Source organism: Leptodactylus fuscus, chromosome 6, assembly GCF_031893055.1.
Source record: "Leptodactylus fuscus isolate aLepFus1 chromosome 6, aLepFus1.hap2, whole genome shotgun sequence".
Lineage (NCBI taxonomy): Eukaryota > Metazoa > Chordata > Amphibia > Anura > Leptodactylidae > Leptodactylus > Leptodactylus fuscus.
In genome coordinates, this window is record NC_134270.1 from 16,409,218 (window position 1) to 16,463,923 (window position 54,706).

Sequence of the window (54,706 nt, forward strand, 5' to 3'; positions counted from 1 at the left end):
CCCTGCAGATAGATAGGTTAGTGTCACCAGAACCAGAATATCACCCCAGCCCTGCAGATAGATAGGTTACTGTCACCAGATCCAGCATATCACCCCAGCCCTGCAGATAGATAGGTTAGTGTCACCAGACCCCAGCATATCACCCCAGCCCTGCAGATAGATAGGTTAGCATCACCAGAACCAGTATATCCCCCAGCCCTGCAGATAGATAGGTTACTGTCACCAGACCCAGCATATCACCCCAGACCTGCAGATTGATAGGTTACTGTCATCAGAACCAGCATATCACCCCAGCCCTGCAGATAGATAGGTTACTGTCACCAGAACCAGCATATCATCCAGCCCTGCAGATAGATAGGTTAGCATCACCAGAACCAGTATATCCCCCCAGCCCTGCAGATAGATAGGTTAGTGTCACCAGACCCCAGCATATCACCCAGCCCTGCAGATAGATAGGTTAGTGTCACCAGACCCAGCATATCACCCCAGCCCTGAAGATAGATAGGTTACTGTCACCAGAACCAGCATATCTCCCCAGCCCTGCAGATAGATAGGTTAGTGCCACCAGACCCAGCATATCACCCCAGCCCTGAAGATAGATAGGTTACTGTCACCAGAACCAGCATATCTCCCCAGCCCTGCAGATAGATAGGTTAGTGCCACCAGACCCCAGCATATCACCCAGCCCTGCAGATAGATAGGTTACTGTCACCAGAACCAGCATATCATCCAGCCCTGCAGATAGATAGGTTACTGTCACCAGAACCAGAGTATCACCCCAGCCCTGAAGATAGATAGGTTACTGTCACCAGAACCAGCATATCACCCCAGCCCTGCAGATAGATAGGTTAGTGTCACCAGAACCAGCATATCACCCCAGCCCTGCAGATAGATAGGTTACTATCACCAGAACCAGCATATCACCCCAGCCCTGCAGATTGATAGGTTACTGTCACCAGAACCAGCATATCATCCAGCCCTACAGATAGATAGGTTACTGTCACCAGAACCAGCATATCACCCCAGCCCTGCAGATAGATAGGTTACTGTCACCAGAACCAGAGTATCACCCCAGCCCTGCAGATAGATAGGTTACTGTCACCAGAACCAGCATATCACCCCAGCCCTGCAGATAGATAGGTTAGTGTCACCAGAACCAGCATATCACCCCAGCCCTGCAGATAGATAGGTTAGTGTCACCAGAACCAGAATATCACCCCCAGCCCTGCAGATACATAGGTTACTGTCACCAGATCCGGCATATCACCCCAGCCCTGCAGATAGATAGGTTAGTGTCACCAGACCCCAGCATATCACCCCAGCCCTGCAGATAGATAGGTTAGCATCACCAGAACCAGTATATCCCCCAGCCCTGCAGATAGATAGGTTACTGTCACCAGACCCAGCATATCACCCCAGACCTGCAGATTGATAGGTTACTGTCATCAGAACCAGCATATCACCCCAGCCCTGCAGATAGATAGGTTACTGTCACCAGAACCAGCATATCACCCCAGCCCTGCAGATAGATAGGTTATAGTCACCAGAACCGGTATATCAGCCCAATACTGCAGATAGATAGGTTACTGTCACCAGAACTAGCATATCACCCCAGCCCTGCAGATAGATAGGTTACTGTCACCAGACCCAGCATATCACCCCAGCCCTGCAGATTGATAGGTTACTGTCACCAGAACCAGCATATCATCCAGCCCTGCAGATAGATAGGTTACTGTCACCAGAACCAGCATATCATCCAGCCCTGCAGATAGATAGGTTACTGTCACCAGAACCAGAGTATCACCCCAGCCCTGAAGATAGATAGGTTACTGTCACCAGAACCAGCATATCACCCCAGCCCTGCAGATAGATAGGTTAGTGTCACCAGAACCAGCATATCACCCCAGCCCTGCAGATAGATAGGTTACTATCACCAGAACCAGCATATCACCCCAGCCCTGCAGATAGATAGGTTAGTATCACCAGAACCAGCATATCACCCCAGCCCTGCAGATTGATAGGTTACTGTCACCAGAACCAGCATATCATCCAGCCCTACAGATAGATAGGTTACTGTCACCAGAACCAGCATATCACCCCAGCCCTGCAGATAGATAGGTTACTGTCACCAGAACCAGAGTATCACCCCAGCCCTGCAGATAGATAGGTCACTGTCACCAGAACCGGCATACACCCCAGCCCTGCAGATAGATAGGTTAGTGTCACCAGAACCAGCATATCACCCCAGCCCTGCAGATAGATAGGTTACTGTCACCAGATCCAGCATATCACCCCAGCCCTGCAGATAGATAGGTTAGTGTCACCAGACCCCAGCATATCACCCCAGCCCTGCAGATAGATAGGTTAGCATCACCAGAACCAGTATATCCCCCAGCCCTGCAGATAGATAGGTTACTGTCACCAGACCCAGCATATCACCCCAGACCTGCAGATTGATAGGTTACTGTCATCAGAACCAGCATATCACCCCAGCCCTGCAGATAGATAGGTTACTGTCACCAGAACCAGCATATCACCCCAGCCCTGCAGATAGATAGGTTATAGTCACCAGAACCAGTATATCACCCCAATACTGCAGATAGATAGGTTACTGTCACCAGAACTAGCATATCACCCCAGCCCTGCAGATAGATAGGTTAGTGAAACAATCATCCAATAGCCATATGCGATGGGTTCGGGATCAGCAGATGGAAGATCGAGAAGTACATTTTTTCTTTTGCTTTAACCTGTTACGTCTTTTCTTTTATGATCTACTTTACACTTTACATTTCCATGTATGATGTTCTGCTCTGTAGAGATGAGCGAACACTGTTCGGATCAGCCGTTCCGAACAGCACGCTCTCATAGAAATGAATGGAAGCACCTGGCACGTACACTTTGCCGGCAGCCGGTCGCCGTGCCAGGTGCTTCCATTCATTTCTATGAGAGCGTGCTGTTCGGAACGGCTGATCCGAACAGTGTTCGCTCATCTCTACTGCTCTGTTATCACACTTCACTTTGTCTCTCCTTTACTTTTCCCCATGTCAATAGATTTTTCTGCTTCTTCTCCTGACATAGTTTGAAAACTCACATCTGAAAGAGACAACCCTCATAAGGAAGGATTTGGAATCTTCCGCAGCCCACATATTAGTGTTTTTCATGGTGGTTTTCAGGATGTCTTCAGTAATGGCTGTTGATATCTCATGATCCTCGAATTATCGGAAGATGAAAGATACATCAACATTTTCTTAATAGATAACTTAGTATAGACTTACAGATATCCAAGACTATTGGAAAGTCTTATTGTGTCAAAGGTTTATCTATAACTCATCTTATTTGTTCCTTACTGACTTCACAAGACTTTGATGACTTCTTATAGGATGGATAGATTGTGACATGCTGATATCAGGGCCGGGTTGTGTAATGGTGATAAGGCCATTAGTACAGGGTGTAAAGTCATCAGGTTTACTTTCCAAATGATCCAGGCCAACACCAAGCCACACGCAATGCTTTCTTAAGATCCTCATCATAGGGCCATAGACTTGAGTGACGTTTTATCTCTAACAACCTCTTATCTGGATTGTGCTATGGTGCCCATACAAAGTAGACGACCACCAATTTAGTTGATGACTATCTAATATTAAGCAGTATCTCCCTGTAGTTTGGACCATCCATGAATCCTTCAGTTTGAACAAGATGCCCACTCCCTGCTGAAGATATCTCACCAAACCCATGCTGTCACAAATATGGACGAGTACCCATTTATGATGGATCATGAACGTCTTCTTCTTTACCTGGGTTCCTTGTTGCTTTCTGGAAAACTTAACAAAGGTCGCCAATATCAATTTAGTGGGGATTTGACCACTGGTACTAGTTACCTGATTAAAGTGGCCTAATTTCAGTGACCATTGCCATGTCTGTTTGTCATGTGATCCTTCATTCGGTTCCTTAGGACTGGGTTTATCACATCCATACCATATGGAGCCACCATGTTAGCTACAGCACTGTGCCCGGTATAGTGTAAAATGGCTGAAATCCCTTGAAACAATTGATCAATGGGGTACCTGGGGTGGGAACCCCCACCGATCTGATACTGATTACCTATTGTAAGGATTGACCTTTGGTAGAAAAGTCCAAGAAAGCCCCTTTAGGCTGAGGCCTCACATTGCGGAAATGCAGCTTTTTTTTGTTGTTGTAGATGTTGTTGTTGGTTTTTTTTGAGCCAAAGCCAGGAGTGGACTGAGCAGAAGGGAGAAGTATAAGAACTTCCTATATATGTCCCATTCCTTTAGTAGACATTCTTGGCTTTGGATAAAAAAAAAAACGCTGAAAAATCAACAAAAAAGCTGCGTTTCTCCAGCAGGAATTTTTTTTTTTCCGATTTTGGTTAAAGTGCTAAAACAAAACTATAAATTTGTTATCGCCATAATACAGATAACAGGTCACTTTGGCCATAATAACAAAGCCCATAAGAAAGTTGTGTAAAGGCAGTTTTTCTCTAATTCCACCTCATTCTGATTTTTATTCCAGCTTCCCTTTACATTATATGGAATATCAAATACGACCAATATGAAGTACAATTTGTCCCGCAAAAATGAAGCCCTCATTAAAGACCATAATTCATGATAAAACTCAAAGAAATAGTTGCCCAAAATATACACATTTTTATTTCAGGTACAAGTCACATGGCAGTATTACTTATGAAATATCTCAAATGAAAAACACTCTAACCTGAAAATAAAAAATGTGCGTTCCCAAAGGCGGTAGAATTAGGATAGGTCATTTATAGCACCCCCCACCATCAGCTAATTGCAGTGTCTGCTGCGCCCTACTATAGCAGTGAACGGCACTGAGTTGCAATAGCCAAGCATGACCACTACACGGTGTATGGCGCTGTATAAAGTAATGATGCAAAGCACACCTGCGGTTACTCATATGCCCTCTGCAATAAATCTACAGTAGTCGATAATCCAATCTGTATATGTTGTGTGCGTTAGGCCAGGGCTCGATGGCGAATGTATTGGGATTATGAGGGTGACAGTAGAGAGTTGCTTTACAACAGGCACTTGGACATAAGAAGAGACCTCAGTAAGACGGGGACATGTTATATGACATATTGTATACCCTTACGCTACTTCACATTAGGGCTCGTATACACACATATTAGAGCTATGGGAATGGGCCATGTATTTGAAGTCAAGGTTAAAGGGGTTCTCAGAATTAAAAAAAAAAATTGTCCGCGGCATACAGACTGGACGTCGGCCATATTTACAAGACCAAACCCTGAGCCAGGATAAAGATCTATGATGCGGGAAGTCTCTGCTCCCCATAGGCTCTGTTGTCTGTGCGGGGACAGTAGAGACAAGAGAAAGCAGTAAGAGCGTCAGAGATCACTATGATACTGGGAACTGGGGCCCCGCTCAGGGATCAGTCCAGGAACTATGGTCGACATCCGGTCGATTTCACATCTATCCATTTTAAATTTTTGGGAAAATCCCTTTAGGACCCCGTTTTTGGTCTATATTTTCTATATGTACTGTAGATATCCTCCTCGGGGTAGTCCATGAACTAAACACTGAGATCTACGAACTACAATGGATAGTAAAGAGAGTAAAAGTGATGATGGGGCTGGAGAAGATATAAGGCTCAAAATAGTAGTAAGTGATCCAGACCAGACACGACATCCGCCACCACCAATGGTCAGAGACGTCTTCCCTTTGCTTCACGCATCACATCACGGTTAAGACCATCTGATCTCAAATGGTTTTCCAATTGGTAAAGAAAGTTTCTTAATCTTCAGAAGCTGAAATAAGACAAGAAAGGATGAAAGTAGCAAAGCTTTGATCTTCACAGGCATCAGGAGTATAGGTTCACCAAGTGTAGATGTTCATCGGTGGGTTGTCCCTATTTTTTACCAATTCTTTTCTATGGCCCCACGCGGTTACAATGGGTCCGTTGGGCCATCTCAGGAGTGGTCCTGTTCTTGTCCATTATGTGGTCCAGACTCATTCATTAAAGTTTAGGGGTCCGTGGAGAACACAGGAGGCACATGGGAGCTAGCCACATGTTAACCCCTCCATTTTCCATGGACCAGAGTGCCCAGATATAGGGGAAAGACAGCTGGAGGGGGTCAGAAGAGAGAGAATGAGGGCAAAACATATTGGGGGAGATTTATCAGGACTGGCGTTTCCTAAGCTTCTTGTAAAGATTGAATTGAAATGACGATGGATCATGATAGAGATGGGCGAATTGGTTCGTAGCGAGCTGAGTTCGGCTAGAATATTCCAAATTGTTAAGTTTTTTATGAAACCAAACAAATGGAGATTCGTCTTGGACAAACTAATATAATAGATGGAGGACCAGAGGAGAAGTAAAAAAAAAAACATTCATACTCACCTTCTGTTACCTCTTGGCATCTGGCGCTCTCTTGGTGACATCTTCAGCATGGGGGTTACAGCTGAGGCCTTTGATTGGGCCACCATCGGGCATATGGTGACACCAAGCGTCATGACGCTCAGTTTACCCAGATTACTGCTGAGCCCGGGGTGAAGACAACAGAAAAGAGCGCCAGACACCGCACTCTCAGAGTACTGAGATGTGAACTTAGCCTTACCTACTTCATCACACTTTGCCCAGGTTTGTAGCTATATTTTATGTATTATTTTACAGCTACAGCTATTTTTTCTAACACCCGTTTTGATATTCTATGCTTTGCACTGAATAGTTTTTCACTTGTTTTCATGTTTCTTTATGTGATTCCAAGAAAGCTGATACGACGCCTGTCCTCGCACTGTTTTTGTGATTTTTTGGGATGTTCTTGCTCATATAAGTACCTTAGTCCCCGGTAAGTACTTGATATCCTCATGGGCCGCACCATTAACCAGAACTTTTGAAGGACTGAATGCCAAACCCATCACTGCTACGAAATCCAGCCTGAGCTTTTCTGCTTCGGGCTCTATTTGTACGACCTCATTCACAAGAACGTTCTGCGGATTACAAAAAATTTACAAAAATCAGCGGGCCCAAAAAAATAATATGCTATCATTTGAGTCTGTAAGACAATAGTTCACTTACATTGTCGGCCTTGAATAGAATCGCGCTATAATCGCCATTCTTATAGGTGTCTAAGCTGTCGCCATCGTCCCAGTATAGATCTCCTTTAGCAGATCCACTCGCTGAAAGTGCGACTAAGAGTATCAGATTGTTCTTACGAGATTCCTTCGTGGTCATTCCTGGTCGCTGTAGATCAGATATAAGACATGGAACAAGAGCGGACACCAAGAGACTGAAGGAACAAATTATACATGAAAAATATCTGGGGGTTTTCGTACATGCGATTTTGAAGGCTAAAACATTTTTAGGTTATTCAAATGATTTTTCTGTTCATATATAGAGATGAGCGAGTAGGTATTCGATCGAATACTACGGTATTCGAAATACTCGTACTCGATCGAGTACCACTCGCTATTCGAATGGAAAAGTTCGATGCAGAACCAGCATTGATTGGCCGAATGCTATACAGTCGGCCAATCAACGCTGGTTCTTCTCCTACCTTTAGAAGTCTTCTCCCCGCGGCATCTTCCGGCTCTGAATTCACTCTGCCAGGCATCAGGCCTGGGCAGAGCCGACTGCGCATGTCCGCACTACAAGAAAATGGCCACTTACAGTCAAAGCGGCCATTTTCTTGTAGCACGGGCATGCGCAGTCGGCTCTGCCCAGGCCCGATGCCTGGCAGAGTGAATTCAGAGCCGGAAGATGCCGCGGGGAGAAGACTTCTAAAGGTAGGAGAAGAACCAGCGTTGATTGGCCGCCTATATAGCATTCGGCCAATCAATGCTGGTTCTGCATTGAACTTTTCCATTCGAATAGCGAGTGGTACTCGATCGAGTACGAGTATTTCGAATACCGTAGTATTCGATCGAATACCTACTCGATCGAATACTACTCGCTCATCTCTACTGCTTTCCCCTGTAAGACCGGGTTCACGCAGGGTTTTTTGGACCAGATTTTGAGGCGGAAGCCACCTCAGAATCCGATCCAAAGAATGCAATGCACCGGCACCGAGTCATGGCATTCTGCTCCGGATTAGGCCCAAATGAATGGTGCTAGTTGGGAGGGAGGTGTCGCGCTGCGGATGCTGCGGTGGATTCGGCCGCGGAATCCACAGCAAGAAAGGGCAGGTTGCTTCTGTTTGCCGTGAACGGCACAAAACCTATTGAGGGCTCCCGGTTTTGTTTCCTATTGATCCATAAATAAGTCACACAAATGCAGTTTTTCTCTAATTCCACCCCATTCTGAATTTGTTTCAGCGTCCCAGAACATTGTATGGAATATGGAATGGTACCATAACAAAGTACAATTAACTCTGAAAAATAAAGTCCTTGTAAAAATGGCTTTTGGAAGGAGAGGTGTCAAAAACGAAAATCGAAAAAATGGCTGTTGTGGAAAGGGGTTAAAAATGTACAAAAGAGTGCAGAGAAATGGTGATGGATAAGAACGCCGAGGACTGTGTGTTGTGTGTGAGCCGATAGCTTCTTACCTGTGCAGGTATAATGTAGCCGCCCCTAATGTGAGTGTGTATTGTGTCCAAAGGGGCCGGGAGCGTGAACCATTCTCCTTTACTTTTGATTCCAGCACCCTGTAAATGTAGGAGAAATAACAAAAGCAAAAAATTATCAGTAGAAGAAAAATGGAAACTAAATATCGAAAAGTTGTCAAATTGTTTGTTATTTTAAAAAATTCAGTCGTGTTTTCTGCCAATCCCATGGGGCAGAAGGGTGTTTTGGGGTCGTCATTGCTGGACACGAAGTGCAGAAACCAGCTGATACCAGTGACACCCCAAGTAGCCACAAGCCCTGCCATACTTAAAGGAAACACTCCAGGCATAGTTGATTTACTATGTTATAGTTGGTGCAGATCCTCAGGGGCGGAGCACAACACAGGGATTCTCTCTCTGGTGTTCTTTGAATCTGTGTCCTGCTCCACTCCCTCAGTCCTTGCACCAGGTATAACACAATCGGTTATGTCTGGAGTGTTCCTTTACGGGCTAGTTCACACGGGGCATGAGACCACATATTTTGGTCTTGATTTTTATGCGGAAAGCCGCGTCAGAATAGGACCAAAATGCACCTGCCGACAGTCGCGGCTTTCCACTCCGGAGTAGGCCCAAATGAATGGGCCTAGTCTGGAGAGTGCTGTTGCGAGGCGGACGCCAGGGCTGACTCAGCCGCGGGATCCGCCTGAAGAAAGGGCAGCTCGCTTCTTTTTTCCGTGAGCCAGAACATACCGCTCATGGAAAAAAGGAAGCTAGCGGTCTACATAGACCTCTATTGTGAGGGGGCGGATTCTGAGGTGGATTCGGCGTCAGAATTCACCCCTCTTGTTCCATGATAACGAGCCCTAACCCTTTATAATGCACAGAACATCAAGATCCTGGTGCAGGCAAGGCGATGACACCATGATCTCATTGCAGGAGTCCTGAGGGAGTGGGAGGCATTGAGCACAGCATCTGGTGGGCTAAGCTTTTGACGGTGGAGTCCCTGACAGCGCCTCTGTTGTTGCATATATTATTGTGGATTTTGGAGCTAAAATTCATTGCATGCTTTTAATGTAGAAACACAGGCTTATATTAGTGTAAAGTGGATCCCCAGTTATAGATTTGTCATAAATGAATAGTCCAGGTGAATATAAGAAACTTTGTCATATATCTAATTAAGGAAATCTGTTTCCTTCTCCACTTATTAAGCTATTCTCCTGCTCCTTGCTTTCATTCAGACTTCTTGTTAACCTTATATCCGTCTCCGTATTCAGCCTCACAAAAAGAGCTCTATGGAGAAGGGAGGGTGGAATAGGAGGCTGTTGTCCACTAGTTAATTAATTTATTGCCTTGTTCTGTGCACTGGTAGCCTCTTATCTACAACCTTGTGGTGTTAAAAGAGCTCAGAATAGCAAAATGCGGGGGTGGTGGGGTGGAGGTGGGTGTGTGAATGGTGGTGGGAAGGAACAGGTAGTGGGGCCGCCTGTTGGAGTTTGTGTGTATAGCACTGGTGGGGGGCGTTGTGCATGGATGGGAGTGGCACCCTTGGTTGTGGCATGGCGGGGAAACTGCCTCGGCGCTGCCGTGCATGCAGGGGGAAGCAGGATGGGTGCGTGGGGGAGGCTGGGGCCGCGTACAAGGTGATTCGCGCAGGGAGTGAGAGTGGCGCGGACGAAGTCGCGGGTAATGCTAGTAAGATATATTACAAAGTTTCTTAAATAAACCTGAACTATTCATTGATGAACGTTGTCTATAACTTGAGGTGCACTTTAAATGCAATGTTATTTTTCCTTTTTTTTATCTGATTGCGTGAACATGTCCCAAAATGTAAATGATACCATAAAACCTACCGAAAACAGATCATACCACACCCCCGCTGGAAAATATCCTCTAACTTCAGTCTTCCCTTCTTCCAGGACTGGAGTAATGTATATGGCTTCTCCCCACAGAAACTGGCGATCAATGGTCCAGGTATTTCTATCCGATGGAAACCTGATGAAGGAAATACAGACAATGAGAAGCAGCAGTTCCACAAACAACCTGTGGACAGGTGTGGCGCTGTTTAGGAATAAAGCAGCTAAGTTTTTTTTTTCTAACCATAGACAACCCCTTTAAATGTACTTACTCCACAAAAAGAGCTCTTGCCACGGTATCTCCTGAAGTGTGAGCCTTGTGGAACAAAGTGTACAGATATGGCAGCAGCATGTAGCGCCTTAGTACAACCTTCCTGATGGCGGCTTGGGATTCTTTGCTGAATACAAAAGGCTCCTGCGACTGAAATCCACAAATAAGATAAATGTTCATTTGAATGTGCAAATAATTGTTGTCATTTTCACAAAATTTATCAAATGGATGATAAATTTGACGCATCCTGAAATCTAGAATTTTTTCTTGAAATTTTCTACACTGCTCCTTTGCTAAATTTACATTTTTGTAACTTTTTTTAGTCGCATTGATAAATCTGGGGTTAAATCACGACAGACAGGAGAACGTTCTCATCAACACTTCAAGAATCGATTGATGAAGAAGTCGCAAATTTTCCAAATTTTTGCTAAATTTCCAGGATGGTGCTTGGCTGTGGGAATGGAGCCTAAGACAAACAATGAAGGTCATGGCAACTTTTTGAGTGCCCTATCCTTCCATTGGGGTTGAGCCAATCTTGAGATTTCAGGATCGATTTTAAATTTCCGATCATTTTCCAGCCGATCCCGATCGTGAAATTTGCTCGATCGCCGATCGGGAATCCGGTCTTTCCCAATCCCAATCGCTCAACCCTACCTTCCATGCATCTTTGGCCTGAACTTTCACCTGTGTTATCGTTAGTAAACCGAAGGGGCGACAGTTACTTTACATAATGTGTGACTTTATAATAGCGTGCGTTGGATTACTTTCTTACCGACGATTCAATGGTGTTGTGGTTCCGCATAAATGGGTAAAATGCTCCAACCTGATGCCAGCGCACACAGAGCTCTTCTGTTACGTTACCCACAAATCCACAGAGATCCGCTCCAACTAAGGGAACCCCGTACATATTGAACAGTAGTATAGCTGCAACGCAGAGAAGGAAACCATTGTAGGATAGTTGATGTAGTAAAGAGGTTGTCCAGGTATACTCTATCACCTGATATGGGGCAACTGCCTCATGCCTCATATGTATCATGTATCTAGTCAGTAGAACCCGCACATGATACCTGATGGGCAATGGATGACTGTCTTGGCAATGTCTTGCCCAGTATACGGTTGCATCCCTGTGATCAGGTGGGACAGTATGCCTGCTATTATGGGGTTACATCACCAATGACACTTATTCACTTTCTATGGGATAGGGTATAATTGTCAGATCCGTCCTCTGGGGATTCCCAACAATCCAAAGAATGGAACCCAAACGTTCCCTAGAATATTCCATATAAATAGAGCGCTGGAGGGGATTTATGGCTGGGGCCCTATAAACATCTATAGGGCTGCACGTTCTTTGGCAACTCCATAGAAGTGACTGGTGTGTTGGCCGCGCATGTACCAGCGCTCCATTCCAGCGCTTCAGGTCCCCTTCCTTGATCACCGGTGGTCCCATCTATGGATAGCAGGTAAGTGTCATTTGTGTCACAACCCCTTAAAGGACCTTACAGATATTAGAAACCATCTCACCGGGTATAGAGTAATACAGCTGCTCCCAGGTGCTCTCTATATCTCCTGTCCAGTGTCCGCCATATCGACCGTGACTGGCAAACGTGGATCGAGAAATCACAAATGGACGTTTTCCTCTGATCTTTATCAAAGCACTGACAGAATAAATAAAAAATGACATCAGTATTTACAGTGCGGAAGATTTTTGGGGCTGAGAGATCCATTGGGGTCCCATCAATCTTAAGGATGGGAGTCCTGATTCTTTAAGGATCGGTAGTGACGTATTCACGCTTCCACTCCAGTAGATGGCTAAAGACTTGTCCATCTTATATTTGGCTAAAGAATCCAATTTGATATAAAACCAGTCCAGTACGATGTATAACATACTTGTAAAACCCTTAACAGACTGCAATGCACAGCACAACCACTAGGTGGCCATACATAGACCAATACAGTAATGTGCAAAAGGTTTAGGCAGGCATGGAAGAACATTACCTAGTAAGGCTGGAATCACACAACAGGGATGTAAAATGGCCGTGAAAAACATCAATTTTTCACAGTCCTTTTACATTCGAGGGGCGTCCGGTTTCACGGATCTCACATACATTTCAGGGAAATATATACTGCTGTGTGTCGTACGTTAAAAATATATATGTGTAATGGATATTTGTGTGTAGTGGATATGTATGTACTGCAGATATGTATATGTAGTGAATATGTATATGTAGTGGACATGGATGTACAGCAGATATATATGTGTAGTGGACATGTATATGTAGTGGATATGTATGTACAGCAGATATGTATGTGTCGTGAATATGTATATGTAGTGGATATGTATGTACAGTAGTACAGTAGATATGTATATGTAGTGAATATGTATATGTAGTGGATATGTATGTACAGCAGATATGTATATGTAGTGAATATGTATATGTAGTGGATATGTATGTACAGCAGATATATATGTGTAGTGGATATGTATATGTAGTGGACATGTATGTACAGCAGATATATATGTGTAGTGGATATGTATATGTAGTGGACATGTATGTACAGCAGATATATATGTGTAGTGGATATGTATGTACAGCAGATATGTATATGTAGTGTATATATATGTACAGCAGATATGTATATGTAGTGGACATGTATGTACAGCAGATATATATGTGTAGTGGATATGTATGTACAGCAGATATATATGTGTAGTGGACATGTATGTACAGCAGGTATATATGTGTAATGGATATTTGTATGTAGTGGATATGTATATGTAGTGGACATGTATGTACAGCAGATATATATGTGTAGTGGACATGGTATGTACAGCAGATATACTGTATATGTGTAGTGGACATGTATGTACAGCAGATATATATGTATAGTGGACATGTATGTGTACTGGACATATATGTACAGCAGAAAGATATGTGTAGTGGATATTCTCTTCATATCCCTTCCACTTACTCATGAGATGCGATGGTTTCGGTGAACCCGTACATGTTGTGAAGGTTATAGTGTGATGAGAGATATTGATGGCTGGACGCACAGATTGTCGTATGCCGTAATACTCCTCCTACTACATCTAAGTACAGGACAGGGAAAATATTAGTAACAAAATCTGGTAGATTGGATAGAAATGATAAAGCATTATCACCCGCACCCCACATCCCCCTTTTTTAATTTTGGTATTACACCTATGAGAGGTCAGAATATACAGGTCACATGAGGTGAGATATGTCAGGTGTCCTGGGCTGGAGTAAGCGAGTCATATGGACATAAGAAATAAGTCGGGTACATTCACCGATTTTGGTGAGATTAGCTGACTATCTTATGTGTATGGGGGTGAACACGCTGTTTTTACTGTATGTCCTGTATGTATTTTTTTTGTTTACAAATTTCCCCGAGGTTGTCTATCAGGGTTAGACCTAATTTCTTATGTTACTTAAAAATGTTCTTTCACCACCTCCACCAATCCAAACTCTTTGCTGCTACTTCGCTGATTCCAGCACAGTTGAAATTTTTTCTCTAGTCCCCACCATTCCTGAAAAAACATTTCAATTAGTTTCAGCACTTATGATGCTAATTAGGTCTCGCAACTGTCAGGTAGGCGGTCCTGGGCTGGAGCAGAACGACAGGGACCGCCCACCTGATGGTAGAGAGCCTAATTAATGTGGTGATCACTAACACAACATCACCAATTGCTCAGGAACACTGGGGTCTAGAGAAAAATTCCAACTGTGCCAGAATCAGCGGCAACTATTGGAGTTGTTGGAGGTGGCGAAAGGTCATCTTTAAAGGGTTTGTCCAAGACTAGATATTCATGGCTTCTCCTTAGAATATCTCCTCATGAGATCAATGCAAAGCCAAAACCTGGCACCTCCTCCGCTTCCCATATCTACACAGTGTACCGAGCTAGAAGCACTGCCATGGATATTATACAGTGTACAGAGCCTTTACACTCTGCCATAACGGCTCATTGTGGGTATGCCAGGTTGTTAGATGAACCATCCTAAGGATAAACCATCAGTATCTAGTCTTGACAACCCCAATAACCGGAGTTAAATGGCCATCGGTGATGCAGAAAACCCTATATGTGTATAGGGACCCCCGATGAAACAAGTCAGAATTTCTATGATCGGATGCCATAGACAATAAGACAGTTTTCTTAAATCTTCCCTATAGAATGAAACTTACTTGGGACATAGGGTGGATTTTCTAGTGTATTGTCCGTACAGTTGTCCACAGATCCGTGTGCGTGGGTGTTTGCCGGTTCGTTCATATCCTGTGACAAATAAAAACTTTGATGCATTTACCTAGTTATCATATCCATCCTAGCCTGAAAAGGGGATGGCCTACCAAAACCCTACCCAAAAGTGGCCAGTCCCACCGGTATAGGTTTATGGAACATGTCTTATTGCTCTTGTTCCCGGCACAAGTCCTCGCCGCATGTGACCACTGAGGCTAATCCGTGGTCTCAGCAGCCTAAGTAAAGGAACCTGTGATGTCTTGTGAGGCCCTCGATTGGTACGTGACATCACAGGAGACAAGGACTTCTGCAGAAGAAGGCCTTCTTTTGGAAAATTGTATATTCTGGACCATCCCTTTAAAGAGAACCCTTCACCACATCTTTGCCTCCTTCAATAGATGCCATTCCACTGATTTTTTCTCTAGCTCCCCCACCATTCCTGAGCAATCAATTCTGATAGTTTCATCACAATTATACTCTTCATTGTCAGGTGGGTGGTCCTGAGCTGGAGCAGAAACACAAAGACCGCCCACCTGACAGTGAAGAGCATTGTGCTGAAACTAAATGAAATTATTTCTTGGGAATAGTGGGGGCTAGGGAAAAAAAGGCAACTACACCAAAATCATTGTTGTGGAGCCTATTCAATGATGCAATGGAATTGGTGGAGGTGGTGAAAGGTCTTCTTTAAAGGGCAGCCACTGTGAGTTGGTGCTAGAAACATCTTATTGATGTTGGCTGCACAATTGCTTTTCACTCCAGGTGCCCCTGTCTCCTTACGTTCCACTTCAATTGCTCCTTCAAGTGCTTTAAGCTAAGCAGTGAGGCCAGGTGTATGTCACTGCGCATGCGCCAGGAGGTGAAGGTGTGGGGTGGGCAACATATCAATTTTCGCCCCAGGCAGCAGAAAAGCCAGAATCTGCCCTGGTTGTACGGCGATAAACTTCTCGAGCTGCATATTACTGTTCAACCTCTGAATTTTATAAAAAAAACACAATTATTTAAAAAATACAAGTTATAGTTTTAGGGGGGTTTTTTTAAAGCGATGAGTGATACTTACAATCCACATCCCATCAAACGGCACCTTATCATGAAACTCTTTCAGCATATCGTACCACCATTTATGCGCTTCTGGGTTTACAAAGTCAACAAAAACGGTTAAGCCGGGCCAAACCTACGTGGAGTAATGAGTAATGAAAATATCCGGATGAATTTATTGCATATTCAGTATAACTTGCCCGTGGGATAGGTTTATCCCCGCCGATGTATAAAGGCGTCTGTAAAATATCTACCTTTCCTATAAGTGGCTGGCCGGTCTCATTGGTGACATATACTCCTCTCTTCAGTCCATCTACATAAGGCAGGTAAGGTCCTTTAGTGCTAGTAAGGCCAATAGCTGGTTCCTAATACAGATAAAGGTGTAATAAAAGTCAAAACCATATCATATTAATAAGGGCAAACCAGTTCTATGCTAAGAAGCACCTGGTAGAAAACAAACCAGTGTTCTGTGTAATCTTACTGAATAATTTACGGATATTGTGGAGTTATATGTTCCCTTACAGAGCACTAATTTCCTCTCTGATCCTCTGACATACACAGTGTTCCCTTTTGAACAGGATCCATAGGCCTGCCTTGATAGTTTGACTTCCTGTTCATACAGCAAACGCTGTGTACATCAGAAGAGCAGAGAGAAGGTCAGTGCTCCAGAAGGAAGCACATAACTACAGAGTCAATTCTATAGTGTAATGTTTTATCACAAAAGACAATTAAAAGTCATTCATTTTTTTTCGGTGATTTTTTTTATTGGCTTCTTGGTGAGATACCACGTTGTGGCAATTATCCCACTGCAGTAAACTGGGTTTACTCTGCTAGACATTTAATTTCAGTCTCTGTCCCAGTTTTCTAAGTACGTGTATGATACTATATATTAACCTTTCATAGCATTATGTGTATAGCACGCCTTACCACAATTGGGATATATTTCATGCCCATGTCATGCAATTCTTTCACCATCTCTGGTAAATCTCCAAAGCGTTCTGGGTCATGAGTGAAGTCTAGGTATTCTTGCATATAGTCAATGTCGTTCCATTGCACATCCTGGGAAATATATAACAAATAACTACATATTTGTCACAGGAGAGACCTGACTACAGACTGAAAGGTCCTACTATTTTGGCCATTGCTTGAGGCCTGTGCTCGGGATCTTTTGCAAAGGGACCATGATGGGGTGACCGAGCGTTCCTACAAACCACCATTGTACTAAATATGTCTAAATAAGCCAAAAATCAGCTGCCAACCGATGTTGTGCTAAAGATGTCACACCTGTTTTGCCCCATACTCGCTACTTTTCACAAATGTGGTTGGAGCGAGGCGGGCCAGGGGTGCCTCAACCCGACATATTTATTGTAACTAGAGATGGTTGAATCAATTTGTACTGAATATTGCAAATTGTTCAACCAAACAAATTTGAGATTCGTCATAGGTTAACTAAAATGGCCGCCGCATGATACTCTTGAGGCCCAGGGACAAAAATAGGAAAAAAACGCATTCATACTCACCTTTTATTTCTCTTGCGTCATCTAGTGCTTTCCTGGTGACATCTGTCGCTATTCTGTGATGTCATCAGCCCGGGCTCAGGCCTATGTTTGGGCCTCAGAGGTGACTTGGGCACACCGAGTGTCATGATGTTCAGCAGTTTAGCATGCCCATGTGACCACTGATGGCCCAATAACAGGCCTCAACTGTGACCCCCCTGGACTGATGACATCACAGAAAAATGGTAGGCGTCATTAGGAGGACCAAAAAGGTAACAGAAGGAGATTAGGAATTTTGTAAAAAAATTTTACACCTTCCCTGGGCCTCCACCTATCATACCCTGGGGTCTGAAGAGACCGAGAGTACTGAACTTGTTTAATCTGAAACAAAAAGGGGACCCGAGATGGCCGAAACCAAACACAAAATTAATGTGAAGAGGTTCATTCATGTCTAATTATAACTCGCGGCGGTTTCCTGACATGACTTATATGGGAAATCTACGCTGGAACGTGCCATGATGGGCCAAAAATGCATTAAAATTTGTAAAGTATTATTCTGTCTCAAAGTACAACAAGAAATAGTATATCATACCGTATTTATCATCTAACATGAGTCACTGTGATAAATCTGGAGTAGTACCGCAGACTGCCTGGCTAAGCTTACACTGACTGACTATTACTTAATCGGGACCAACATGTTTAATTAGCGGATGACATGCAAGAACAGAAAATTGTGTTTCGTTACCAGAGGAATTTTAATATCTCTCATTTTTTTCACAGCCTCGCGGGTCATCTTAGAGCTGGTATACCCCCAGCGACAGAGGTGAAATCCAAGGCCCCAATATGGCGGCATAAAGGGATTCCCTGAAAGAAGACATAATACAACATACATAATTAACATATTACCCAGTATTTGCATAATGTATATTTTATAGTATTTTCCCTATATCAACCTGCCCGGATGACAAATAACTTTTTAGGGGATCTTTTTTTTTTCCAAAAAACAGGCAACTTTATATTAAATATAGCTTAAAGCAGTTACATGTTTAGTATGGTGGAAATGTAGTCGGAGGGGGAGGGGGGGCTTAAAATAAATATGAGTTTATACTTGCATCCTCCCATCCGTTCCTGCACTGGGCCAGCCATCACCCCCAGCCCTGACTTTTGCCCACTTGGTGACTACAGTTTACATTCTCAGTGTCCCCAAGCGGACCCGAGGAATGGAGACCCAAATGCTAGTGTGCACCTTGTGTTACTTGCATCCTCCTCTCCTTTCCTGCACTGGCTCCGCCCTCACATTCATTGCTCTGAGCAACTGAGGAAGTGACATCACATCGGCAGAACCAATCAGCACTCTCAGCTGTATGTATCATAGGTAGGGTTGAGCGATCAGGATCGGAAAAGATCGGATTCCAATCTTTTCCCGCGGGATCAAGGTTATTTCCCACAATGCTTGGATACTAGCCAATCATTGTTAGCTTTTCCCACTATGATTGGCCAAGCATTGTGGGAAATAACCTCCGACCTTGATCCCACAGGAAAAGATCGGAATCCAATCCTTTCCGATCCCGATCGCTCAACCCTAATCTTAGGAAACGGGAGGGGGGTGTACAGTTGTCAGTGTATTTTTATCCTATAGCCCTCCCCTCCTGACTGCATGTTACTTTTTTAATCTAGATGACCCCTTAAAGCAAAAATTGTATAAATAAATCTTAACCAAGTGCAGTTGCACTGTAGAGATTCTTACCAACGACTTCTTGGTACTGCTTCACAACTGTTTTAGGCTCCGGACCCAAAAAGATATAGAAATCCAAAATCCCTCCTATAGTTCTCCAGGTCAAAGCAGGGTCAGGCTGCAATATGATGTCTAGAAATATAGTGGTAAAAATTAAGACAGGCAAAACCTCTAAGGATTCGTATTGTCCCATATTGTTCTCCTCTCGGGCCAAACTTGTTGGGATAGAACCAAAACTGAAATTATTATACTGTGGGGTCTCTTCAGACCCCGGGGTATAATAGGTGGAGGCCCGGGAAAGGGGACAAAAACAAAAAATAACATTTAGGCTAGATTTTCACAATAGAGTTGCAAATCGGCCATGATAAATGTCCATTGTTCACAGCCTTCTTGCACCCAAGAGGCCAAAAATAGGATATGACCTATATTATGTGAATAGCCCCCATTCATTGTCATTGAATATAATGCTACTCTGTGACGTCGGTATAAAAAGAGATTCTGGATCTCAGGGGAGCGAAGAACTCCATCCTCGACACCCTATCAGACCATCCTTCCGCCATGGCACAGTTGGGAAATTGCTGGACCAATTTCACCAAACCAATTCGGTGTTGAACTGCCAGAACTTGGATGTATCAAAACTGCCAACAAATCAACAACAATGGCCGTCCTGGAGTCCTTTAGCAAGAGATCACATCATAGTATTCGGCATCTGTCACAGAAGAGTGAGGTCAAACCACCATTGGGCAGACATTGACTATGCCAAAATGGCGCCCATACAAGATCCAGCTGCATCGTCTCGACGAAGATGTTCCAAATCGCTGCGTGAATTTGCAGAATGGGTGTCACATATATGTATAGCTATGAGAGTATTTTTGGCCATGTATGATACACCTACCCATGGCATTGCTGTTGAGGAGAAACACTCCATGAGCTGATCCATCGTTCTCCATTGCAACATAGAAAGGATGAGTGCCGTACAGGTTTGCATCTTCCTAGACGTGTAAGAACCAGACACTGTCAAACATACAGTAGTATTGCAGTCGACGGCACAAGAGACCTAAAGGCTTCAAGTTCCAGCCCCCAAGGAGGGTTTAGGAAAGAAAATTAAGTTTTAAAAAAAATTTAACATTTTTTAAAAACCTAAAATTTCAGTCGTCCCCATTTCACTGGATCACATCTAAATAATAGAAACAAACATGGACATATCAGGCTTGGTTCACACCTACACTAGGCTCTCCGCTAAAATAGCGGTTACCCGTGGACCTTATAGCTTATAATGGGGTCACCAGGTGTCCATTGGGATTCTGGACAAGCCGGTTCATCAGAGGCGATGGGAGCAAGTCAACCATGTGTGCAATCGTGCACCGCATGTAAGAGTAAGGCAGTGTGTAGTCGCCTGGGCCGGCTATACATCACACATCACGCTGCCTTACTGCGGAAGGTTTCGTCTACCCGCAGTGAATTTTCTTGCAAGAGCTGTTTTGTCCAGCCGTCGTTTTTCTTCACGGAGAAGTTTTATGAGCAGCGCGCGGCTGTGAAGTTTTGCTTTCTGCTCGGGAAAAAAGCATCAGAAACCGTTCAAATGTTGAAGACCGCTTACAAGGATGACGCTATGTGTCACGCTCAAATTTACTCGTGGTTCACCCGCTTTAAAGAATGGTGATAGATAGATAGATAGATAGATAGATAGATAGATAGGAGATAGATAGATAGGAGATAGATAGATAGATAGATAGATAGATAGATAGATAGATAGGAGATAGATAGATAGGAGATAGATAGATAGATAGATAGATAGATAGATAGATAGATAGATAGATAGATAGGAGATAGATAGATAGGAGATAGATAGATAGATAGATAGATAGATAGATAGATAGATAGGAGATAGATAGATAGATAGGAGATAGATAGATAGATAGATAGATAGATAGATAGATAGATAGGAGATAGATAGATAGGAGATAGATAGATAGATAGGAGATAGATAGATAGATAGATAGATAGGAGATAGATAGATAGATAGATAGATAGATAGGAGATAGATAGATAGATAGATAGATAGATAGGAGATAGATAGATAGATAGATAGATAGATAGATAGATAGATAGGAGATAGATAGATAGATAGATAGGAGATAGATAGATAGGAGATAGATAGATAGATAGATAGATAGATAGATAGGAGATAGATAGATAGATAGGAGATAGATAGATAGATAGATAGATAGATAGATAGATAGATAGGAGATAGATAGATAGATAGATAGATAGATAGATAGATAGATAGGAGATAGATAGATAGATAGATAGATGATAGATAGATAGATAGATAGATAGATAGATAGGAGATAGATAGATAGATAGATAGATAGATAGATAGATAGGAGATAGATAGATAGATAGATAGATAGGAGATAGATAGATAGATAGATAGGAGATAGATAGATAGATAGATAGATAGATAGATAGATAGATGATAGATAGATAGATAGATAGATAGATAGATAGATAGATAGGAGATAGATAGATAGATAGATAGATGATAGATAGATAGATAGATAGATAGATAGATAGATACTTCTAGATTCCCCCCGCCTTACCCGAGGTATTAGGTCCCTGTTCCAGTAAGTGAGCGTCTTCCAGTTCAGGTCTAGGTTGAGTGCGGTCAGATGTTCTCCCAGTCCATACAGATAGTTTGATGGCAGAGCGGTGGAAATCTGAATAAACTGGTCGGCAAACAGTAATGGAGCCACAGCAGTGTTTAATCTAAAATACAGTAAAACAAACTTGTTATTGCACAGATCAATTCTTTCTACCATAAAAGAAAAATAATGAAATGTGAATAAACCATTGTTAGGTCATGTTCACATGGAACAAATTGCCAACAAAATTTGGAACAAAAAGAATAAAAAGTTATGGATCATGGAAGGTGGTGCAAAAAAATAATAAAAGTCACATCATGAAGGATAAACCTGGTGTTAAAGGGTTAATGATAGTGACTTCCAGGAAGGTGACTGGTGAAATCTGGGAGGAGCAGTGGAGGAACAGGAAGGGTGTGTAGGCCCTACCGGAGGCGAGAAGTCCCTGAGCCCACCCTATAATCTGGCCCTGATTGAGTTATTATGCAAATGACGTAGAATTATTTTAATTATACATCAGAGAAGTTTGTTAATTTGCCAAGCAGAAAGGTATTTTACCATGTCATCAGATACTGAAATATCAGGTGGAAATGCAAGTACAAACACTTAAACAATTTCCTCATGAATGAAAAAGACCACATATAGAACAAACACCTAAACATACCATGGAGATAGTGGTCAAAAATTATGAATTCAATACAATATCTATAAAATATATAAATTTTATTGAATAAATATTAAAAATTCATTTCAGCAGGGCAGATGGAAAAAGCAAATTGAACCAAACAAACAAGGAAACAACAATATAGTAATGCTGTGTATGTACTAGATAGTAGATCTAACAGATAATCTGAAGTATATACAGACACAGATATAAATAACTACACACCAGGTAAAGTGGCATTTAAGTATATCAAGAAGTAATAGGTAAGTATGTGTCAGGGGTAATAGTCAACAGTCAAAATAAATTCTCAAGAATATATGCAAAACTGAACCAGATAATGTACCACAAAGTATGTGCTGGACAGAAGCAATAATTATATAAATAAATGACTGTAACAACCCACTAGCCTAATAACTACAACAAACCAATACAGATATACAGCATATCCCACAACAATATGTCAACGCAGTAAGAAAAATCACTGCTAAGATTTAAAGACAAATAATATACCTGTAGCCATGGTGTGTAGAGAGCAAGATGCAGATCTATAAAACTGTGCCCCAGACGCCTCTACGCGTTTCGCCTATTCAGGCTTCCTCAGGAGGCATAAAATACTGTCTACACGGCAACCTATATATACATACTGAAATCATTGGTGATTCAGCGTCACTAGAGCGCGCAAACACCATGATGGCGCCGCGCGAGTCCATTCGCGCATGCGCGCACTAGACGGCACGTCACAAGTGACGTGCCGATCATGTGACCGCAGAGGCACGAGACAGAGTCACGCGAGACCAGCGCATGGAGGAGGCGCGCATCTCGCTGGAAAGGGGCGGGTATCTGGATGTGAAAAGAAGGTCATTTGAAAAAAATCACATGACCAGCAGATAAGCAACAAACAAAAAATAAAGTGAAAAACACTTGTTGCTTATCTGCTGGTCATGTGATTTTTTTCAAATGACCTTCTTTTCACATCCAGATACCCGCCCCTTTCCAGCGAGATGCGCGCCTCCTCCATGCGCTGGTCTCGCGTGACTCTGTCTCGTGCCTCTGCGGTCACATGATCGGCACGTCACTTGTGACGTGCCGTCTAGTGCGCGCATGCGCGAATGGACTCGCGCGGCGCCATCATGGTGTTGGCGCGCTCTAGTGACGCTGAATCACCAATGATTTCAGTATGTATATATAGGTTGCCGTGTAGACAGTATTTTATGCCTCCTGAGGAAGCCTGAATAGGCGAAACGCGTAGAGGCGTCTGGGGCACAGTTTTATAGATCTGCATCTTGCTCTCTACACACCATGGCTACAGGTATATTATTTGTCTTTAAATCTTAGCAGTGATTTTTCTTACTGCGTTGACATATTGTTGTGGGATATGCTGTATATCTGTATTGGTTTGTTGTAGTTATTAGGCTAGTGGGTTGTTACAGTCATTTATTTATATAATTATTGCTTCTGTCCAGCACATACTTTGTGGTACATTATCTGGTTCAGTTTTGCATATATTCTTGAGAATTTATTTTGACTGTTGACTATTACCCCTGACACATACTTACCTATTACTTCTTGATATACTTAAATGCCACTTTACCTGGTGTGTAGTTATTTATATCTGTGTCTGTATATACTTCAGATTATCTGTTAGATCTACTATCTAGTACATACACAGCATTACTATATTGTTGTTTCCTTGTTTGTTTGGTTCAATTTGCTTTTTCCATCTGCCCTGCTGAAATGAATTTTTAATATTTATTCAATAAAATTTATATATTTTATAGATATTGTATTGAATTCATAATTTTTGACCACTATCTCCATGGTATGTTTAGGAAATGCAAGTACAACCTCCAATCACCATGTAATGTATCCTTGATAGAGCAGGAGGAGCAGATTGTATACATACCTCCCAACCGTCCCGATTTCCGCGGGACATTCACGATTTGAGTGACATGTCCCGCGGTCCCGGTTGGAGGGAGGTATGTCCCGATTTCAACTCAGATCTGCGTCCAGAGGACGCAGATCTGAGTTGAACACATATGCGGCTGAAGGAAGGCGCTGACACAGGTCAGCTCCTCGCTTCGCCGCTGCGTGTCTCTCTCGCTGACACATATGCGGCGAAGCGAGGAGCTGACCTGTGTCAGCTCCTTCCTTCAGCCGCATATGTGTCAGCGAGAGAGGCGTGCAGAGAGCGGCGAGGGAGCGGAGGAGGAGGTAAGTTTAATGTGGAGGTGGAACGTGAATCTGGGGGCAGATTAAGGAGAGGACGGCATGACACTGGGGGCAGAGATGTGGAGACGTGAATCTGGGAACAGAGATGGAGGAGACATGAATCTGGGGGAAGAGATGGGGGGACATGAATTTGGGGGCAGAGATGGAGGGGACATGAATCTGGGGGAAGAGATGGGGGGACATGAATCTGGGGGCAGAGATGGGGGGGACATGAATCTGAGGGCAGAGATGGGGGGACATGAATCTGAGGGCAGAGATGGAGGAGACATGAAACTGGGGGCAGAGATGTGGGGACATGAATCTGGGGGCAGATGAAGGGTGTATATGAAACTGGGGGAGAGATAGAGGGGGGACATATAATTTACGGGTGACTGTAGGAGGATTATACTGTGTGCGGGCACATGAAAAATTAACGAGTGGGCGGAGTCAACACAAAAGTGGACGGGGATAAACTTTCCACGGCGCGCTACGCGCGCCGCACATTTTGTCCCTCTTTCAGTTCTTCAAAAGTTGGTAGGTATGTGTATATAGTGTCCTATCTGCAGGATATACAGGAGGAGCAGATTGTATATAGTGTCCTATCTGCAGGATATACAGAAGGAGCAGATTGTATATAGTGTCCTATCTGCAGGGTATACAGGAGGAGCAGATTGTATATAGTGTCCTATCTGCAGGATATACAGGAAGAGCAGATTGTATATAGTGTCCTATCTGCAGGATATACAGGAGGAGCAGATTGTATATAGTGTCCTATCTGCAGGATATACAGGAGGAGCAGATTGTATATAGTGTCCTATCTGCAGGGTATACAGGAGGAGCAGATTGTATATAGTGTCCTATCTGCAGGGTATACAGGAGGAGCAGATTGTATATAGTGTCTTATCTGCAGGGTATACAGGAGGAGCAGATTGTATATAGTGTCCTATCTGCAGGGTATACAGGAGGAGCAGATTGTATATAGTGTCCTATCTGCAGGTTATACAGGAGGAGCAGATTGTATATAGTGTCCTATCTGCAGGATATACAGGAGGAGCAGATTGTATATAGTGTCCTATCTGCAGGGTATACAGGAGGAGCAGATTGTATATAGTGTCCTATCTGCAGGATATACAGGAGGAGCAGATTGTATATAGTGTCCTATCTGCAGGGTATACAGGAGGAGCAGATTGTATATAGTGTCCTATCTGCAGATATACAGGAGGAGCAGATTGTATATAGTGTCCTATCTGCAGGGTATACAGGAGGAGCAGATTGTATATAGTGTCCTATCTGCAGGATATACAGGAGGAGCAGATTGTATATAGTGTCCTATCTGCAGGTTATACAGGAGGAGCAGATTGTATATAGTGTCCTATCTGCAGGGTATACAGGAGGGGCAGATTGTATATAGTGTCCTATCTGCAGGATATACAGGAGGAGCAGATTGTATATAGTGTCCTATCTGCAGGGTATACAGGAGGAGCAGATTGTATATAGTGTCCTATCTGCAGGGTATACAGGAGGAGCAGATTGTATATAGTGTCCTATCTGCAGGATATACAGGAGGAGCAGATTGTATATAGTGTCCTATCTGCAGGGTATACAGGAGGAGCAGATTGTATATAGTGTCCTATCTGCAGGGTATACAGGAGGAGCAGATTGTATATAGTGTCCTATCTGCAGGGTATACAGGAGGAGCAGATTGTATATAGTGTCCTATCTGCAGGGTATACAGGAGGAGCAGATTGTATATAGTGTCCTATCTGCAGGTTATACAGGAGGAGCAGATTGTATATAGTGTCCTATCTGCAGGATATACAGGAGGAGCAGATTGTATATAGTGTCCTATCTGCAGGGTATACAGGAGGAGCAGATTGTATATAGTGTCCTATCTGCAGGATATACAGGAGGAGCAGATTGTATATAGTGTCCTATCTGCAGGTTATACAGGAGGAGCAGATTGTATATAGTGTCCTATCTGCAGGGTATACAGGAGGAGCAGATTGTATATAGTGTCCTATCTGCAGGTTATACAGGAGGAGCAGATTGTATATAGTGTCCTATCTGCAGGGTATACAGGAGGAGCAGATTGTATATAGTGTCCTATCTGCAGGGTATACAGGAGGAGCAGATTGTATATAGTGTCCTATCTGCAGGTTATACAGGAGGAGCAGATTGTATATAGTGTCCTATCTGCAGGATATACAGGGGGAGCAGATTGTATATAGTGTCCTATCTGCAGGGTATACAGGAAGAGCAGATTGTATATAGTGTCCTATCTGCAGGATATACAGGAGGAACAGATTGTATATAGTGTCCTATCTGCAGGGTATACAGGAGGAGCAGATTGTATATAGTGTCCTATCTGCAGGTTATACAGGGGGAGCAGATTGTATATAGTGTCCTATCTGCAGGATATACAGGAGGAGCAGATTGTATATAGTGTCCTATCTGCAGGATATACAGGAGGAACAGATTGTATATAGTGTCCTATCTGCAGGGTATACAGGAGGAGCAGATTGTATATAGTGTCCTATCTGCAGGATATACAGGAGGAACAGATTGTATATAGTGTCCTATCTGCAGGGTATACAGGAGGAGCAGATTGTATATAGTGTCCTATCTGCAGGATATAGAGCAGGAGGAGCAGATTGTATATAGTGTCCTATCTGCAGGATATACAGGAGGAGCAGATTGTATATAGTGTCCTATCTGCAGGGTATACAGGAGGAGCAGATTGTATATAGTGTCCTATCTGCAGGATATACAGGAGGAGCAGATTGTATATAGTGTCCTATCTGCAGGGTATACAGGAGGAGCAGATTGTATATAGTGTCCTATCTGCAGGGTATACAGGAGGAGCAGATTGTATATAGTGTCCTATCTGCAGGATATACAGGGGGAGCAGATTGTATATAGTGTCCTATCTGCAGGGTATACAGGAGGAGCAGATTGTATATAGTGTCCTATCTGCAGGTTATACAGGGGGAGCAGATTGTATATAGTGTCCTATCTGCAGGATATACAGGAGGAGCAGATTGTATATAGTGTCCTATCTGCAGGTTATAGAGCAGGAGGAGCAGATTGTATATAGTGTCCTATCTGCAGGTTATACAGGAGGAGCAGATTGTATATAGTGTCCTATCTGCAGGATATACAGGAGGAGCAGATTGTATATAGTGTCCTATCTGCAGGATATACAGGAGGAGCAGATTGTATATAGTGTCCTATCTGCAGGATATACAGGAGGAGCAGATTGTATATAGTGTCCTATCTGCAGGTTATACAGGAGGAGCAGATTGTATATAGTGTCCTATCTGCAGGTTATACAGGAGGAGCAGATTGTATATAGTGTCCTATCTGCAGGATATACAGGAGGAGCAGATTGTATATAGTGTCCTATCTGCAGGATATACAGGAGGAGCAGATTGTATATAGTGTCCTATCTGCAGGATATACAGGAGGAGCAGATTGTATATAGTGTCCTATCTGCAGGTTATAGAGCAGGAGGAGCAGATTGTATATAGTGTCCTATCTGCAGGATATACAGGAGGAGCAGATTGTATATAGTGTCCTATCTGCAGGTTATAGAGCAGGAGGAGCAGATTGTATATAGTGTCCTATCTGCAGGATATACAGGAGGAGCAGATTGTATACATACCTCCCAACCGTCCCGATTTCCGCGGGACATTCACGATTTGGGTAACATGTCCCGCGGTCCCGGTTGGAGGGAGGTACAGTCCTATGAAAAAGTTTGGGCACCCCTATTAATCTTAATCATTTTTAGTTCTAAATATTTTGGTGTTTGCAGCAGCCATTTCAGTTTGATATATCTAATAACTGATGGACACAGTAATATTTCAAGATTGAAATGAGGTTTATTGTACTAACAGAAAATGCGCAATATGCATTAAACCAAAATTTGACCGGTGCAAAAGTATGGGCACCCTTATCATTTTATTGATTTGAATTCCCCTAACTACTTTTTACTGACTTACTGAAGCGCAAAATTGTTTTTGTAACCTCAGTGAGCTTTGAACTTCATAGCCAGATGTATCCAATCATGAGAAAAGGTATTTAAGGTGGCCAATTGCAAGTTGTTCTACTATTTGAATCTCCTCTGAAGAGTGGCATCATGGGCTACTCAAAACAACTCTCAAATGATCTGAAAACAAAGATTGTTCAACATAGTTGTTCAGGGGAAGGATACAAAAAGTTGTCTCAGAGATTTAACCTGTCAGTTTCCACTGTGAGGAACATAGTAAGGAAATGGAAGACCACAGGGACAGTTCTTGTTAAGCCCAGAAGTGGCAGGCCAAGAAAAATATCAGAAAGGCAGAGAAGAAGAATGGTGAGAACAGTCAAGGACAATCCACAGACCACCTCCAAAGAGCTGCAGCATCATCTTGCTGCAGATGGTGTCACTGTGCATCGGTCAACTATACAGCGCACTTTGCACAAATAGAAGCTGTATGGGAGAGTGATGAGAAAGAAGCCGTTTTTGCACGTACGCCACAAATAGAGTTGCCTGAGGTATGAAAAAGCACATTTGGACAAGGCAGCTTCATTTTGGAAACAAAAATTGAGTTGTTTGGTTATAAAAAAAGGCGTTATGCATGGCGTCCAAAAAGAAACAGCATTCCAAGAAAAACACATGCTACCCACTGTAAAATTTGGTGGAGGTTCCATCATGCTTTGGGGCTGTGTGGCCAATGCCGGCATCGGGAATCTTGTTAAAGTTGAGGGTCGCATGGATTCCACTCAATATCAGCAGATTCTTGAGAATAATGTTCAAGAATCAGTGACGAAGTTGAAGTTACGCCGGGGATGGATATTTCAGCAAGACAATGATCCAAAACACCGCTCCAAATCAACTCAGGCATTCATGCAGAGGAACAATTACAATGTTCTGGAATGGCCATCCCAGTCCCCAGACCTGAATATCATTGAACATCTGTGGGATGATTTGTAGCGGGCTGTCCATGCTCGGCGACCATCTAACTTAACTGAACTTGAATTGTTTGTCCAAAATACCTTCATCCAGGATCCAGGAACTGATTAAAAGCTACAGGAAGCGACTAGAGGCTGTTATCTTTGCAAAAGGAGGATCTACTAAATATTAATGTCACTTTTCTGTTGAGGTGCCCATACTTTTGCATCGGTCAAATTTTGGTTTAATGCATATTGCGCATTTTCTGTTAGTACAATAAACCTCATTTCAATCCTGAAATATTACTGTGTCCATCAGTTATTAGATATATCAAACTGAAATGGCTGTTATAAACACCAAAATATTTAGAACTAAAAATGATTAAGATTAATAGGGGTGCCCAAACTTTTTCATAGGACTGTATGTCCCGATTTCAACTCAGATCTGCGTCGAACACATATGCGGCTGAAGGAAGGAGCTGACACAGGTCAGCTCCTCGCTTCGCCGCTGCGTGTCTCTCTCGTTGACACATATGCGGCTGAAGCGAGGAGCTGACCTGTGTCAGCTCCTCGCTTCAGCTGCATATGTGTCAGCGAGAGAGGCGCGCAGAGAGCGGCGAGGGAGCGGAGGAGAAGGTAAGTTTAATGTGGAGGTGGAACGTGAATCTGGGGGCAGATGAAGGAGAGGATGGCATGAAACTGGGGGCAGAGATGGAGGGGACATGAATCTGGGGGCAGAGATGTGGGGACATGAATCTGGAGGCAGAGATTGAGGGGGGACATGAATCTGGGGGCAGATGAAGGGTGTATATGAAACTGGGGGAGAGATAGAGGGGGGACATCGGCTAGAGTGAGAGATACTGGGGGAGAGAGAGAGTGGGCGGAGTCAACACAAAAGTGGGCGGGGCTAAATTTGCAGCGGCGCGCTACGCCCGCCGCACATTTTGTCCCTCTTTCAGTTGTTCAAAAGTTGGTAGGTATGTGTATATAGTGTCCTATCTGCAGGTTATACAGGAGGAGCAGATTGTATATAGTGTCCTATCTGCAGGGTATACAGGAGGAGCAGATTGTATATAGTGTCCTATCTGCAGGATATACAGGAGGAGCAGATTGTATATAGTGTCCTATCTGCAGGATATACAGGAGGAGCAGATTGTATATAGTGTCCTATCTGCAGGATATACAGGAGGAGCAGATTGTATATAGTGTCCTATCTGCAGGGTATACAGGAGGAGCAGATTGTATATAGTGTCCTATCTGCAGGATATACAGGAGGAGCAGATTGTATATAGTGTCCTATCTGCAGGGTATACAGGAGGAGCAGATTGTATATAGTGTCCTATCTGCAGGGTATACAGAAATTATATCCAGTCACTGATAGGACCGCCTCCTTGACTATATGATTGCCTCTACGCATAGAAAGAACAGAGACCTCAATAGATAAATGACAAATCCTCCTGAGTCCTACCTGCTCTGCTCCTCTCGCTCTATAACATACTGCCCACCTATTGTCCTGTATTCTCCATGGGACAGGTTCCCTCTAAGTAACTCATGAGAATAGATGACAGCCCATCGCTATGTATTGTTATAGGGTAAGGTCACACAGTTCCATCTTCCCTTTATGTACGCTCTCTCCCTTTAAGGCTCACACCTGGATTTGACTACAAAAGCCAATGGCCCCCATTTACGATTGTGTATCCGCCATAATACTAGTGGGACACTTGCGCCATGTGTCGGCACATCTCCATGTGTTGGTATGTAATTATGTGCACCTCCATTGTCACTCTTCTAGTCTCTTGGTAACTTTAGTAAGTCATGTCCCAGGTGGGGAACGAATTAGGACGGCCATAAGGATCACCAGTTTTAAGAAATTCCTCCCACTGTTATTAGAGATGAATAGACAGTACAAGGTTACATGAGGCCAATGGAGGAGAGAACGTGAATCTGGTTTGGATGCTCCACCCGGCTCCTCCTTATTCCCTATGGAATAATAATTGGTTATACATTATACTTACTCATTATCGCCCTTCATTATGTATTACAATGTATTTTGTAATAATCCAGTGGGTGGAAGCTACAGACATAAGGAGGTCAGGCACACGCCGGCGTCCACACATCACACAACGTACTGCGTATCATTATGTATCATTATGCATCTCTGTGTATCACTATGTATTATCATGTATTATTATGTATCACTATTAGAGATGAGCAAGTACTATTGGAAACGGCCATTTCGAATAGTGCGCACCCATAGGAATGAATGGAAGCCGCCGAAATGTAGACTTTGCCAGTGGCCGGCCGCTTAAACCTCCTGTGTGCTGGCTGCATCCATTCATTCCTATGGGTGTGTGCTGTTTGAAACGGGAGTTTCGAATAGTACTAGCTCATCTCAAATCACTATGTATCACTATGTATCATTATGTACCACAATGTATTATTATGTATCACTATGTATCATTAAGTAGCACAATGCATCACTATGTATCAATATATATCACCATGTTCCTCTGCATATCATTATGTACCACTATATAAACTACGTATCATAATGTATCACTATGTATCATTATGTATGACAATACATACTAAGTCTCACTCAGTGGCGTAACTAGGAATGGTGGGGCCCCGTGGCGAACTTTTGACATGCCCCCCCCCCCCGACCGACACCGAAGACCTCGACCGACCCCCTCCCACGCATTCCTGCACGTTCTATTATGCCCCATAGGGGCCCCTGCACACAGTATTATGTCCCTTAGTGTCCCCTGCACACAGTATTATCCCCCATAGTTACCCCTGCACACAGTATTATGCCCCATAGTGGCCCCTGCACACAGTATTATGCCCCATAGTGGCCCCTGCACACAGTATTATACCCAATAGTGGCCCCTGCACACAGTATTATGTCCCATAGTGGCCCCTGCACACAGTATTATCCCCCATAGTGGCCCCTGCACACAGTATTATCCCCCATAGTGGCTCCTGCACACAGTATTATGCCCCATAGTGGCCCCTGCACACAGTATTATGTCCCATAGTGGCCCCTGCACACAGTATTATGCCCCATAGTGGCCCCTGCACACAGTATTATGTCCCATAGTGGCCCCTGCACACAGTATTATGTCCCATAGTGGCCCCTGCACACAGTATTATCCCCCATAGTGGCTCCTGCACACAGTATTATGTCCCATAGTGGCCCCTGCACACAGTATTATGCCCCATAGTGGCCCCTGCACACAGTATTATGCCCCATAGTGGCCCCTGCACACAGTATTATGCCCCATAGTGGCCCCTGCACACAGTATTATGTCCCATAGTGGCCCCTGCACACAGTATTATCCCCCATAGTGGCCCCTGCACACAGTATTATCCCCCATAGTGGCCCCTGCACACAGTATTATCCCCCATAGTGGCCCCTGCACACAGTATTATCCCCCATAGTGGCTCCTGCACACAGTATTATGCCCCATAGTGGCCCCTGCACACAGTATTATGTCCCATAGTGGCCACTGCACACAGTATTATCCCCCATAGTGGCCCCTGCACACAGTATTATGTCCCATAGTGGCCCCTGCACACAGTATTATGCCCCATAGTGGCCCCTGCACACAGTATTATGTCCCATAGTGGCCCCTGCACACAGTATTATCCCCCATAGTGGCCCCTGCACACAGTATTATCCCCCATAGTGGCTCCTGCACACAGTATTATGTCCCATAGTGGCCCCTGCACACAGTATTATGCCCCATAGTGGCCCCTGCACACAGTATTATGCCCCATAGTGGCCCCTGCACACAGTATTATGTCCCATAGTGGCCCCTGCACACAGTATTATTCCCCCATAGTGGCCCCTGCACACAGTATTATGCCCCATAGTGGCCCCTGCACACAGTATTATGTCCCATAGTGGCCCCTGCACACAGTATTATCCCCCATAGTGGCTCCTGCACACAGTATTATGCCCCATAGTGGCCCCTGCACACAGTATTATGTCCCATAGTGGCCCCTGCACACAGTATTATTCCCCCATAGTGGCCCCTGCACACAGTATTATGCCCCATAGTGGACACCCATAAACAATTATTATACTCTGGGGTCTTTTCAGACCCCAGAGTATAATAATCGGAGACCCGGGGGAATAAAAACATAAAAAATTACTGTTACTTACCTGTCTCCGGCTCCTACGCTGTCTTCTCTGCTGCCGTCCTTCTTCTATGACGTCGGACGTTACATGACCCGGGACGCAGGACGGGTTCATGTGACGTCAGAGACGTCAGAAAGGACGTCAGGAAGGAGGCCTGGCAGAATCGTGGAGAGGTAAGTAACAGTGTTTTTTATGTTTCTTACCTCTCCCGATCCGCCAATCATTATACTCGGGGGTCCAAAAACCCCCCGAGTATAATGATAGCAGCGGTAGCGGCTGTCACTGGGCCCCTAATGTCCCAGGCCCTGTGGCAGCTGCCTCTGCTGCTATGGCGGTAGTTACGCCACTGGTCTCACTATGTATACATCTCTGTCACTATGTATCATTATGTATCACAATACATACTATGTCTCACCATGTATCACTATACACACTATGTATCACTATGTATCATTATACATCTCTGTATATCACTATGTATCACTATCCTCTCCTCCAAGAGCCAAACCAGTTGTAGACAGGCCTAGGTGGAATCATTCAAGCCCTGCATGTCGGAATTCTGGCATCAAAAAGTTTCAAGATAAATTTTGGCTTATTTGCAACAAAATGCTGTAACATCAGTATCTGGATTCCATGAGCCTTGGGTACCAGAGAATCTGAGCTCTCGTCATCTCGATCCTGAGATCTAAGGTCAAGTAGATTATACATTATAAGTAAGTGTAGTCCTGGGAGAGCCTGTAGGACAACCCTCGCCTTCTCCTTCCTTAGGTAATAGAATATGTCAATAATTAACTAATGTAATATTCGGGCTCCGGTGCAATGTCTAGAGATTGTGAAAACATTCAGCAGAACTCTCCAGAGGGTCAGAGGAGAATCCGGCCGTAGGAGTCACAAGTTCATAGTTCCTAGAAATCCTACGTGCAGTGGAGTAACTACCGGAGTAGCAGTAGTAGCGGCTGCCACAGGGCCGGGACATTAGGGGACCCAGTGGGCTCAGGATTTTTTACTTATTTATTTTTTAAATAAGCCGTTTCGTTCTGGAATAATCCAAGCAAGTAACAGGCCCTATTTACTTACCGATCCTCGCTCCTGCTCACGGCCACCGTCATGAGCAGGAGCTGGGATCGGTAAGTGAGGCTACGGGCCCACGAACCCCACAGACACTGCTATCATTACACTTGGGGGTCTTTTCAGACCCAATAGCATAACAAGGCCCAGGGGAGGTGACGGAATATAAAACACTGTTACTTACCTCTCCTGCGCTCTGGCAGGCTTCGGGCCTATTTGGTGACATCCCAGACGTCATGTGGGCCAGGCTTGTGTCATGTGTCGTGATGCAAGCCTGGCTCACGTCACGCCTGTACCAACATTGAAGATGTCCGAAATCTCCTATACGACATTATAAACACCCTCCATACAACATCCAGGTTCAATGTTACAGTGATATAGAGACCATAAAAAAACCTACTCACAAGACTTGGCCGTTGCACTTCCGACTGACCACCATGCTGAAGGGTTCGGTATTGATTTTGACATCATATTGCATATTAGTGGGTTGATTTTTGCCGGGTGGTGGAGTCTCAATGGGAACCTCATAGCGTTTCTGAGAGGGGTCTTTAATCTACAGTCAAATGGAAAGAAAAACCTTAAAATGGATAACCATACAAATCCTATCATATATACTGGTATCCTATCATATATACTGATATGTACTGGTATCCTATCATATATACTATACCTCCCAACCGTCCCGATTTCCGCGGGACATTCACGATTTGGGTGACATGTCCCGCGGTCCCGGTTGGAGGGAGGTATGTCCCGATTTCAACTCAGATCTGCGTCCAGAGGACGCAGATCTGAGTTGAACACATATGCGGCTGAAGCAAGGAGCTGACACAGGTCAGCTCCTCGCTTCGCCGCTGCGCGCCTCTCTCGCTGACACATACGCGGTTGAAGCGAGGAGCTGACCTGTGTCAGCTCCTTGCTTCAGCCGCATATGTGTCAGCGAGAGAGGCGCGCAGAGAGCGGCGAGGGAGCGGAGGAGAATGTAAGTGTAATGTGGAGGTGGAACGTGAAACTGGGGGCAGATGAAGGAGAGGACGGCATGACACTGGGGGCAGAGATGGAGGGACAGGAATCTGGGGACAGAGATGGGGGGACATGAATCTGGGGACAGAGATGGGGGGACATGAATCTGGGGGCAGAGATGGGGAGACATGAATCTGGGGGCAGAGATGGGGGACATGAATCTGGGGGCAGAGATGGGGGGACATGAATCTGAGGGCAGAGATGGGGGGACATGAATCTGGGGGCAGAGATGGAGGGGACATGAATCTGGGGTCAGAGATGGGGGGGACATGAATCTGGGGGCAGAGATGGGGGACATGAATCTGGGGGCAGAGATGGGGGGACATGAATCTGAGGGCAGAGATGGGGGGACATGAATCTGGGGGCAGAGATGGGGGGACATGAATCTGGGGGCAGAGATGGAGGGGACATGAATCTGGGGGCAGAGATGGGGGGACATGAATCTGGGGGCAGAGATGGAGGGGACATGAATCTGGGGGCAGAGATGGAGAGGACATGAATCTGGGGGCAGAGATGGAGAGGACATGAATCTGGGGGCAGAGATGGAAGGGACATGAAACTGGGGGCAGATGAAAGGTGTATATGAAACTGGGGGAGAGATAGAGGGGGGACATATAATTTACGGGTGACTGTAGGAGGATTATACTGTGTGCGGGCAAATTAATGAGTGGGCGGAGTCAACACAAACGTGGGCGGGGCACATTTTATCCCTCTTTCAGTTCTTCAAAAGTTGGGAGGTATGTATATACTGATATATACTGGTATCCTATCATATATACCATATATACCGGCCTGAATCTTTTTGGGTTTGTCATCCAGGAAACATTATACTAAGGGGTTTCATCAGATCCAGAGTATATACAGTGGAGATACAGCAACATAACAAGCAGTTATACTAGCCTCTTATGGGCAATATCACGTTGCCTAGTGGCCCCCAGTGTCCTCTCCTGGACTCTTACTAATTGCCTTTGACTAATGTTATACAGGGTCATTGCTGAGGCCCAATCATGATGATGTCAAAACACCCCACATGACCACTAAGGCCCAATAACAGGCCCTGAGACGCGTGACATCATCAAGAAAAAGACACCAGGGGACCACCGGACACAAGGATGCCCAGGAGAGGTGAGTACAACTGTTGGTTATGCTTTTGCACCTCCCATGGGCTGCCTCTTATTATACTCCGGGACTCTGAAGACACCCCAGAGTATAATAATAGCCTTCCTGTTTGTGCCGAACAAGTTCAGCTCCAAACAAACCAAGTGGCCAAACCTTACAAATATTCATTGAAACAAATCTTGTGACGTTTGCCCATCTCTAATAGTAATCTTAGGCCATTATAACCCATGGGATATATGTATTGGGTTCTTTATTTGATGCCATATGGTGCTCAACGTGTTTAACCTTAACTTAGCCCAAATTTATTTAAAAGGGTCCGCCACTTTTAGACAACCCCTTTAAGTGGTCCAGTTTCTTCTGAAAGCGATTCAATCCTCATATTAGCAAAACCCTTTATAGGCTGCCACATATATGCCACACGCAGCCAGCCGCCCGACAACTATGTGCAGTGAGCGAGCGGAGAGAGCGACGGGAGAGCGTGGCAAGGTGAATCCAACTACACTGGGGCAAATGTGGGGGGGGGGGGGCATGAAGCTGGGAGCAGAGATGGGGGACAAGAAACTGGGGAAGAGATGGGGGGACAAGAAACTGGGGGCAGAGATGGGGGGACAAGAAACTGGGGGCAGAGATGGGGGACAAGAAACTGGGGCAGAGATGGGGGACAAGAAACTGGGGGCAGAGATGGGGGGACAAGAAACTGGGGCAGAGATGGGGGGACAAGACACTGGGGGCAGAAGAAGGGGGGGGACATGAAACTGGGGGCAGAGATGGGGGACAAGAAACTGGGGGCAGAGATGGGGGACAAGAAACTGGGGGCAGAGATGGGGGGACAAGAAACTGGGGGCAGAGATGGGGGGACAAGACACTGGGGGCAGAAGAAGGGGGGGACATGAAACTGGGGGCAGAGATGGGGGACAAGAAACTGGGGGCAGAGATGAGGGGACAAGAAACTGGGGGCAGAGATGGGGGGGACAAGAAACTGGGGGCAGAGATGGGGGGATAAGAAACTGGGGGCAGAGATGGGGGACAAGAAACTGGAGGCAGAGATGGGGGGACAAGAAACTGGGGGAAGAGATGGGGGGACAAGAAACTGGGGGCAGAAGAAGGGGGGGACATGAAACTGGGGGCAGAGATGGGGGGACAAGAAACTGGGGGCAGAGATGGGGGGACAAGAAACTGGGGGCAGAAGAAGGGGGGGACATGAAACTGGGGGCAGAGATGGGGGGACAAGAAACTGGGGGCAGAGATGGGGGGACAAGAAACTGGGGGCAGAGATGGGGGGACAAGAAACTGGGGGCAGAGATGGGGGGACAAGAAACTGGAGGCAGAGATGGGGGGACAAGAAACTGGAGGCAGAGATGGGGGACAAGAAACTGGGGCAGAGATGGGGGGACAAGAAACTGGAGGCAGAGATGGGGGGACAAGAAACTGGGGGCAGAGATGGAGGGACAAGAAACTGGGGGAAGAGATGGGGGGACAAGAAACTGGAGGCAGAGATGGGGGGACAAGAAACTGGGGGCAGAGATGGGGGGACAAGAAACTGGGGCAGAAGAAGGGGGGACATGAAACTGGGGGCAGAGATGGGGGGACAAGAAACTGGGGGCAGAGATGGGGGGACAAGAAACTGGGGGCAGAGATGGGGGGACAAGACACTGGGGGCAGAAGAAGGGGGGGACATGAAACTGGGGGAAGAGATGGGGGGACAAGAAACTGGGGGAAGAGATGGGGGGACAAGAAACTGGGGGCAGAGATGGGGGGACAAGAAACTGGGGGCAGAGATGGGGGGACAAGAAACTGGAGGCAGAGATGGGGGGACAAGAAACTGGAGGCAGAGATGGGGGACAAGAAACTGGGGGCAGAGATGGGGGGACAAGAAACTGGGGGCAGAGATGGGGGGACAAGAAACTGGAGGCAGAGATGGGGGGACAAGAAACTGGGGGCAGAGATGGGGGGACAAGAAACTGGGGGCAGAGATGGGGGACAAGACACTGGGGCAGAAGAAGGGGGAGACAAGAAACTGGGGGCAGAGATGGGGGGACAAGAAACTGGGGGCAGAGATGGGGGGACAAGAAACTGGAGGCAGAGATGGGGGGACAAGAAACTGGGGGCAGAGATGGGGGGGACAAGAAATATAAGCGGTTCAGTGCCACCGCCAACCCGCAGACGAAGTCGCGGGTAACTGCTACTTACTTAATAAATCCAAACATTTTTATCCCAAAAACTTACAGTAAAACGCAGCCTGGTCTCCGTCTCAAAAAACATGTCAAGTTGCAGACCCATTAAGTCATTTGGCATGAAGGTTTTGGTGGTCCGCACAAGTGTAGAAGAATATCCATTGTTGGTGCGGGTAAGGTTGACGGCTTTGTAGCTCGGGTAGTTATTGGGGTAGAAACATGAGGGTTGTCCAGGGTCTATCGTTTTGGTTTTTTGTAAATAACAGCACCCACGGGCTTCACATTCCTCTTTGTTCAAAACCTTTTCTGGGGCACAGTCGAAACGGTTGGCAGGTTCTGGAAGACATTGTGGAGGGCCGTCTCCAAAACAGGGTGTACAAAGCAGGAAGAGCACATAGAGCCACCATGTCTTAGACGCCGACTTCTTTCTTCCTTGAGAAAAATTCTGCATGTTGGTTCTCTCTGAAAGTGAAAACAGAATTATAAAAACATCAGAAATCTGACGGACCCCCAAGCAGACCCCATTATAATCTATGGGGTTGACTCCAGATTATTGCCGCCTATGGCCATGACTATGTGTATGGGCGATCTAGGGTTTAAGACCCCTTGGGTGTCTTCCCTCTTGCCTCTAGTTGTTTATATATCTCGCTCTGCTGCGTTATATAGTCAGTAGCTAATAGATGTTGATGTTGTTTGGGTTTGGTTCGGTAATCCCAGTTTAATAGACTTGGATGCATCTTCTTATTACGCAGTCACTTGCGTAGACGACATAGTAACTCCTACATTCTTCGTAACAAATACATATTTACATAATTTCTAATTACTTTAATTGTATTGCAAAAAATTGAATTCATTTCAAAAAGTTTTGAAATAAAATTTAAATCAATTTTGTAATAGTCTCGGCTGACCCAGATTATTTCCGGATGTTTTTGCTGACCACAGCCCGTTTCTCTGCTCAACCTATACTTTACATTTTGGCAGCTTTTCAACCAAGGCTTATTGAATAAACTATAGCTGGAGCGTTTCCATACAGATATGTAAACCAGGGCGTACATCAAATCTTTCAGAACTTTAAAGGGATTCTACCATTAAAACTCATTTTTTTCTCATTCACACGTCGGAATAGCCTTAAGAAAGGCTATTCATCTCCTACCTTTAGAAGTCGTCTCCAGCCCACCGTTCAGTTAAAAACCCAGTTTTTGTTGGTATGCAAATGAGTTGTCTCGCAGCACTGGGGGCGGTCCTCAACGCTCAAACAGCACTGGGGGCATCCCCAATGCTACGAGAGAACTCTCTCCAGCGACGCCTCAATCTTCTTCAGCAACTGCCTCTTCACTCGTCTTCTTCTGACTAGGGTCACACTTTGACACCTGCGCAGTCGGCTCTGCCATCAGGCATAGACCATGTTTTGGAGGCCGCTTATGCGCGCATGTGCAGTATGCTCCTGTTGTTCAATGGAGTACAGAGCGTACTGCGCATGCGTGCGTAAGCGGCTTCCAAAAAATGGCCGCCGGCCTGTGCACTCGGCTGTGCCTGCGGCCCGATGGCAGAGCCAAATGCACAAGCAACGAAGTGTGACCGCAGCCAGAAGAAGACAAGTGAAGAGGCGCTTGCTGAAGAAGATAGAGGTGTCGCTGGAGAGAGTTCTCTCGCAGCACTGGGGACGCCCCCAGTGCTGTTAGAGCGCTGAGGACCGCCCCCCAGTGCTTAGAGAGAACTCATTTGCATACTGACAAAAAACAGGTTTTTAACCGAACAGCGGGCAGGAAACGACTTCTAAAGGTAGGAGACGAATAGCCTTTCTTAAGGCTATTCCGACGTGTGAACGAGAAAAAAATGAGTTTTAATGGTAGAATCCCTTTAAATTTGGTTCCCGGCCAGAAAAATTCTAATTCTACCCGGAATCTTTCCATTTTGTTTTTTACTCTCCTCCTTCCAAAAGCTATAGCGTTTTTTTTATATCCATTCATAGAGTTGTATGACGGCTTATTTTTTTGCAAAAAATTGTACTTAAGACTGGTGCCACTGATAAATGCCAGCGCTCACCATCGGGGCAACGAAAAATGCAGTTATCACTGTAGAGCAGGCATGTCAAACTCAGGGTACCCCGAGGGCCACATGAGTAACAAGAGGTTGTTGCGAGGGCCGCACACAGCAGCTAATGTCACACACGTATTTTAACAGAAGTCATGAAAACAAGATATGAAGCAGTAATATGTAACAGCAACTAATATATTTAACAAAAATACAGCAATTAAAAACTAAACATTTATTTGCTATCATTTTTTTCAATCTTTTTTAGTGTTTTGTCCTGAGGCTTGACACCTCTTTGTGCTAACAATTGTTGGTATGTCAGGCTGAAATGACAACGCAGTGCCTACTTTGATCAAAGATGATAAGTGGTGATCAGTCAGCCTTGTTCTCTGAGAAGATTTTGTTAGTTTCATAAAAGAAAATTATCTGTTTACATATACACCCTTCATCTGCCTCCAGTTTCATGTCCCCCCTCCATCTCTGCCCCCAGATTCATGTCCCTCCATCTCTGACTCCCAGATTCATATCCCCCATCTCTGCCCCCCAGATTCATGTCCCTCCATCTCTGCCCCCAGATTCATGTCCCTCCATCTCTGATTCCCAGATTCATGCCCCCCCTCCATCTCTGCCCCCAGTTTCATATACACCCTTCATCTGCCCCCAGTTTCATGTCCCCCCTCCATCTCTGCCCCCAGATTCATGTCCCCTCCATCTCTGCCCCCAGTTTCATGTCCCCTCCATCTCTGCCCCCAGATTCATGTCCCCTCCATCTCTGCCCCCAGATTCATGTCCCTCCATCTCTGATTCCCAGATTCATATCCCCCCATCTCTGCCCACCAGATTCATGTCCCCCCCATCTCTGCCCCCCAGATTCATGTCCCCCATCTCTGCCCCCAGATTCATGCCCCCCTCCATCTCTGCCCCCAGTTTCATATACACCCTTCATCTGCCCCCAATTTCATGTCCCCCCTCCATCTCTGCCCCCAGATTCATGTCCCCTCCATCTCTGCCCCCAGTTTCATGTCCCCTCCATCTCTGCCCCAAGATTCATGTCCCTCCATCTCTGACTCCCAGATTCATATCCCTCCCATCTCTGCCCCCCAGATTCATGTCCCTCCATCTCTGCCCCCAGTTTCATGTCCCCCCTCCATCTCTGCCCCCAGATTCATGTCCCCTCCATCTCTGCCCCCAGTTTCATGTCCCCTCCATATCTGCCCCCAGATTCATGTCCCTCCATCTCTGACTCCCAGATTCATATCCCCCCATCTCTGCCCCCCAGATTCATGTCCCTTCCATCTCTGCCCCCAGATTCATGTCCCTCCATCTCTGACTCCCAGATTCATATCCCCCCATCTCTGCCCCCAGTTTCATGTCCCCCTCCATCTCTGCCCCCAGTTTCATATACACCCTTCATCTGCCCCCAGTTTCATGTCCTCCCTCCATCTCTGCCCCCAGATTCATGTCCCCTCCATCTCTGCCCCCAGTTTCATGTCCCTTCCATCTCTGCCCCCAGATTCATGTCCCTCCATCTCTGACTCCCAGATTCATATCCACCATCTCTGCCCCCCAGATTCATGTCCCCCCCATCTCTGCCCCCCAGATTCATGTCCCTCCATCTCTGCCTCCAGATTCATGTCCCTCCATCTCTGCCCCCAGTTTCATGTCCCCCTCCATCTCTGCCCCCAGATTCATGTCCCCTCCATCTCTTCCCCCAGTTTCATGTCCCCTCCATCTCTGCCCCCAGATTCATGTCCCTCCATCTCTGACTCCCAGATTCATATCCCCCCATCTCTGCCCCCCAGATTCATGTCCCCCCCATCTTTGCCCCCCAGATTCATGTCCCTCCATCTCTGCCCCCAGATTCATGTCCCCCCATCTCTGCCCCCAGATTCATGTCCCCTCCATCTCTGCCCCCAGATTCATGTCCCTCCATCTCTGACTCCCAGATTCATATCCCCCCATCTCTGCCCCCCAGATTCATGTCCCCCTCATCTCTGCCCCCCAGATTCATGTCCCTCCATCTCTGCCCCCAGATTCATGTCCCTCCATCTCTGCCCCCAGATTCATGTCTTCTCCATCTCTGCCCCAGTGTCATGCCTGCACAAAAGTCTCAAACTTTGTCTCTAAACTTTAGAGACAAAGTTTGAGACTTTTGTGCGGGCCGCAGATATGCCTGTACAGGGCTGCATGCGGCCTGCGGGCCGCATGTTTGACATGCCTGCTGTAGAGCTATTGGTTTCATTGGGCAGGCTAATGGTTATATCTTCCTACCATCCTCCTGATGTGCCTCAGGCAGAGCAATGGAGGCGAAATGCATTGAGGAGCTTAACATTTCAAAATATGTAAAAAAAAAATCTCGCGCATGCACTGTACACTCGTCAACTTCGGCTTCGGGCCAAGCGTACAGCGCACGCTCCGCTCCTTCTGATATGAACGCACAGTATGTTTGTGTAAGAAGAAATCACAAATGGTGAACGGAGCATGCACTGTACACCCGGCCTGAAATCATAGTGAATGAGTGTACAGCGCATGCGCGAAAGTACATTCGCACTGACGAAAATGGCTGCTGCTAAAAGCAGTGAAGAGGAGGAGAAGGAGGTGTCCTGATTTTAAGAACAATGCTGCTGGATGATGACGCGGGTGTGCTCGGAGCACAGGAATTGATTTGGGAAGAAAACAGATGTCTGTATCTCCTCAGCACAGGTATGCCTAGAATAGCCTTTCTAAAGGCTATATAATGAGGGGCTTATTTACAAATGTAAAATACCAATGATAGACTCCCTTTAAGATCTCTTGTAGATATCTATTCTGAGAAAATTTTCTAATAAACTAACAAACTTTGCATAAATTAACGGTATATTGTGTATACAGGAGGAATAACAGTTTCTACCACATTTTTAGCAGTTTTCCCCTCTGTCTCAACCTAGAGATAGAGACGGGGCTATACAGGCAGACATACAAGCCATGGGAGAACAGACTGTGCCAGCACTGTGACCAGGTGGCCCTAGAAGACGAGACCCACTTCCTGCTACACTGCAGCAAATACTCAGCTGTGAGGGCCGTCTACTACCAAAGACTCTCTGCCCACATCCCAGACGAGAAGAGGAAACTCTACAACCTACTGGGAGAAGAAGAGGCCACTGTGGAGATTGCTGCCCAATACGTGTCCAGCTATTACCAAACAAGAGGAAGATGAGACCCCACGGACTATTATATTTATCCCAATACACCCCCCCACCCCACCCCCACCTCCCTATATAGCGGTCACCAACTAAGAGGAAGATGAGACTCCACAGACTGTTATACCCTAAACCACCCACCCCACCTCCCCATATAGCGGCCACCAACTAAGAGGAAGATGAGACCCCACGGACTGTTATACCCCAAATCAACCACCCCACCCCCCACTTTACTAGCTTTGGCAATGCCAAATATCTATTCGGACGTGCCAATAAAGCTTGTTTGATTTGATTAGATAGATAGATAAATAGATAGATAGAGAGATAGATCGATCCAGGTTCCTTACATCTTATAATACATACAGTACTGTTTTTAGCTTTCTCATATTTTAGAAAAATGACGACATTCAGATCATTCAGTGGACAGCTGTGAGTAATTACATAATGAATATTTATGTACAGCGCTTCAGAATATGTTGTCACTATTTGAGCATGAAAAAATAACAATTGGAACAATGTACATTAATAATTGAGCAGCACCAAAACTAATTCTCCAGCGCACACATAATCCTCTCATACACATCCAGTACATTATACCGCCAGCAGATGTATAATATAGAAGTGATCACTGTTTCCCCCACATCACCTACCTCCAGGCTTCACCTCCTCTCTCCTCTGTCTATTACCCAGGCAGCTCCTTTAATAGCTGGAGATCACATGACATTCTTAGAAAGGTGTAGTATGTAAGCCAGGGCATAGATCACACCCTGCAGTAATAAACTATTATATACATAGATTAATATCTGTGCTGACAGATGAGGCTGGAGCTGCAATTATATCATTAATAATCTCCACCCAGAATTTAGTGTTTTGCACTTTCTACTTTTCTTTTATGCAAATTATTTCTTCTGCATTAGGCTACCTATACGTGCCTACTTATACATGGCTACCTACAGTATATGTGCCTACTTATACATGGCTACCTATATGTGCTTACTTATACATGGCTACCTATATGTGCCTACTTATACATGGCTACCTATACGTGCTTACTTATACATGGCTACCTATACGTGCCTACTTATACATGGCTACCTATATGTGCCTACTTATACATGGCTACCTATATGTGCCTACTTATACATGGCTAACTATATGTGCCTACTTATACATGGCTACCTACATGTGCCTACTTATATATGGCTACCTATATGTGCCTACTTATACATGGCTACCTATATGTGCCTACTTATACATGGCTACCTATATGTGCCTACTTATATATGGCTACCTATATGTGCCTACTTATACATGGCTACCTATATGTGCCTACTTATACATGGCTACCTATACGTGCCTACTTATACATGGCTACCTATATGTGCCTACTTATACATGGCTACCAATATGTGCCTACTTATACATGGCTACCTATATGTGCCTACTTATACATGGCTACCTATATGTACCTACTTATACATGGCTACCTATATGTGCCTACTTATACATGGCTACCTATATGTGCCTACTTATACATGGCTACCTATATGTGCCTACTTATACATGGCTACCTATATGTGCCTACTTATACATGGCTACCTATATGTACCTACTTATACATGGCTACCTATATGTACCTACTTATACATGGCTACCTATATGTGCCTACTTATACATGGTTACCTATATGTACCTACTTATACATGGCTACCTATATGTACCTACTTATACATGGCTACCTATATGTGCCTACTTACCGTATACATGGCTACCTATATGTGCCTACTTATACATGGCTACCTATATGTGCTTACTTATACATGGCTACCTATATGTACCTACTTATACATGACTACCTATATGTGCCTACTTACCGTATACATGGCTACCTATATGTGCCTACTTATACATGGCTACCTATATGTGCTTACTTATACATGGCTACCTATATGTGCTTACTTATACATGGCTACCTATATGTACCTACTTATACATGGCTACCTATATGTGCCTACTTATACATGGCTACCTATATGTACCTACTTATACTTGGCTACCTATATGTGCTTACTTATACATGGCTACCTATATGTGCCTACTTATACATGGCTACCTATATGTGCTTACTTATACATGGCTACCTATATGTGCCTACTTATACATGGCTACCTATATGTACCTACTTATACATGGCTACCTATATGTATCTACTTATACATGGCTACCTATATGTGCCTACTTATACATGGCTACCTATATGTACCTACTTATACATGGCTACCTATATGTACCTACTTACCGTATACATGGCTACCTATATGTGCCTACTTATACATGGCTACCTATATGTGCTTACTTATACATGGCTACCTATATGTGCTTACTTATACATGGCTACCTATATGTACCTACTTATACATGACTACCTATACGTACCTACTTACCGTATACATGGCTACCTATATGTGCCTACTTATACATGGCTACCTATATGTGCCTACTTATACATGGCTACCTATATGTGCTTACTTATACATGGCTACCTATATGTACCTACTTATACATGGCTACCTATATGTGCCTACTTATACATGGCTAACTATATGTGCCTACTTATACATGGCTACCTTTATGTACCTACTTATACATGGCTACCTATATGCGCCTACTTACCGTATACTTGGCTACCTATATGTGCCTACTTATACATGGCTACCTATATGTGCCTACTTATACATGGCTACCTATATGTACCTACTTATACATGGCTACCTATATGTGCCTACTTATACATGGCTACCTATATGTACCTACTTATACATGACTACCTATATGTGCCTACTCACCGTATACATGGCTACCTATATGTGCCTACTTATACATGGCTACCTACTGTATATGTGCTTACTTATACATGGCTACCTATATGTGCTTACTTATACATGGCTACCTATATGTGCCTACTTATACATGGCTACCTATATGTGCCTACTTATACATGGCTACCTATATGTACCTACTTATACATGGCTACCTATATGTGCTTACTTATACATGGCTACCTATATGTGCCTACTTATACATGGCTACCTATATGTACCTACTTATACATGACTACCTATATGTGCCTACTTACCGTTTACATGGCTACCTATATGTGCCTACTTATACATGGCTACCTACTGTATATGTGCTTACTTATACATGGCAACCTATATGTGCCTACTTATACATGGCTACCTATATGTACCTACTTATACATGGCTACCTATATGTGCCTACTTATACATGGCTACCTATATGTACCTACTTATACATGGCTACCTATATGTACCTACTTATACATGACTACCTATATGTGCCTACTTACCGTATACATGGCTACCTATATGTGCCTACTTATACATGGCTACCTATATGTGCCTACTTATACATGGCTACCTATATGTGCTTACTTATACATGGCTACCTATATGTACCTACTTATACATGGCTACCTATATGTGCCTACTTATACATGGCTACCTATATGTGCCTACTTATACATGGCTACCTATATGTACCTACTTATACATGGCTACCTATATGTGCCTACTTATACATGGCTACCTATATGTACCTACTTATACATGACTACCTATATGTGCCAACTCACCGTATACATGGCTACCTATATGTGCCTACTTATACATGGCTACCTACTGTATATGTGCTTACTTATACATGGCTACCTATATGTGCTTACTTATACATGGCTACCTATATGTGCCTACTTATACATGGCTACCTATATGTGCCTACTTATACATGGCTACCTATATGTACCTACTTACCGTATACATGGCTACCTATATGTGCCTACTTATACATGGCTACCTATATGTGCTTACTTATACATGGCTACCTATATGTGCTTACTTATACATGGCTACCTATATGTGCCTACTTATACATGGCTACCTATATGTGCCTACTTATACATGGCTACCTACAGTATATGTGCCTACTTATACATAGCTACCTATATGTACCTACTTATACATGGCTACCTATATGTGCCTACTTATACATGGCTACCTATATGTGCCTACTTATATATGGCTACCTATATGTGCCTACTTATACATGGCTACCTATATGTACCTACTTATACATGGCTACCTATATGTACGTACTTATACATGGCTACCTATATGTGCTTACTTATACATGGCTACCTATATGTGCCTACTTATACATGGCTACCTATATGTACCTACTTATACATGGCTACCTATATGTGCCTACTTATACATGGCTACCTATACGTGCCTACATATACATGGCTACCTATATGTACCTACTTATACATGGCTACCTATATGTACCTACTTATACATGGCTACCTATATGTGCCTACTTATACATGGCTACCTATACGTGCCTACATATACATGGCTACCTATACGTGCCTACTTATACATGGCTACCTATATGTGCCTACTTATACATGGCTACCTATATGTGCCTACTTATACATGGCTACCTATATGTGCCTACTTATACATGGCTACCTATACGTGCCTACATATACATGGCTACCTATACGTGCCTACTTATACATGGCTACCTATACGTGCCTACTTATACATGGCTACCTATATGTGCCTACTTATACATGGCTACCTATATGTACCTACTTATACATGGCTACCTATATGTACCTACTTATACATGGCTACCTATATGTGCCTACTTATACATGGCTACCTATATGTACCTACTTATACATGGCTACCTATATGTACCTACTTATACATGGCTACCTATATGTGCCTACTTACCGTATACATGGCTACCTATATGTGCCTACTTATACATGGCTACCTATATGTGCTTACTTATACATGGCTACCTATATGTACCTACTTATACATGACTACCTATATGTGCCTACTTACCGTATACATGACTACCTATATGTGCCTACTTATACATGGCTACCTATATGTGCTTACTTATACATGGCTACCTATATGTGCTTACTTATACATGGCTACCTATATGTACCTACTTATACATGGCTACCTATATGTGCCTACTTATACATGGCTACCTATATGTGCCTACTTATACATGGCTACCTATATGTGCCTACTTATACATGGCTACCTATATGTACCTACTTATACTTGGCTACCTATATGTGCTTACTTATACATGGCTACCTATATGTGCCTACTTATACATGGCTACCTATATGTGCTTACTTATACATGGCTACCTATATGTGCCTACTTATACATGGCTACCTATATGTACCTACTTATACATGGCTACCTATATGTATCTACTTATACATGGCTACCTATATGTGCCTACTTATACATGGCTACCTATATGTACCTACTTATACATGGCTACCTATATGTACCTACTTACCGTATACATGGCTACCTATATGTGCCTACTTATACATGGCTACCTATATGTGCTTACTTATACATGGCTACCTATATGTGCTTACTTATACATGGCTACCTATATGTACCTACTTATACATGACTACCTATATGTACCTACTTACCGTATACATAGCTACCTATATGTGCCTACTTATACATGGCTACCTATATGTGCCTACTTATACATGGCTACCTATATGTGCTTACTTATACATGGCTACCTATATGTACCTACTTATACATGGCTACCTATATGTGCCTACTTATACATGGCTACCTATATGTGCCTACTTATACATGGCTACCTTTATGTACCTACTTATACATGGCTACCTATATGCGCCTACTTACCGTATACTTGGCTACCTATATGTGCCTACTTATACATGGCTACCTATATGTGCCTACTTATACATGGCTACCTATATGTACCTACTTATACATGGCTACCTATATGTGCCTACTTATACATGGCTACCTATATGTACCTACTTATACATGACTACCTATATGTGCCTACTCACCGTATACATGGCTACCTATATGTGCCTACTTATACATGGCTACCTACTGTATATGTGCTTACTTATACATGGCTACCTATATGTGCTTACTTATACATGGCTACCTATATGTGCCTACTTATACATGGCTACCTATATGTGCCTACTTATACATGGCTACCTATATGTACCTACTTATACATGGCTACCTATATGTGCTCACTTATACATGGCTACCTATATGTGCCTACTTATACATGGCTACCTATATGTACCTACTTATACATGACTACCTATATGTGCCTACTTACCGTTTACATGGCTACCTATATGTGCCTACTTATACATGGCTACCTACTGTATATGTGCTTACTTATACATGGCTACCTATATGTGCCTACTTATACATGGCTACCTATATGTACCTACTTATACATGGCTACCTATATGTGCCTACTTATATATGGCTACCTATATGTACCTACTTATACATGGCTACCTATATGTACCTACTTATACATGACTACCTATATGTGCCTACTTACCGTATACATGGCTACCTATATGTGCCTACTTATACATGGCTACCTATATGTGCCTACTTATACATGGCTACCTATATGTGCTTACTTATACATGGCTACCTATATGTACCTACTTATACATGGCTACCTATATGTGCCTACTTATACATGGCTACCTATATGTGCCTACTTATACATGGCTACCTATATGTACCTACTTATACATGGCTACCTATATGTGCCTACTTATACATGGCTACCTATATGTACCTACTTATACATGACTACCTATATGTGCCAACTCACCGTATACATGGCTACCTATATGTGCCTACTTATACATGGCTACCTACTGTATATGTGCTTACTTATACATGGCTACCTATATGTGCTTACTTATACATGGCTACCTATATGTGCCTACTTATACATGGCTACCTATATGTGCCTACTTATACATGGCTACCTATATGTACCTACTTACCGTATACATGGCTACCTATATGTGCCTACTTATACATGGCTACCTATATGTGCTTACTTATACATGGCTACCTATATGTACCTACTTATACATGACTACCTATATGTGCCTACTTACCATATACATGGCTACCTATATGTGCCTACTTATACATGGCTACCTATATGTGCTTACTTATACATGGCTACCTATATGTGCTTACTTATACATGGCTACCTATATGTGCCTACTTATACATGGCTACCTATATGTGCCTACTTATACATGGCTACCTACAGTATATGTGCCTACTTATACATAGCTACCTATATGTACCTACTTATACATGGCTACCTATATGTGCCTACTTATACATGGCTACCTATATGTGCCTACTTATATATGGCTACCTATATGTGCCTACTTATACATGGCTACCTATATGTACCTACTTATACATGGCTACCTATATGTACGTACTTATACATGGCTACCTATATGTGCCTACTTATATATGGCTACCTATATGTGCTTACTTATACATGGCTACCTATATGTGCCTACTTATACATGGCTACCTATATGTACCTACTTATACATGGCTACCTATATGTGCCTACTTATACATGGCTACCTATACGTGCCTACATATACATGGCTACCTATATGTACCTACTTATACATGGCTACCTATATGTACCTACTTATACATGGCTACCTATATGTGCCTACTTATACATGGCTACCTATACGTGCCTACATATACATGGCTACCTATATGTGCCTACTTATACATGGCTACCTATATGTGCCTACTTATACATGGCTACCTATACGAGCCTACTTATACATGGCTACCTATATGTGCCTACTTATACATGGCTACCTATATGTACCTACTTATACATGGCTACCTACACTCACCAGCCACTTTATTAGGTACACCATGCTAGTAACGGGTTGGACCCCCTTTTGCCTTCAGAACCGCCTCAATTCTTCGTGGCATAGATTCAACAAGGTGCTGGAAACATTCCTCAGAGATTTTGGTCCATATTGACATGATGGCATCACACAGTTGCCGCAGATTTGTCGGCTGCACATCCATGATGCGAATCTCCCGTTCCACCACATCCCAAAGATGCTCTATTGGATTGAGATCTGGTGACTGTGGAGGCCATTGGAGTACAGTGAACTCATTGTCATGTTCAAGAAACCAGTCTGAGATGATTCCAGCTTTATGACATGGCGCATTATCCTGCTGAAAGTAGCCATCAGATGTTGGGTACATTGTGGTCATAAAGGGATGGACATGGTCAGCAACAATACTCAGGTAGGCTTTGGCGTTGCAACGATGCTCAATTGGTACCAAGGGGCCCAAAGAGTGCCAAGAAAATATTCCCCACACCATGACACCACCACCACCAGCCTGAACCGTTGATACAAGGCAGGATGGATCCATGCTTTCATGTTGTTGACGCCAAATTCTGACCCTACCATCCGAATGTCGCAGCAGAAATCGAGACTCATCAGACCAGGCAACGTTTTTCCAATCTTCAATTGTCCAATTTCGATGAGCTTGTGCAAATTGTAGCCTCAGTTTCCTGTTCTTAGCTGAAAGGAGTGGCACCCGGTGTGGTCTTCTGCTGCTGTAGCCCATCTGCCTCAAAGTTCGACGTACTGTGCGGCGTTCAGAGATGCTCTTCTGGCTACCTTGGTTGTAACGGGTGGCTATTTGAGTCACTGTTGCCTTTCTATCAGCTCGAACCAGTCTGGCCATTCTCCTCTGACCTCTGGCATCAACAACGCATTTCCGCCCACAGAACTGCCGCTCACTGGATGTTTTTTCTTTTTCGGACCATTCTCTGTAAACCCTAGAGATGGTTGTGCGTGAAAATCCCAGTAGATCAGCAGTTTCTGAAATACTCAGACCAGCCCTTCTGGCACCAACAACCATGCCACGTTCAAAGGCACTCAAATCACCTTTCTTCCCCATACTGATGCCCGGTTTGAACTGCAGGAGATTGTCTTGACCATGTCTACATGCCTAAATGCACTGAGTTGCCGCCATGTGATTGGCTGATTAGAAATTAAGTGTTAACGAGCAGTTGGACAGGTGTACCTAATAAAGTGGCCGGTGAGTGTATATGTGCCTACTTATACATGGCTACCTATATGTGCTTACTTATACATGGCTACCTATATGTGCTTACTTATACATGGCTACCTATACGTGCCTACTTATACATGGCTACCTATACGTGCCTACTTATACATGGCTACCTATACGTGCCTACTTATACATGGCTACCTATACGTGCCTACTTATATATGGCTACCTACAGTGTTGGCCAAAAGTATCGCTCCCCCTGCAATTCTGTCAGATAATCCTCGGTGTCTTCCAGACAATGATTACAAGCACAAACTCTTTGGTAATATCTTCATTTATTTCGCTTGCAATGAAAAAACACAAAAGAGAATGAAATAAAAGTCACATCATTGATAATTTTACACAAAACTCCAAAACTGGTGCGGACAGAAGTATTGGCGCCCTCAGCCTAATACTTGGTAGCACAACCTTTAGACACAATAACCGCGCACAACCGCTTCCGGTAACCAGCAATGAGTTTCTTACAAGGCTCTGCTGGAATCTTAGACCCTTCTTCTTTGGCAAACTGCTCCAGGTCCCCCCTGAGATGTGAAGGGGGCCTTCTCCAAACTGCCACCAAGAGATCTCTCCTCCCCCACAGGTGTTCTATGGGATTCAGGGCTGGACTCATTGCTGCCACTTTACAAGTCTCCAGGGCTTTCTCTCACCACCATTTTCTAGTGCTGACCTGAAGTGTGTTTTGGGTCATTGTCCTGCTGGAAGAGCCCTGACCTCTGAGGGAGACCCAGTTTTCTCACACTGGGCCCTACATTATGCTGCACAATGTGTTGGTAGTCTTCAGACTTCATAATGCCATGCACACGGTCAAGCAGTCCAGTGCCAGAGGCAGCAAAGCAACCCCAAAACATCAGGGACCTCCGCCATATCTGACTGTAGGGGGCGTTTTCTTTTCTTTGAAGGCCTCTTTTTTTTCCCTGTAAACTCTATGTTGATGCCTTTTCCTACTTTTGTCTCATCTGACCAGAGAACATTCTTCCAGAACGTTTTTGGCTTTCTCAGGTAAGTTTTGGCAAACTCCAGCCTGGCTTATGTCTCTGGGTAAGAAGTGGGGTCTTCCTGGGTCTCCTACCATACAGCCCCTTCTCATTCAGACGCTGACACTGGATAGTACGGGGTGACACTGTTGTACCCTCGGACTGCAGGGCAGCTTGAACTTGTTTGGATGTTAGTCGAGGTTCTTTATCCACCATCCGCACAATCTTGCGTTGAAATCTCTCGTCAATTTTTCTTTTCCGTCCACATCTAG

General features: G+C 44.3%; 1 protein-coding gene across 1 annotated transcript; it reads right to left on the reverse strand.

Moving 5' to 3' along the window:
* Positions 1-5,709: 5,709 nt before the first annotated feature.
* Positions 5,710-39,597, reverse strand: LOC142210327 (lysosomal alpha-glucosidase-like). Its single transcript, XM_075279406.1, has 19 exons — positions 39,199-39,597; positions 35,238-35,386; positions 21,782-21,947; positions 20,074-20,170; positions 19,191-19,310; positions 18,189-18,307; positions 16,875-17,006; positions 16,202-16,312; positions 15,970-16,083; positions 14,861-14,948; positions 13,631-13,748; positions 12,182-12,315; positions 11,433-11,584; positions 10,662-10,810; positions 10,387-10,528; positions 8,540-8,638; positions 7,075-7,239; positions 6,834-6,986; positions 5,710-5,803 (listed from the first exon to the last, which is right to left on the reverse strand). The coding sequence occupies exons 1-19, from the start codon at positions 39,595-39,597 to the stop codon at positions 5,741-5,743; spliced, it is 2,670 nt and encodes an 889-aa protein (XP_075135507.1). The 3' UTR covers positions 5,710-5,740.
* Between the last annotated feature and the right edge of the window lie 15,109 nt (positions 39,598-54,706).

What these genes read in the sequence shown, in the direction of transcription:
- LOC142210327 (XM_075279406.1), bottom strand. Translation starts at nt 39,597, where the DNA reads ATGCAGAATTTTTCTCAAGGAAGAAAGAAGTCGGCGTCTAAGACATGG. An exon ending in AAGTGCAACGGCCAAGTCTT is followed by an intron (nt 21,948 to 35,237) that starts GTGAGTAGGTTT and finishes ACTGTATTTTAG; the next exon opens with ATTAAACACTGCTGTGGCTC. An exon ending in TGTGGTATGATCTGTTTTCG is followed by an intron (nt 8,639 to 10,386) that starts GTAGGTTTTATG and finishes CTACATTTACAG; the next exon opens with GGTGCTGGAATCAAAAGTAA.